A 72,089-nucleotide genomic window follows, 5' to 3' on the forward strand; every position below is an offset into this window, starting at 1 on the left:
CTTCACAGCATAGACAATTGCCTTCAGATGACCCCAAAGATAAAAGTCTAAGGGGGTCAGATCGGGAGACCTTGGGGGCCATTCAACTGGCCCACGACGACCAATTCACTTTCCAGGAAACTGTTCATCTAGGAATGCTCGGACCAGACACCCATAATGTGGTGGTGCACCATCTTGCTGGAAAAACTCAGGGAACGTGCCAGCTTCAGTGCATAAAGAGGGAAACACATCGCATATCCAGTGGCCTTGAGGTTTTCATTGATGAAGAATGGCCCCACTATCTTTGTACCCCATATACCACACCATACCATCAAACAGTCTTGGAGGGATCTATCCAATGTGGGTTAGTGTCAGACCAATAGCGGTGGTTTTGTTTGTTAACTTCACCATTCACATAAAAGTTTGCCTCATCACTGAACAAAACCTTCTGCGTAAACTGAGGGTCCTGTTCCAATTTTTGTTTTGCCAATTCTGCAAATTCAGTGTGCCGATCTGGGTCATCCTCGTTGAGATGCTGGAGTTTGTAAGGGTGCCATTTGTGAGTAGCTAATATCCGCCGAAGCGATGTCCTACTAATGCCACTCTCCAGTGACATGCGGCGAGTGCTACGCTGTGGGCTCTTGCTGAATGAAGCTAGGACAGCCACTGATGTTTCTTCATTACAGACAGATTTCATGCCTCCACATTTTGGCAAATCCAACACTGAACCAGTTTCACGAAACTTAGCAAGCAGTTTGCTAACTGTAGCATGGGAGATGGGTGGTCTCGTAGGGTGTCTTGCATTGAAATCTGCTGCAATGACCCGGTTACTGCGTTCACCAGACATCAACACAATTTCTATCCGCTCCTCACGTGTTAACCTCGGCGACATGTCAATGGCTGTAAACAAAGAGAAACTTGTAAATAACTCATGAAAGAATAAAGTTACGTTAAAACCAAGCACACCATTGTTTTTCTTGTGAAATTCCCAATAAGTTTGATGTGTCACATGACCCTCTTCCTATTGAAAAAACTAAAGTTGGATTCAAAATGGCCGACTTCAAAATGGCCGCCATGGTCACCACTAGAGTTGAGCGAACACCTGGATGTTCGGGTTCGAGAAGTTCGGCCGAACTTCCCGGAAATGTTCGGGTTCGGGATCCGAACCCGATCCGAACTTCGTCCCGAACCCGAACCCCATTGAAGTCAATGGGGACCCGAACTTTTGGGCACTAAAAAGGCTGTAAAACAGCCCAGGAAAGAGCTAGAGGGCTGCAAAAGGCAGCAACATGTAGGTAAATCCCCTGCAAACAAATGTGGATAGGGAAATGAATTAAAAAAAAAAATAAAAAAAAAAAAATGAACCAATATCAATTGGACAGAGGTCCCATAGCAGAGAATCTGGCTTCACGTCAGCAGAGAATCAGTCTCTTCATGCCATAGCAGAAAATCTGGCTTCATGTCAGCGCAGAATCAGTCTTCATGTCATAGCAGAGAATCAGGCTTCACGTCACCCACCACTGGAACAGGCCACTGTCACACATTTAGGCCCCGGCACCCAGACAGAGGAGAGCGGTCCCGTAACAGAGAATCTGGCCTTATGTCAGCACAGAATCAGTCTTCATGTCATAGCAGAGAATCAGGCTTCACATCACCCACCAATGGAACAGGCCACTGTCATACATTTAGGCCCAGGCAACCAGGCAGAGGAGAGAGGTCCCGTAACAGAGAATCTGGCCTTATGTCAGCGCAGAATCTGTCTTCATGTCATAGCAGAGAATCAGGCTTCACGTCACCCACCACTGGAACAGGCCACTGTCACATATTTAGGCCCCGGCACCCAGGCAGAGGAGAGAGGTCCCGTAACAGAGAATCTGGCCTTATGTCAGCGCAGAATCTGTCTTCATGTCATAGCAGAGAATCAGGCTTCACGTCACCCACCACTGGAACAGGCCACTGTCACACATTTCGGCCCAGGCACCCAGGCAGAGGAGAGAGGTCCCGTAACAGAGAATCTGGCCTTATGTCAGCGCAGAATCTGTCTTCATGTCATAGCAGAGAATCAGGCTTCACGTCACCCACCACTGGAACAGGCCACTGTCACACATTTAGGCCCCGGCACCCAGACAGAGGAGAGCGGTCCCGTAACAGAGAATCTGGCCTTATGTCAGCGCAGAATCTGTCTTCATGTCATAGCAGAGAATCAGGCTTCACGTCACCCACCACTGGAACAGGCCACTGTCACACATTTAGGCCCAGGCAGAGGAGAGAGGTCCCGTAACAGAGAATCTGGCCTTATGTCAGTGCAGAATCTGTCTTCATGTCATAGCAGAGAATCAGGCTTCATGTCACCCACCACTGGAACAGGCCACTGTCACACATTTAGGCCCCGGCACCCAGACAGAGGAGAGTGGTCCCGTAACAGAGAATCTGGCCTTATGTCAGCGTAGAATCTGTCTTCATGTCATAGCAGAGAATCAGGCTTCACGTCACCCACCACTGGAACAGGCCACTGTCACACATTTAGGCCCAGGCACCCAGGCAGAGAAGAGAGGTCCCGTAACAGAGAATCTGGCCTTATGTCAGCGCAGAATCTGTCTTCATGTCATAGCAGAGAATCAGGCTTCACGTCACCCACCACTGGAACAGGCCACTGTCACACATTTAGGCCCAGGCACCCAGGCAGAGGAGAGAGGTCCCGTAACAGAGAATCTGGCCTTATGTCAGCGCAGAATCTGTATTCATGTCATAGCAGAGAATCAGGCTTCACGTCACCCACCACTGGAACAGGCCACTGTCACACATTTAGGCCCCGGCACCCAGACAGAGGAGAGCGGTCCCGTAACAGAGAATCTGGCCTTATGTCAGCGCAGAATCTGTATTCATGTCATAGCAGAGAATCAGGCTTCACGTCACCCACCACTGGAACAGGCCACTGTCACATATTTAGGCCCAGGCACCCAGGCAGAGGAGAGAGGTCCCGTAACAGAGAATCTGGCCTTATGTCAGCGCAGAATCTGTCTTAATTTCATAGCAGAGAATCAGGCTTCACGTCACCCACCACTGGAACAGGCCACTGTCACACATTTAGGCCCCGGCACCCAGACAGAGGAGAGTGGTCCCGTAACAGAGAATCTGGCCTTATGTCAGCGTAGAATCTGTCTTCATGTCATAGCAGAGAATCAGGCTTCACGTCACCCACCACTGGAACAGGCCACTGTCACACATTTAGGCCCAGGCACCCAGGCAGAGAAGAGAGGTCCCGTAACAGAGAATCTGGCCTTATGTCAGCGCAGAATCAGTCTTCATGTCATAGCAGAGAATCAGGCTTCACGTCACCCACCACTGGAACAGGCCACTGTCACACATTTAGGCCCAGGCACCCAGGCAGAGGAGAGAGGTCCCGTAACAGAGAATCTGGCCTTATGTCAGCGCAGAATCTGTATTCATGTCATAGCAGAGAATCAGGCTTCACGTCACCCACCACTGGAACAGGCCACTGTCACACATTTAGGCCCCGGCACCCAGGCAGAGGAGAGGTTCATTCAACTTTGGGTTGCCCCGCAATATAATGGTAAAATGAAAATAAAAATAGTATTGAATGAGGAAGTGCCCTGGAGTAGAATAATATATGGTTAAGGGGAGGTAGTTAATGTCTAATCTGCACAAGGGATGGACAGGTCCTGTGGGATCCATGCCTGGTTCATTTTTATGAACGTCAGCTTGTCCACATTAGCTGTAGACAGGCGGCTGCGTTTGTCTGCAATGACGCCCCCTGCCGTGCTGAATACACGTTTAGACAAAACGCTGGCCGCCAGGCAGGCCAGCACCTCCAAGGCATAAAAGGCTAGCTCTGGCCACGTGGACAATTTGGAGACCCAGAAGTTGAATGGGGCCGAACCATCAGTCAGTACGTGGAGGGGTGTGCACAGGTACTGTTCCACCATGTTAGTGAAATGTTGCCTCCTGCTAACACGTTCCGTATCAGGTGGTGGTGCAGTTAGCTGTGGCGTGGTGACAAAACTTTTCCACATCTCTGCCATGCTAACCCTGCCCTCAGAGGAGCTGGCCGTGACACAGCTGCGTTGGCGACCTCTTGCTCCTCCTCTGCCTTCGCCTTGGGCTTCCACTGGTTCCCCTGTGACATTTGGGAATGCTCTCAGTAGCGCGTCTACCAACGTGCGCTTGTACTCGCGCATCTTCCTATCACGCTCCAGTGTAGGAAGTAAGGTGGGCACATTGTCTTTGTACCGGGGATCCAGCAGGGTGGCAACCCAGTAGTCCGCACACGTTAAAATGTGGGCAACTCTGCTGTCGTTGCGCAGGCACTGCAGCATGTAGGTCGCTCATGTGTGCCAGGCTGCCCAGAGGTAAGGACAAGCTGTCCTCTGTGGGAGGCGTATCGTCATCGTCCTGTGTTTCCCCCCAGCCACGCACCAGTGATGGGCCCGAGCTGCTTTGGGTGCCACCCCGCTGTGAACATGCTTCATCCTCATCCTCCTCCTCCTCCAGTAGTGGGCCCTGTCTGGCCACATTTGTACCTGGCCTCTGGTGTTGCAAAAAACCTCCCTCTGAGTCACTTTGAAGAGACTGGCCTGAAAGTGCTGAAAATGACCCCTCTTCCTCCTGGGCCACCTCCTCTTCCATCATCGCCCTAAGTGTTTTCTCAAGGAGACATAGAAGTGGTATTGTAACGCTGATAATGGCGTCATCGCCACTGGCCATGTTGGTGGAGTACTCGAAACAGCGCAACAGGGCACACAGGTCTCGCATGGAGGCCCAGTCATTGGTGGTGAAGTGTGTCTGATCCGCAGTGCGACTGACCCGTGCGTGCTGCAGCTGAAACTCCACTATGGCCTGCTGCTGCTCGCACAGTCTGTCCAGCATATGCAAGGTGGAGTTCCACCTGGTGGGTACGTCGCATATGAGGCGGTGAGCGGGAAGGCCGAAGTAACGCTGTAGCGCGGCAGGGTGTGAACTCCGGAAGCGCGAACAGACGGCCCGCACTTTATGCAGCAGCTCTGACATGTCGGGGTAGTTGCGAATGAACTTCTGCACCACCAAATTCAGCACATGCGCCAGGCAAGGGATGTGCGTCAAACCGGCTAGTCCCAGAGCTGCAACGAGATTTCGCCCATTATCGCACACCACCAGGCCGGGCTTGAGGCTCACCGGCAGCAACCACTCGTCGGTCTGTTCCCCAAACATATGAGTTTCAGAATGGCCTGCTGACGTTTCCCCGGGCTGTGCTGAAGTTGGTGGTGAAGGTGTGTGGCTGACTGGATGAGCAGGTGGAAGAAGAGGAGGAGGAAGCTGAGTAGGAGGAGGAGGAGACAGGAGGCAAAGAATGTTGCCCTGCGATCCTTGGCGGCGGAAGGACGTGCGCCAAACAGCTCTCCGCCTGGGGCCCAGCCGCCACTACATTTACCCAGTGTGCAGTTAGGGAGATATAGCGTCCCTGGCCGTGCTTACTGGTCCACGTATCTGTGGTTAGGTGGACCTTGCCACAGATGGCGTTGCGCAGTGCACACTTGATTTTATCGGACACTTGTTTGTGCAGGGAAGGCACGGCTCTCTTGGAGAAGTAGTGGCGGCTGGGAACAACATACTGTGGGACAGCAAGCGACATGAGCTGTTTGAAGCTGTGTGTGTCCACCAGCCTGAATGACAGCATTTCATAGGCCAGTAGTTTAGAAATGCTGGCATTCAGGGCCAGGGATCGAGGGTGGCTAGGTGGGAATTTACGCTTTCTCTCAAATGTTTGTGAGATGGAGAGCTGAACGCTGCCGTGTGACATGGTTGAGATGCTTGGTGACGCAGGTGGTGGTGTTGGTGGTACATCCCATGTTTGCTGGGCGGCAGGTGCCAACGTTCCTCCAGAGGCGGAGGAAGAGGCCGAGGCGGCGGCAGCAGCAGAAGAGGCCGAGGCAGCAGCAGCAGAAGATGTAGCAGGGGAAGCCTGAGTGACTTCTTTGTTTTTAAGGTGTTTACTCCACTGCAGTTCATGCTTTGCATGCAGGTGCCTGGTCATGCAGGTTGTGCTAAGGTTCAGAACGTTAATGCCTCGCTTCAGGCTCTGATGGCACAGCGTGCAAACCACTCGGGTCTTGTCGTCAGCACATTGTTTGAAAAAGTGCCATGCCAGGGAACTCCTTGAAGCTGCCTTTGGGGTGCTCTGTCCCAGATGGCGGCGGTCAGTAGCAGGCGGAGTCTCTTGGCGGCGGGTGTTCTGATTTTGCCCACTGCTCCCTCTTTTGCTACGCTGTTGGCTCGGTCTCACCACTGCCTCTTCCTCCGAACTGTGAAAGTCAGTGGCACGACCTTCATTCCATGTGGGGTCTAGGACCTCATCGTCCCCTGCATCGTCTTCCACCCAGTCTTGATCCCTGACCTCCTGTTCAGTCTGCACACTGCAGAAAGACGCAGCAGTTGGCACCTGTGTTTCGTCATCATCAGAGACGTGCTGAGGTGGTATTCCCATGTCCTCATCATCAGGAAAAATAAGTGGTTGTGCGTTAGTGCATTCTATCTCTTCCACCCCTGGGGAAGAGCTAGGTGGATGCCCTTGGGAAACCCTGCCAGCAGAGTCTTCAAACAGCATAAGAGACTGCTGCATAACTTGAGGCTCAGACAGTTTCCCTGATATGCATGGGGGTGATGTGACAGACCGATGGGCTTGGTTTTCATGCGCCATCTGTGCGCTTTCTGCAGAAGACTGGGTGGGAGATAATGTGAACGTGCTGGATCCACTGTCGGTCACCCAATTAACTAATGCCTGCACCTGCTCAGGCCTTACCATCCTTAGAACGGCATTGGGCCCCACCAAATATCGCTGTAAATTCTGCTGGCTACTGGGACCTGAGGTAGTTGGTTCACTAGGACGTGTGGCTGTGGCAGAACGGCCACGTCCTCTCCCAGCACCAGAGGGTCCACTAACACCACCACGACCATGTCCACGTCCGCTATTAGATGTTTTCCTCATTGTTCCCGTTCACCACAATTTTGAGAATGGCAAATTTGGGAATGGTTTTTCAACCCAGAACAAAAAGTGTGCTTTTACGGTCACTACAAATAACTTGACCAGCTAAAACAGTACAGATTTGGTTAAATAGAGATGTGAGGCCTGTTTTTTTTTGCGCTGTGTGACAGGTATAGGTTTAATCACAGAATCAGACTTCTATCAGCACGCTAGCGTGTGTCTTAGGTTTTTCTGAATGACACTATCACTAGCTTCAATGTAAGATATTCTTTTTGGGATAGATTTCAAGTAGGCCTCAACTACCAGAAACTAGTTATTTTGAGAATGGCAAATTTGGGAATGGTTTTTCAACCCAGAAAAAAAAGTGTGGTTTTACGGTCACTACAAATAACTTGAGCAGCTAAAACAGTACAGATTTGGTTGAATAGAAATGTCAGGTCTATTTTTTAGGCGCTGGGTGACAGGCTCAACTTGCCCCTGATGTAATATATGGCCAAAAAATAACCACACTGTTGATGGTTAAATGCACTTGGGTGACACAGGCTCAGCCTGCACCAGATGTAGTATATGGCCAAAAAATAATCAGACTGTCGATGGTTAAATGCACTTCGGTGACACAGGCTCAGCCTGCAGCTGATGTAGGATATAGCACAAAATAACCACACTATCGATGGTTAAATACACTTCGGTGACACAGGCTCAGCCTGCACCAGATGTAGGATATGGCCAAAAAATAACCAGACTGTTGATGGTTAAATGCACTTCGGTGACACAGGCTCAGCCTGCAGCTGATGTAGGATATAGCACAAAATAACCACACTATCGATGGTTAAATACACTTGGTGATAGCTTGTGCTGGCGCACCACAAGTCACAAAATGGCCGCCGATCACCCCAGAAAAAAAGTGATCTAAAAACGCTCTGGGCAGCCTCAAAAAAGTGAGCAAGTCAATAATAGCAGTTCAATGATCCACAGCTGCAGATCGATCACAGAATGAAGTCTTTTGGAGGAGTTAATCTGCCTAATCTCGCCCTAACGTCGCAGCTGCAACCTCTCCCTACACTTGTATCAGCAGAGTGACGTGCAGCGCTACGTGACCCAAGCTTATATAGAGGCTGGGTCACATGCTGCACTGGCCAATCACAGCCATGCCAATAGTAGGCATGGCTGTGATGGCCTCTTGGGGCAAGTAGTATGACGCTTGTTGATTGGCTGCTTTGCAGCCTTTCAAAAAGCGCCAAGAAAGCGCCGAACACCGAACCCGGACTTTTACGAAAATGTTCGGGTCCGTGTCACGGACACCCCAAAATTCGGTACGAACCCGAACTATACAGTTCGGGTTCGCTCATCCCTAGTCACCACCCATCTTGAATAGTTTCCCCCCTCACATATACTAATGTGCCACAAACAGGAAGTTAATATCACCAACCATTCCCATTTTATTAAGGTCTATCCATATAAATGGCCCACCCTGTATAGTGTGCAAGCACGACCACCACTGATGGATTGCAGGGTGGTCGTAACCATGAAAACGAGCCTTGTATAATGTGATGGAAAAATGAGTCCAGCCAGCGAAGGAAGCAATATGGAGAATCACAATACATTAGTAAGGGGCTTGTAGTAACTTTTTCTACATAATAAATAATATTTGCTGAAGTGAGAGGACCCCTTCAAGGAGAACATTGCAAACACCATCCGCAGCCTCACAAGCAGTATTAGCTGACATAATCTGACTTGCCCAAAGATGCAGAGACCTGAATGGGGACCACTTTCAGCATCTTTTCTGACCATCTGCTCCTTCATCTTGTCATCCTATCGCTGGAGACGGGCTACTTTTTCATGGGCCACCCTGTATTATAGAACATTAGTGATTGATGTGATGATGATTTGGTTGAATCACATTAATAAGGGGCTGAATACCACAGCATGAAGTGCGATAGCGCTCACAGCCATGGATGCCAGCATACCTAAGTAACATGATGACATACTGACTGCTGTCTCTGATATCTTACACTTACTGACACTAAACTAGAAGTATTCTCTCTGTCAGATGTCCTCTCTCCATCTTTTATAGTGCCTATGACATGTCACGAGCCATCACTGCAATCCTCGTCTCTAGTGATTGGCTAAAGCTGACAGTAAGACACGATGGACAAGTCTGCTGGGCCAAGTCACTGCTGGGGTTATGCAATCCGGCTTCATCTTCTAGGTCTTCTGATCTGCCAAATGGTGCACACCATTTAAAGTAGTTTGTGCAGAACGAATCCCAAAAGGTTTGGATTTACTGAAAACCCAAAGCTTTTGGGAAATTTGTAACAAATTAGATTTGTGTAGAATCCATTCATTCATCTCTAATCTACAATCGAAAAAAAAATTGAAAAAATGTTATCAGTATGGAGAAGCATTATAAACAGGCTTACTTGCTCGGAGGTGATCCTCCTATTCAACCATTTCCTTGGTGCCTCATTACAGAACACTCCAGAACCCATGGCCACAACCCCTGTTGGATTTGTTTATTCCAATATTTCACGTGTTACACTTTGAAAAAACATAGAAATATTTGTCAAGGTTGTCCAAGATTGGGTGCTTTCCATCGTATATTGGCTCTGACCCACTATTTAACCCAGTCTTTCCTAAAGAAAACCCAATATTCCCTAATATTCCCAACACCCCCACCCAAAACTAGTAATCTACCCTATCATACAGTATTTATACTCACTCTTTACTTTTTAATCAGCAGACTGCATGGTGTTTACATTCTTACTACACCCTTTCTACAATTTTAGATCTTGTTAAATACTTACTATGCACCACCCAACTCCCACCCTTATCTCTAGGCAGGGCGGCCAGTCCAGCTCTACACTTAGACATATGACAGATAATAATTTGCTGTTTGTACTACTATGATGTTCAATAAAAACTTGAATAAACAAAAATACTGCTATGTCTACAAGTTAACAAATTTAAAAAAGTCTTCATGGGGTACTATTCTTTCATGATGCCACTCCGGATTCTCCTGAAGGGGGGTGGATGTGGGAATACAGTAAGAAGAAGCAAGGTGACCATTCCTCTTCGGTGATTTGGAAGGACGCGAGGCTCTTCTTTTCCAACAGTTCATGTCAGTTAATATAATTTGGGTGTTCAGCTGATCAAGGCTAATTCCACCATAAAAATAAATTCTCTTATTAAGAGTTTAATGTTTGTGAATAGCCTGGTGGTTTAAAAACCTTTTTTTGCTCTTATAGCATTTCCCACATTCCAGACAAAAATATGGTTTCTTCTCTGTGTGAATTTTTTGATGCGTTTCAAATTTTGATTTTCTTGTAAAACACTTTCCACATTCTGAACATGAGAATGACTTCTCCCCTGTGTGATATTTTAGATGGTGATCCTTAAATTTGGTTTTTGTAGTAAAACATTTCCCACATTCTGAACATGAATATGGCTTCTCTCCTGTGTGACTTTTCTCGTGGATAGCAAGATTTGATTTATTTATAAAACATTTCCCACATTCTGAACATAAAAATGGCCTCTCTCCTGTGTGGCTTCTCTCATGTATTATAAGATGTGATTTATGCATGAAACATTTTCCACATTCTGAACATGAATACGGCCTCTCTCCCGTGTGAATTCTCTTATGTCTAAAAAGACTTGATCGATCTGTAAAACATTTCTCACATTCAGAACATATAAATGGTTTCTCCCCAGTGTGAATTCTCTGATGAACCCGAAGATTGGCTTTAGTAATAAAACATTTCCCACATTCTGAACATGAATACGGCCTCTCACCTGTGTGATTACGCTCATGTTTAATAAGATGTGATTTTTGTGTAAAACATTTCCCACATTGAGAACATGGAAATGGCTTCTCTCCTGTGTGACTTCTCTCATGTATAACAAGATATGATTTTTTGGGAAAACCCTTTCCACATTCTGGACATGAATATGGCTTCTCTCCTGTATGGATTCGCTCATGTATAACAAGATGTGATCTATTGGTAAAGCATTTCCCACATTCAGAACATGAATGCAGATTCTCTCCAGTGTGAAGTCTTCTGTGTTTGACAAGGACTGATCTGCATGAATACTGTTTCCCACATTCATCACACTGAAACCTTTCACCCTCGTTCTTCCCAGTACTTGTGGTAGCAATCTGTGATTGGTCAGCAGGTTCCTCATGATCAGGGGGATTATGTGATAGATCTGTACTGTAAGGTCCTAGGTGTACATTACGGGTAGTGAGGATTTCTCCTGAAGAGCGCTGCACGATACCTTCATCATCTACTTTATAATGGAGAGATAATATGATGTTCTTACTGGGATTTCCTGTAAGGATTAAAAATGGGTTTTACCATTTCTTTCAAGCCAGAAAGTAACATTTTTATGACGGTGGAAACACACGGGATGGTTTTCTGTTTTCTACAATTTAAGGTGCAGTTTTTTGAGCCTAAACCAGAAGTGGATCCAGCAGGAGAGAGAAGCAGAAGTCTTGCCTTTATGTGTCCTATTTCTCTTGAATCCACCCTTGGCTTTGGCTCAACAAACCTGCACATGTGATTCCATCCTTCTAGCATTTTGTATAACACTTCAAAATGTGCCAATGACAAAGTCAAGGATTCTGCTCTACATTTAGTGACCTAATTACCTATTACATAAACTTAGACCTGATAAAACCGGGCATTGGCTGCCAGCTCAGCTGACTCATTCTGTTTGTTCGGGTCATTTTATAAGAGCAGACAATGGCCGTAAATGAGGACGTTTATTCCCCATCACTGCTGTTCATCAGCTGCATCATCGCTTTTTTCTAGGAGTGAACGATCGCTACTATGATCATTCCTCCCCATACAGCTACATTATTTGTCAGCAGTGCACCCGGTTTACACAGAGCAATGTTCTGCTGACAAAGGTTTTTGGTGTAGCCTGAAAGATAAGATTACAGGTGATTGCAGCATCTTTACACGGAAGAAGCGATTGTGCAAACATTCATTCCTGATAATTCCCTCCATCCTCAGCCCATGTAAAGGGCCTTTGATGTAGCTCCAAGATGGGACCTTCTCCATCCAGTATCACATACCTGTGGTCACATGGACTGGAATGTCCTCCTCCTCCTCACTCTTACACGGGGGATCGCCCATCAGCCACTCTTCTTCATCCTCCACTTTAATATCAGTCACATCTTCCCCCCAATTTGTCATCTGTAACAATACAATACAACAGACAGGTGGGACATCTAACAGATCCACATAAGACCTTGGTCTTTTCAACATGCAACATCTTTCAAGTGCAACTCTTTAAGTGCACATACTGAATTATACCAGAATGTAATATTATGGATATGGAATTCACTTTGTCATCACTGCCTACTGACCATCACCCAATTCTCCCCTCTCCAGGTATGTCTGCATTGAACTGCTGCACCCAACTTTTCCAGAGTCTGATATTGTCCACACCCCTTATCTTTCCTTCTCATCCCCTGGTATGTCTGCATTGAGCTTTAATGTCTCTTTCCCTGCTGGATTTATTGAGTATTTGTTTACATTGGCTATTTCACCCCTGTATCTGGTCTTCCCTTGATTAGGCCAAATGTAGCCCCCTCCCCTCTTGGTCACACCCGATTGAACACTGAGTGGTATAAATCTAAGTCATTGGGTCTTTTCAGACCTTGGTATTTCCACATGCAACATCTTTCAAGTGCAACTCTTTAAGTGCACATACTGAATTATACCAGAATGTAATCAGAAGGGGACCAAAGGAACTTTCATCTTACTCTTCCCACTTTTCCACAACCTCCTGAAATACCCCCACATCCACTCACCCAGCGAGGAATTATTCATCTCTCCCTCCATCTTGCCTTCTCATCTGACGCTTGCACAAACCTGTTTGGTAATGTAAAACACTTCCTTCCCACACACACACAGATACCTCCTGCTCTCTCTTATTCTCACCTACTAACACTTTCTCTGCTTCTCCTTATTGCTGGTGATATCTCTCCAAATCCAGCCCCCCCCTAGCAAATCCCCACTATCACCTCTACCTTTTACTACAAATCTCCTTCTACAAATTTCTGCAACACAAACCTAATCACGATTCCTCTGACCCCCGCTCCTTTGGTTCCTCTTGCAGGAGATTTATGGAACGCTCTCTCTGTCTGTAACAAACTGTCCTACATTCATGACCTCTTCATCTCTCGAAAACTTTCCTTTCTGGGTCTCACAGAAACATGGCTGACTCCCTCTGACACCTCCTCCCTTGCTGCATTCTCTTATAGCGGATTTCATTTCACTCACACCCCCCCCACTGCTGCAAACATGGTGAAGGAGTTGGTCTTCTCCTATCAGACACCTGCTCCTACAGTCCAACTCCACTGCCACCCTCCATTACACTCACTTTATTTGAAGTACACTCTGTCACCATCTTTCTTGACCACTTTAACACCTGGCTCCTACACTTTCTTTCTGCCGACATCCCCACTATCATCATGGGTGACTTCAACATCCCTATTGACACCTGCCACTCAGCCGCCGCTAAACTCCTATCGTTTTATTTCTCCTTCGGCCTCTCACAGTGGTCCTCCGCTCCCACCCACAGAGATGGTCACAATCTGGATCTTATCTTTACCCGCCTCTGCTCCCTATCTAACCTTTCTAATTCGCCTCTCCCCCTATCTGACCACAACCTACTCACCTTCTCTTCACTGGTCTCTTCTGCTGCTCCCCGATCCACACACTAACACCCCCCCCCCCCCACCCCGCAGGAACCTTAAACATCTTGACTTTTGCTTGCTTTATGACTCTCTTCTCTCACTCTCTACTATTTGTTCCCTCCATGACACAGATGCTGCCACCACGCTGTATAACACCACAATAAGTACAGCTCTGGACATTATTGCCCCCCTCACACACAACAAAACCCAAAAAATCAACAGACAACCCTGGCACACCAACCTGACCAAAAAACTCAGACAAGCTTCCAGGGCTGCTGAGCGGCGATGGAAGAAATCCCATTCTAAGGATCACTTCACCACATACAAGCAATCCCTCCTCATATTCAAATCCTCACGCACTGACGCAAAACAGGCGACTTCTCATCTCTCATATCTTCTCTCTCACAACCCTAAACAGCTATTTAACACTTTTAACTCCCTTCTCCGTCCCCCAGCGCCCCCACCCTCTCCTCTCATCTCAGCTGAGCACTTTGCAACATGCTTCAAACAAAAGATCGTCAACATTAGAGAAAGCTTCAGTGCACAGTCCCCACAGACCCTCTACACAACTGCTCGGTCCTCTTCTCCCAAAACCCGCTTCTCCACCATTACAGAAAAAAAACTCTCCACTCTACTCTCCAGATCTCATCTGACCACCTGTGCACTTGACCCAATCCCATCCCACCTCATCCCTAACTTCACCACAGTGTTTATCCCAGCCCTAACTCATCTCTACAACCTATCACTAACCTCTGGTGTCTTCCCCTCTGGATATTAAACATGCTACCATTACACCCATCTTCTTTGTCCAGTTATCGCCCCATATCACTTCTTCCATTTGCCTCAAAACTACTTGAACAACATGTCCATTCTGAACTGTCCTCTCACCTCTCCTCCTGCTCCCTCTTTGACCGCCTACAATCTGGCTTCCGACCCCACCACTCAACTGAGACTGCCCTTACCAAAGTCACCAATGACCTACTAACAACCAAAACCCAAAAACATTACTCTGTCCTCCTTCTCCTTGACCTGTCCTCTGCCTTCGACACTGTCGACCACTCCCTTCTGTTGCAAACTCTCTCATCTCTTGGCATCACTGACCTGGCCCTCTCCTGGATCACATTATACCTCACAGACCGGATGTTTAGCGTCTCCCACTCTCACACCACCTCCTCATCTCATTCCCTCTCTGTTGGTCTCCCACAAGGCTCTGTCCTAGGACCCCTGCTCTTCTCTATCTACACTTTTGGCCTGGAACAGCTCATAGAGTCCCATGGCCTTCAGTATAATTTTTTCGCTGATGACACACAAATCTACCTCTCTGGCCCAGACATCACCACCTTACTATCAAGAATCCCACAATGGCTATCTTCCATATCCTCCTTCTTCTCCTTTTGCTTTCTAAAACTTAACATGGATAAAACAGAATTCATCATCTTTCCCCCATCTTGCTCAACCCCCCCCCCTACAGACCTATCTATCACAATCAATGGCTGCACACTATCCCCGGTCAACCAAGTCCACTGCCTTGAGGTGACCTTGGATTCTGCCCTCTCCTTCCGACCGCACATCCAAGCCCTTTCCACCACCTGCCGCCTCCAACTCAAAAACATCTCCTCAACTTTGAGTCTGTGAAACTAATTGTACATGCCCTCATCATCTCCTGCCTAGACTACTGCAACATGCTCCTCTGTGGCCTCCCATCTAGCACTCTCGCACCCCTCCAATCTATCCTCAACTCTGCTGCCCGACTAATCCACCTCTCACCCTGTTACTCCTCTGCCTCTCCCCTCTGCTAATCCCTTCACTGGCTCCCCATTGCCCAATTAATTCAGTTCAAAATACTAACAAATACATACAAGGCGTCCACAACCTGTCCCCTCCCTACATCTCTGAGCTACTTTCCCGATACATCCCCATACACAATCTCCGATCCTAAAAGGACCTCTTTCCCTCCTCTCCTATTTACACCTCTTCCCACAATCGCCTCCAAGATTCTCCCGTGCATCCCCTATTCTCTGGAACTCGCTACTCCAACATACCAGACTCTTACCTACAGTGGAATCCTTCAAAAGAAACCTGAAAACCCACCTCTTCAGACAAGCCTACAACCAGTGACCCTGCTGCCTCTATACCGCCATGAGCAGCTTTACCCGCACCTACTGTGTCCTTCTCCCATACCATGTAGATTGTAAGCCTCACGGGCAGGGCCCTCTCTCCTTCTGTACCAGTCTGTAACTCGTCTTGTTTATGCTTAGTGCAATTGTCTGTATTATGTATGTGCACCGCTTATCATATGTACAGAGACAGGGAATGAATGGCGCTTTAATAATAATAAAAATGAGACCCCCACAATCTTTGACCCCTCTATGACTACAGGAGCCCCCTATATAGGTGTGTATAGACCTCAGCTCCATCTACCTGATGGTTCTCTGGGAGCTTCTCCTCTGGACAGTCCTGGGAATACAGAGGACGGGGACATCTCTCGGGGGGATTTCTTTCTATGATTCCATCTGTAGGAAACACACAGGGACAGGAGAGATCATTACATGTGATGATGAGATGATGGGAGTAGTATCCAGGTGACCCTGACATGACAGTCCCCCTCCTTACACTGCTGATCGCCCCATAAATCCGTCTCCTCTTCTGCTTCATCTTTAATCTCCACCTTAATATCAATCAGATTTTCATCCTAAAGAACAAAAATGTAGAATGATCTTTGGTTCAATCACTTTCTGGTCAGGTTCTGGGGGAGACCTCAGCTCCATCTACCTGATGGTTCTCTGAGAACTTCTCCTCTGGACAGTCCTGGGAATACAGAGGACGGAGACATCTCTCTGAAGTATTTCTCCTCCTGGATCCATCTGTGGAGACACAAGCACACAGTGACTGAATACATGGCCTCCTGTAGATCTGTCTATAGATCAGACACTTCTCTCAGCTCCTTCACTTCTAGGTTTAGCGATTGGGGCCTAAATTACAATGTTCTGCTCCTCACCAGCTGAACCCCAAGCTAATCCGGTCACCCACATGGAAACCCCAGTCCTAGAACTGCTCTTCCATCCAGAGACCTGCCTTAGGGTCATGTCTTAGGATGGGGGGGGGTCCAACGTGAGCAGGAAGGAGGGAACCAGAAAGAAAAAAGCAGGAGAACTGCTAACTCAGACACGTCCAATACAGTTACTAAAAAGTCTAACTACCAAGAAGCCAGAGATGTCAGGTTTAGAGTGAAAGGACTGCATGGCTCAAGGTCCAGGCTAAGCTTCCAAGGAGATTTTGTTATGGACTATTGATACAAAATGGACACTTGCTTGTTGAGAATTATACTGTAGTTAAAATGGCGGCCAGGTACCCAGCCAACGCCTATAACAAGAATCTTGCTCTTTGCTTTATCATGTGTCACAAGACGGTTTCCGTTCAGCTCAAGCAAGCAGCCTCAAAGAGACAGAAAGTAACAGCTTCCCCCATCTGGAAGGGGGAGGGGGGGGAACTTCCTCTTGCATACAGATGTGACAGAAGATACAATAGAAAAGATACACGCCACCTTACACCCCCACTCCTTCCTGTTCCTTGGTCGGGGCATGCGCACTGCGATGGCCATTGCTGGCACGGCATCGCAGTAACTTATGCACATGCGCCGGCTAACGGCGCAAAAACTGCAGAAAGGAGGCGGTCCATCGGCGAAGGAGAAGAGGAGGAAAGCCGAGCGAGCAGCTGTCACTGCAGACACAGAGAGCCAACAGAGGTACATTTATCTCTTTGATCCGTTAGCCGGCGCATGCGCATAAGCTACTGCGATGCCGTGCCAGCAATGGGCATCGCAGTGCGCATGCCCCGGCCAAGGAAGTCAGCGCGCAGGAGCGGGATCTCGCTGAGGGGGAGAGAAAACAGATGGGCGGGCAGAGGAAGAGGCTGGGCAGGGATAAGAGTCAGAACTGCCTGGGCACCAACGCGGTGGACGCCACCCCTGGGCACTTGCGAGCCCTCATTTACATATGCATCAAAGTTAGTTTTTGGCAGTTTTACAAGTCCACAAAAGCATATAAAGGTACCGTTTTAATCATCTGTGTTGCGGCTACAGCGCTATGGGAACTGTTAAAAAGGGGTAAATGTGCTGACAGACTCCCTTTAATCAGATGTGGTCAAGAAAGAAGCACTCCGTCCAGCAATGTCAGTGCAGGAGACCGAGCTGAAGACACCCGCTGAGGCTTGTAAGATGGCTGAGGGTAAGACTGCTAACATCCAGGTATGCCTTCGGTATCGCCCATTATGGTCCAATCTGGTGAAGCAGAGGTTTGATCCATGGGTAAGCCCATCAATAATGAATGCTGAGGGTTTGAAAAGTCCAGAGGCTGCGCTCACCTGATAGATCTTATAATGGAAGCATGGACTTCCGGTAGAGAACTAGTAGAAAACGAAGAAGGAGGTCCAGCTTCCAAAAAAGAGATGATGTTCTTTATTCCAATACACACAGGGTAGTTAAAAATCCAAGATAGCAGACAAGTCTACGCGTTTCAGATACTCTGATCCTTATTCATGACCAGTTTGTTACTGAATGGCTGCGATCTTAAATAGCCACGTTCCTGACGATCACAGGCGATTGCGATCAGCAGAAGTGAACATGCATAGTCAGCCTCCTGTTATAATGCCAGGTGAGAATGAAAATAAAAGTAAAAAGTTGGATGAAAACAAAGAAAATATTAACACTAAAAATATAGTATGAATAGGAATCAATAGTCAGGATGAAATCGGGTTTACGATTCAAACCTGTTGGGACACGGGAGCCCATGCGAAAAATCCAATAGGAGTCCCTGTTGAGAAGCCCCCACCTCTGGTAGGAGGATTAACTCTTTCCAGAGCTTGAACCTGGAGACCTGCGGTATTGCCCTGATGAGAGACCGCGAAGTGTAGACTGGGAGACATTGCTCACCTTTGTATGTGGAAGGTCCGAAGGAGGTTTGCAGATTCTCACTTTAAGGCTATCTGTGGTACAGCCGACATATTGGAGGCTGTATATAGAACAGGTGATACAGTAAACCACATCGTTAGTGCTGCAATTACCATATTGATTAATGTTAAAGGTATTATGTGTAGCTGTAGAACGTACTTTTATCTTTAGTATTTGTGTCGCTGTCAGAGAACAAACTGGGGCTGATGTTTGATGCCCCGATGCTTCCCGAGAAGGTAAAGGCTAAGCTGTTACCTGAAGTCTACGCTAAGTGGAAGTCTGTGTGATACAGGATGGCTTAGGGCCAGTGGACTTCCAAGTTTATTTCCAAGTTTTAGTTGTTTCCTAGAATCCAGACTGTATAGAAGCGATTCATTCTTCACAATCAGGAGATTGGATAGTGGTGAAACAAGAGACGGGTGGAAAGTCCTAGAGCTACGGTTTGAAGATCTACATCAAGTCCTGATAACCGCCGCCACTGCTGTCGAACTGGAAGAAGAACCTGATTGGATCTACGTGTCGTATTGCAATCAAGTGCCCAGACTATAAGAGCCATAATGTTTTGTTTCATATTGTACAAGGGGGAAATCACAGTCAAATCAAACTCCACCGGTGATATATTATCAAGATGAGTCAGGAACAACTAAGTTGACTTTTGCAGTATAGTGGACTGTAAGACAGAGGACAGATAGGACACTTGGTTTTGGTCTGATAAGTACATCTGTGTGACTGACCCAGTCTATGGTCATTGTGTTTAGATATGACCACACTAACTGTGGATATTGGAGATTAACAGAATGGAGCACTAGTCTGGAGTGTCGGGAATATAAACCAGTGGAAACTACCTCTAGAGTCAGGAAAGGCGAAGGTTTGTCCCAAAGGATGACTATCCTGAAGAGAACCCCACCAAACAGCTGTAAACATGATGAGTGTAATCCTCTGTTCCTGTCCATTAGAAATCCTATCCAACAGGATTTGGGGATATATGTGTTAGGAGCATGTGTAAGTGACCAAGATCCCCTAGGCAAAACTAGAATGTTAGTGAGGGAGAAACCTCAAAGTTCAGTAGCATCTGTGGCTCCTACATCCTTACCTATAATTGGCATTAAATATTTGGCCAATTTTAAAATATGACAACCGGACCTTAGAGACAGGATTTATACAGGAAAGCCCTTTGGTGTTTTCCCTCCAGGATATTGTTCTTATATAATTCAGCTGAATGAGACAAGTAGTGACTCGGATAGGTCCTGACAGTTGGAAGCAGTCCTTGAAGCAATAAGGAGCGTTGGAGAGTACCTCACTTTGCCTGTTCACCGTTGGTCTATTTCCCGTAAAAGGAGGGATTTGTGAGGGATAGGCTTTATATCTCTCTCCACTCGATGGCCGCAAACCAGATGTATGAGCCATGTCTGCCTTCTTCTGTCTTATGGTCAATAGGGGAGGGGGAGGGGGGTTAAATTGCAGTTTTCAAATCTACCTATGAACTCAGAGTTGAAGTTGCTGAAGCCACGCCTATCAGGTTAAGGAGCCAATAGTCTCGTCTTAAGGAACACCCCTTTTGTGATGTCATGTCTGCTATTTAAAGGATATTTGTCCCACTTAGACCCTAATTTCAATTTTCATATATGTAGTTACTAATAACATGATATTCCAGAATCAGTTACTATTAGACTGACTTACCCCATATTTAATAAGATTCAGCCCTTAGCAACCAGTCTGCAGAAAACTGCAATCTCACTATTCAGTTAAGATGGCCGTCACTGCCCTCACCCTGAGGCTAATCCCGCCTGCCCTCACTAGCCAGTAACAATAGCCCCCCAAAAGTGTCAGTAACCAGAGCCCTCCCCCTAAAGGGTTAATCTCCTGCAGCACAAAGGGGTCCTCTTACCACATGTTGCTCTCATTTATACACTGAGCAGACAGCAGATCTCCCTTCCCTGGTCTGCGCTGCTCCAGCTCTGCATTCTCCAGCTCTGCTGAGCGAGGGAGCGTCTGCCAAGTGCAGGGACAGGTAGAAGTGCACACAGCCCAGGCACTGTTATCAGCTGCTGGGGAGGACCTGGCTTTAGTCATTTACTTACAGTCCCTGGCTGTCTGTAATGTGACCCTGCACGATGCTGCGTCCTCCGTCCTTCAACAGATAGACGGACCGTGCCTAGCAACAGACAGACGGACCATGCCTAGCAACCCTATTGTAAGCACAGGTAAAAGCAGGCAGTACAGGAAACAACACTGTGGAATTAAGGGGTAATTGAATAAACAGTGAAAAGTTTAAATAGGGCCACCAAGGAGATATTAATCACCACAATCCAATACTCCAAAAAAAATAATACGACAGTTATACTTTAAGGCAATGTAACTGGAATAAAGCCTCTCTTGTTCTGGCTCAGGGGGATGAGAAGATGTTTCAATGAAACCAACTGGTGTGTCTGGTCTCATTATGGAAGCAGTATGATACATAATTACACTTCTAACTGATTTGTCACCACATAAAGAAGATGAGAATCACAAATATTGTGATAACAGCGGTCACAGCTCACACAACGAGAAACCGGGGCAGGACTAGAAACCTCCTGATCTCCACTGATCAGCACTTGGGGGGTCACAGCTCACACAACGAGAAACCGGGGCAGGACTAGAAACCTCCTGACATAGGCACTGATCAGCGCTTGGGGGTTCACAGCTCACACAACGAGAAACCGGGGCAGGACTAGAAACCTCCTGATCTCCACTGATCAGCACTTGGCGGTCACAGCTCACACAACGAGAAACCGGGCAGGACTAGAAACCTCCTGACATAGGCACTGATCAGCGCTTGGGGGTTCACAGCTCACACAACGAGAAACCGGGGCAGGACTAGAAACCTCCTGATCTCCACTGATCAGCACTTGGCGGTCACAGCTCACACAACGAGAAACCGGGGCAGGACTAGAAACCTCCTGATCTCCACTGATCAGCACTTGGCTGTCACAGCTCACACAACGAGAAACCGGGGCAGGACTAGAAACCTCCTGACATAGGCACTGATCAGCGCTTGGGGGTTCACAGATCACACACAGAAAACTGGAGCAGGACTGGAAAACCTCCTGATCTACACTGATCAGCACTTGGCAGTCACAGCTCACACACAGAGAAACTGGAGCAGGACTGGAAAACCTCCTGATGTAGGCACTGATCAGCACTTGGCGGTCACAGCTCACACAACGAGAAACCGGGGCAGGACTAGAAACCTCCTGATCTCCACTGATCAGCACTTGGGGGTTCACAGATCACACACAGAAAACTGGAGCAGGACTGGAAAACCTCCTGATTTCCACTGATCAGCACTTGGCAGTCACAGCTCACACACAGAGAAACTGGAGCAGGAATGGAAAACCTTCTGATGTAGGCACTGATCAGCACTTGGCGGTCACAGCTCACACAACGAGAAACCGGGGCAGGACTAGAAACCTCCTGATCTCCACTGATCAGCACTTGGGGGTTCACAGATCACACACAGAAAACTGGAGCAGGACTGGAAAACCTCCTGATTTCCACTGATCAGCACTTGGCAGTCACAGATCACACACAGAAAACTGTAGCAGGACTGGAAAACCTCCTGATGTAGGCACTGATCAGCACTTGGCGGTCACAGCTCACACAACGAGAAACCGGGGCAGGACTAGAAACCTCCTGATCTCCACTGATCAGCACTTGGCTGTCACAGCTCACACAACGAGAAACCGGGGCAGGACTAGAAACCTCCTGATCTCCACTGATCAGCACTTGGGGGTTCACAGATCACACACAGAAAACTGGAGCAGGACTGGAAACCTCCTGACATAGGCACTGATCAGCACTTGGCGGTCACAGATCACACACAGAGAAACTGGAGCAGGACTGGAAACCTCCTGACATAGGCACTGATCAGCGCTTGGCAGTCACAGCTCACACAACGAGAAACCGGGGCAGGACTGGAAACCTCCTGATCTCCACTGATCAGCACTTGGGGGTTCACAGATCACACACAGAAAACTGGAGCAGGACTGGAAACCTCCTGACATAGGCACTGATCAGCACTTGGCGGTCACAGATCACACACAGAGAAACTGGAGCAGGACTGGAAACCTCCTGACATAGGCACTGATCAGCGCTTGGCAGTCACAGCTCACACAACGAGAAACCGGGGCAGGACTAGAAACCTTCTGACATAGGCACTGATCAGCACTTGTGGGTCACAGATCACACACAGAGAAACTGGAGCAGGACTGGAAAACCTCCTGATTTCCACTGATCAGCACTTGGTGGTCACAGATCACACACAGAGAAACTGGAGCAGGACTGGAAAACCTCCTGATTTCCACTGATCAGCGCTTGGGGGTTCACAGATCACACACAGAGAAACTGGAGCAGGACTGGAAAACCTCCTGATATAGGCACTGATCAGCGCTTGGGGGTTCACAGATCACACACAGAAAACTGGAGCAGGACTGGAAACCTCCTGACATAGGCACTGATCAGCACTTGGCGGTCACAGATCACACACAGAGAAACTGGAGCAGGACTGGAAACCTCCTGACATAGGCACTGATCAGCGCTTGGCAGTAACAGCTCACACAACGAGAAACCGGGGCAGGACTAGAAACCTTCTGACATAGGCACTGATCAGCACTTGTGGGTCACAGATCACACACAGAAAACTGGAGCAGGACTGGAAAACCTCCTGACATAGGCACTGATCAGCACTTGGTGGTCACAGATCACACATAGAGAAACTGGAGCAGGACTGGAAAACCTCCTGATTTCCACTGATCAGCGCTTGGGGGTTCACAGATCACACACAGAGAAACTGGAGCAGGACTGGAAAACCTCCTGACATAGGCACTGATCAGCACTTGGTGGTCACAGATCACACATAGAGAAACTGGAGCAGGACTGGAAAACCTCCTGATTTCCACTGATCAGCGCTTGGCGGTCACAGATCACACACAGAAAACTGGAGCGGGACTGGAAAACCTCCTGATGTAGGCACTGATCAGCACTTGGCGGTCACAGCTCACACACAGAAAAACTGGAGCAGGACTGGAAAACCTCCTGATTTCCACTGATCAGCACTTGGCGGTCACAGCTCACACACAGAAAAACTGGAGCAGGACTGGAAAACCTCCTGATTTCCACTGATCAGCACTTGGCGGTCACAGATCACACACAGAGAAACTGGAGCAGGACTAGAAAACCTCCTGATTTCCACTGATCAGCACTTGGTGGTCACAGATCACATACAGAGAAACTGGAGCAGGACTGGAAAACCTCCTGATCTCCACTGATCAGCACTTGGCGGTCACAGCTCACAAAGAGAGAAAAACTGGAGCAGGACTGGAAAACCTCCTGACATAGGCACTGATCAGCACTTGGTGGTCACAGATCACACACAGAGAAACTGGAGCAGGACTGGAAAACCTCCTGATATAGGCACTGATCAGCGCTTGGCGGTCACAGATCACACACAGAAAAACTGAAGCAGGACTGGAAAACCTCCTGATATCCATTGATCAGCGCTTGGGGGTTCACAGATCACACACAGAGAAACTGGAGCAGGACTGGAAAACCTCCTGACATAGGCACTGATCAGCACTTGGCGGTCACAGATCACACACAGAAAACTGGAGCAGGACTGGAAACCTCCTGACATAGGCACTGATCAGCACTTGGCGGTCACAGATCACACAGAGAGAAAAACTGGAGCAGGACTGGAAAACCTCCTGATCTCCACTGATCAGCACTTGGCGGTCACAGATTACACACAGAGAAACTGGAGCAGGACTGGAAAACCTCCTGACATAGGCACTGATCAGCACTTGGTGGTCACAGATCACACATAGAGAAACTGGAGCAGGACTGGAAAACCTCCTGATCTCCACTGATCAGCACTTGGCGGTCACAGATCACACACAGAGAAACTGGAGCAGGACTGGAAAACCTCCTGATTTCCACTGATCAGCACTTGGTGGTCACAGATCACTCAATGAGAAACCGGGGCAGGACTAGAAACCTCCTGACATAAGCACTGATCAGCACTTGGGGGGTCACAGCTCACACAACGAGAAACCGGGGCAGGACTAGAAACCTAAAGACATAGGCACTGATCAGCGCTTGGCAGTCACAGCTCACACACAGAAAACTGGAGCAGGACTGGAAAACCTCCTGATGTAGGCACTAATCAGCACTTGGCGGTCACAGATCACACACAGAAAAACTGGAGCAGGACTGGAAAACTTCCTGATCTACACTGATCAGCACTTGGCAGTCACAGCTCACACACAGAGAAACTGGAGCAGGACTGGAAAACCTCCTGATGTAGGCACTGATCAGCACTTGGCGGTCACAGCTCACTCAACGAGAAACCGGGGCAGGACTAGAAACCTCCTGACATAAGCACTGATCAGCACTTGGGGGGTCACAGATCACACACAGAGAAAAACTGTGTAACGGATCACCTGGCACCCCGACTGAGTACCTCCGTTGACGGATGCTCCTAGCGTTTTCCTGAGGTTCCCAAGCACTCTGGCAGACACCACAATCACCGAACCGAAGAAGCATATAAATCCTCTTCAAGCATATGAATGCTGTAGACAGTTGAATAGGAACCATACGAATAGGTTTTCACTCCTAGCAGTCAAACTGGGACAGCATACAATAAATCCTCCCCCAAGAATGAGACGACACTTCACCTTGAGGGTTAAAACAGGAACTCTCTTTATTTTAACACAAGCATTGATTTATACACATCTTCCAACAAGGTTACTACCCACAGGGCTCTGCAAAAACAGCCAATCATATGTATCTACAGTATTTAAACCTTCCCAGCAATTGTACGCAAAATCCCCTTCCCTCAGTCTGTAACGCAATAAACAAAACACAATGAGCATTGTCTGAGATGTAATTAACCAACACAATAAGCATTGTCTGAGACGCAATCCACAAAATACAATTACCAAACGTAATGGACTAACTTGAACCCTGGCATGCACATATACAATTTAACCGAACACATAATAACATACATAGTATTTAAAACAGCCTGAATGCAATCTGCTACACAGTCTTAAAGGGGCATTGTTCCTAAAAGTCATAATATGTCCACGGATGGCCATTAAAGGGCCAGTAGCAGCAATATAAAATACCACATGCACAAATATTGCATTCAAACGTACCAATTTACCAGGGGCCATAGTCAGCAGGTAGGAGGCGGGCAGCCAGGCCTCTCCAATGCCCAGTGGCGAGGCGGGTTCTGCCACAAACTGGAGCAGGACTGGAAAACCTCTTGATATAGGCACTGATCAGCGCTTGGCGGTCACAGATCACACACAGAAAAACTGGAGCAGGACTGGAAAACCTCCTGATATCCATTGATCAGCACTTGGGGGTTCACAGATCACACACAGAGAAACTGGAGCAGGACTGGAAAACCTCCTGACATAGGCACTGATCAGCGCTTGGCAGTCACAGCTCACACACAGAAAACTGGAGCAGGACTGGAAAACCTCCTGATGTAGGCACTGATCAGCACTTGGCGGTCACAGATCACACACAGAAAAACTGGAGCAGGACTTGAAAACCTCCTGACATAAGCACAGATCAGCACTTGGCGGTCACAGATCACACACAGAAAAACTGGAGCAGGACTGGAAAACTTTCTGATGTAGGCACTGATCAGCGCTTAGTATTCACAGCTCACAGACAGAGAAAAACTGGAGCAGGACTAGAAACCTCCTGATGTAGGCACTGATCAGCACTTGGCAGTCACAGATCACACACAGAGAAACTGAAGCAGGACTAGAAACCTCCTGACATAGGCACTGATCAGCGCTTAGTATTCACAGCTCACACACAGAAAAACTGGAGCAGGACTGGAAAACCTCCTGATCTCCACTGAAAAGCACTTGGCGGTCACAGATCACACAGAGAGAAAAACTGGAGCAGGACTGGAAAACCTCCTGATGTAGGCACTGATCAGCACTTGGCGGTCACAGCTCACACACAGAAAAACTGGAGCAGGACTGGAAAACCTCCTGATTTCCACTGATCAGCACTTGGCAGTCACAGCTCACACACAGAGAAACTGGAGCAGGACTGGAAAACCTCCTGATGTAAGCACTAATCAGCACTTGGCGGTCACAGCTCACACACAGAAAAACCGGGGTAGGACTAGAAACCTCCTGACATAAGCACTGATCAGCACTTGGGGGGTCACAGCTCACACAACGAGAAACCGGGGCAGGACTAGAAACCTCAAGACATAGGCACTGATCAGCGCTTGGCAGTCACAGCTCACACACAGAAAAACTGGAGCAGGACTGGAAAACCTCCTGATATAGGCACTGATCAGCGCTTGGCAGTCACAGCTCACACACAGAAAAACTGGAGCAGGACTGGAAAACCTCCTGATGTAGGCACTGATCAGCACTTGGCGGTCACAGATCACACACAGAAAAACTGGAGCAGGACTGGAAAACCTCCTAACATAGGCACTGATCAGCGCTTAGTATTCACAGCTCACACACAGAGAAACTGGAGCAGGACTAGAAACCTCCTGACATAGGCACTGATCAGCGCTTAGTATTCACAGCTCACACACAGAGAAACTGGAGCAGGACTAGAAACCTCCTGACATAGGCACTGATCAGCGCTTAGTATTCACAGCTCACACACAGAAAAACTGGAGCAGGACTAGAAAACCTCCTGATTTCCACTGATCAGCGCTTGGCGGTCACAGATCACACACAGAGAAAAACTGGAGCAGGACTGGAAAACCTCCTGACATAGGCACTGATCAGCGCTTAGTATTCACAGCTCACACACAGAAAAACTGGAGTAGGACTAGAAAACCTCCTGATTTCCACTGATCAGCGCTTGGCGGTCACAGATCACACACAGAGAAAAACTGGAGCAGGACTGGAAAACCTCCTGACATAGGCACTGATCAGCGCTTAGTATTCACAGCTCACACACAGAAAAACTGGAGCAGGACTAGAAAACCTCCTGATTTCCACTGATCAGCACTTGGGGGTCACAGATCACACACAGAAAACTGGAGCAGGACTGGAAAACCTCCTGACATAGGCACTGATCAGCACTTGGCGGTCACAGATCACATACAGAGAAACTGGAGCAGGACTGGAAAACCTCCTGATATAGGCACTGATCAGCACTTGGCGGTCACAGATCACATACAGAGAAACTGGAGCAGGACTGGAAAACCTCCTGATCTCCACTGATCAGCACTTGGGGGGTCACAGATCACACACAGAAAACTGGAGCAGGACTGGAAAACCTCCTGACATAGGCACTGATCAGCACTTGGGGGGTCACAGATCACACACAGAAAACTGGAGCAGGACTGGAAAACCTCCTGATGTAGGCACTGATCAGCGCTTAGTATTCACAGCTCGCACACAGAGAAAAACTGGAGCAGGACTGGAAAACCTCCTGATGTAGGCACTGATCAGCACTTAGTATTCACAGCTCACACACAGAGAAAAACTGGAGCAGGACTGGAAAACCTTCCGACATAGGCACTGATCAGCACTTAGTATTCGCAGCTCACACACAGAGAAACTGGAGCAGGACTAGAAAACCTCCTGATCTCCACTGATCAGCACTTGGCGGTCACAGCTCACACAGAGAAACTGGAGCAGGACTGGAAAACCTCCTGATCTCCACTGATCAGCACTTGGCGGTCACAGATCACACAGAGAAACTGGAGCAGGACTGGAAAACCTCCTGATCTCCACTGATCAGCACTTGGCAGTCACAGCTCACACAGAGAAACTGGAGCAGGACTGGAAAACCTCCTGATCTCCACTGATCAGCACTTGGCGGTCACAGATCACACAGAGAAACTGGAGCAGGACTGGAAAACCTCCTGACATAGGCACTGATGAGCACTTGGCGGTCACAGATCACACACAGAGAAACTGGAGCAGGACTGGAAAACCTCCTGATCTCCACTGATCAGCACTTGGCAGTCACAGCTCACACAGAGAAACTGGAGCAGGACTGGAAAACCTCCTGATCTCCACTGATCAGCACTTGGCGGTCACAGATCACACAGAGAAACTGGAGCAGGACTGGAAAACCTCCTGACATAGGCACTGATGAGCACTTGGCAGTCACAGATCACACACAGAGAAACTGGAGCAGGACTGGAAAACCTACTGATCTCCACTGATCAGCACTTGGCGGTCACAGATCACACAGAGAAACTGGAGCAGGACTGGAAAACCTCCTGATCTCCACTGATCAGCACTTGGCAGTCACAGCTCACACAGAGAAACTGGAGCAGGACTGGAAAACCTCCTGATCTCCACTGATCAGCACTTGGCGGTCACAGATCACACAGAGAAACTGGAGCAGGACTGGAAAACCTCCTGACATAGGCACTGATGAGCACTTGGCGGTCACAGATCACACACAGAGAAACTGGAGCAGGACTGGAAAACCTCCTGATCTCCACTGATCAGCGCTTGGCGGTCACAGATCACACAACGAGAAACTGGAGCAGGACTGGAAAACCTCCTGATCTCCACTGATCAGCGCTTGGCGGTCACAGATCACACAACGAGAAACCGGGGCAGGACTGGAAAAAAAATTAAAAATCAATAATTTGTTAAGCGCTGAAAGCCACAGGAGGAACAGGGATATGGACTTAGTGACTACAAATCAGGGATGAAGAAAAAAACATATATAAAATAATCACTGATCACTGCAGCTCCCAGTTAATCTTCTCGTCACCGGAGTCGCTGTTGGGGTGTACCACAAGTCCCAGCAGACACACAGTACAGAGGGGCACAGCATGGCTGCCTGCAGTCGGATGCTTCTTGATCCCTCTGGTGCAGCATTCCAGCCAATCACAGCGCTGACCGGGGACGCCAGACACTTGGGAGTCGGGACCCTCGTCTACCCTCAGGGGTGATGGCCGACTAAGCCCACCTGCAGCGCCCTCACTGGTCTTTACATGGAGGAGGAAGAGCAGCCATCTCAGCCCGGATGTTGTGACCAGAGGTTTCTGTGCCCCATCTGTACCGTGCTGGGCAGGAAGAGGCAAAGGCTTTACAGGGGTACTCTGCTTATTACTACTGGTAATAACACCCCCCAGTGCCAGCCTGTGCCCACATACAGGCTCCTCCTACATACATGATAACCAATCACATTACCAGAAAGGGGAGTGACCTGTTATACCGTGTCATCTCCATACATTACAGTATAGAAGTATTAATCTGTGTACATCATACACATGACTGTAATAACACCCCCACCCCCAGTGCCAGCCTGTGCCCATATACATATATAGGCTTCTCTTACCCGGTGATGTGACGGGTCGGTGATCCTCCATCATGGCGTCCTCGTACCGATCCTTGAGTCCTTCTATATACTCCCACTTCTCCATGGACATCCTGACACCTTAAAGGAACCTGACAACACAATGACACCATCATCACCCAGACCCCTCCAGACCCCCACCCAGAACCTCCCAGTATTCCCAGCAGTGTCACCTCTCCAGTCAGCAGCTCAGTGATCTTGCTGGTGAGTCCTAGGATCTTCTGCTCATGTGGCAGAGGGTGAGGAGTCCGGCTCCACCCACCTGACTCATGGAGATGGATGATGGGAGTAACAGAAGTCCACTATTGTGTAATCCTGTGGAAAAAACAGAGAGTAGTAGAACATAGTCTCACCGCTCTTACAGTATAGAGTCCATAGTCTCACTGCTCGTACAGTAAAGAGTCCATAGTCTCACTGCTCTTACAGTATAGAGTCCATAGTCTCACTGCTCTTACAGTATAGAGTCCATAGTCTCACTGCTCGTACAGTAAAGAGTCCATAGTCTCACCGCTCTTACAGTATAGAGTCCATAGTCTCACTGCTCTTACAGTAAAGAGTCCATAGTCTCACTGCTCTTACAGTATAGAGTCCATAGTCTCACTGCTCTTACAGTAAAGAGTCCATAGTCTCACTGCTCTTACAGTAAAGAGTCCATAGTCTCACTGCTCTTACAGTAAAGAGTCCATAGTCTCACTGCTCTTACAGTATAGAGTCCATAGTCTCACTGCTCTTACAGTATAGAGTCCATAGTCTCACTGCTCTTACAGTAAAGAGTCCATAGTCTCACTGCTCTTACAGTATAGAGTCCATAGTCTCACTGCTCGTACAGTAAAGAGTCCATAGTCTCACCGCTCTTACAGTATAGAGTCCATAGTCTCACTGCTCTTACAGTAAAGAGTCCATAGTCTCACTGCTCTTACAGTATAGAGTCCATAGTCTCACTGCTCTTACAGTAAAGAGTCCATAGTCTCACTGCTCTTACAGTAAAGAGTCCATAGTCTCACTGCTCTTACAGTAAAGAGTCCATAGTCTCACTGCTCTTACAGTATAGAGTCCATAGTCTCACTGCTCTTACAGTATAGAGTCCATAGTCTCACTGCTCTTACAGTAAAGAGTCCATAGTCTCACTGCTCTTACAGTATAGAGTCCATAGTCTCACTGCTCCTACAGTAAAGAGTCCATAGTCTCACTGCTCTTACAGTATAGAGTCCATAGTCTCACTGCTCTTACAGTAAAGAGTCCATAGTCTCACTGCTCTTACAGTATATAGTCCATAGTCTCACTGCTCTTACAGTATAGAGTCCATAGTCTCACTGCTCTTACAGTATAGAGTCCATAGTCTCACTGCTCTTACAGTATAGAGTCCATAGTCTCACTGCTCTTACCGTACAGAGTCCATAGTCTCACTGCTCTTACAGTAAAGAGTCCATAGTCTCACTGCTCTTACAGTATAGAGTCCATAGTCTCACTGCTCTTACAGTAAAGAGTCCATAGTCTCACTGCTCTTACAGTAAAGAGTCCACAGTCTCACTGCTCTTACAGTAAAGAGTCCATAGTCTCACTGCTCTTACAGTATATAGTCCATAGTCTCACTGCTCTTACAGTAAAGAGTCCATAGTCTCACTGCTCTTACAGTATAGAGTCCATAGTCTCACTGCTCTTACAGTATATAGTCCATAGTCTCACTGCTCTTACTGTAAAGAGTCCATAGTCTCACTGCTCTTACAGTAAAGAGTCCATAGTCTCACTGCTCTTACAGTAAAGAGTCCATAGTCTCACTGCTCTTACAGTAAAGAGTCCATAGTCTCACTGCTCTTACAGTAAAGAGTCCATAGTCTCACTGCTCTTACAGTATAGAGTCCATAGTCTCACTGCTCTTACAGTATAGAGTCCATAGTCTCACTGCTCTTACAGTAAAGAGTCCATAGTCTCACTGCTCTTACAGTAAAGAGTCCACAGTCTCACTGCTCTTACAGTAAATAGTCCATAGTCTCACTGCTCTTACAGTAAAGAGTCCATAGTCTCACTGCTCTTACAGTAAAGAGTCCATAGTCTCACTGCTCTTACAGTATAGAGTCCATAGTCTCACTGCTCTTACAGTATAGAGCCCATAGTCTCACTGCTCTTACAGTAAAGAGTCCATAGTCTCACTGCTCTTACAGTATAGAGTCCATAGTCTCACTGCTCTTACAGTAAAGAGTCCATAGTCTCACTGCTCTTACAGTAAAGAGTCCATAGTCTTACTGCTCTTACAGTAAAGAGTCCATAGTCTCACCGCTCTTACAGTAAAGAGTCCATAGTCTCACTGCTCTTACAGTAAAGAGTCCATAGTCTCACTGCTCTTACAGTAAAGAGTCCATAGTCTCACTGCTCTTACAGTAAAGAGTCCATAGTCTCACTGCTCTTACAGTATAGAGTCCATAGTCTCACTGCTCTTACAGTAAAGAGTCCATAGTCTCACTGCTCTTACAGTAAAGAGTCCATAGTCTCACTGCTCTTACAGTATAGAGTCCATAGTCTCACTGCTCTTACAGTAAAGAGTCCATAGTCTCACTGCTCTTACAGTACAGAGTCCATAGTCTCACTGCCATTACAGTAAAGAGTCCATAGTCTCACTGCTCTTACAGTAAAGAGTCCATAGTCTCACTGCTCTTACAGTAAAGAGTCCATAGTCTCACTGCTCTTACAGTAAAGAGTCCATAGTCTCACTGCTCTTACAGTAAAGAGTCCATAGTCTCACTGCTCTTACAGTAAAGAGTCCATAGTCTCACTGCTCTTACAGTACAGAGTCCATAGTCTCACTGCTCTTACAGTAAAGAGTCCATAGTCTCACTGCTCTTACAGTACAGAGTCCATAGTCTCACTGCTCTTACAGTAAAGAGTCCATAGTCAAAGTAAAAAGTTTATAGGACATTACAGAGGAGGTAAAAGAGGAGAGGACCACAACCCCCAACATTTCTAGCCTGTCATTATGTGATATCAGAGGACATTACAGGAGGAGGTAGAAGAGGACTACAACTCCCAGCATGTCCGGCCTGTTATTATGTGATATCAGAGGACATTACAGGAGGAGGGAGAAGAGGAGAGGACTACAACTCCCAGCATGTCCGGCCCATTATTATATGATATCAGAGAACATTACAGGGGGTAGAAGAGGACTACAACTCCCAGCATGTCCGGCCCGTTATTATATGATATCAGAGGACATTACAGGAGGAGGGAGAAGAGGAGAGGACTACAACTCCCAGCATGTTTAGCCCGTTAGTATATGATATCAGAGGACATTACTGGAGGAGGTAGAAGAGGAGAGGACTACAACTCCCAGCATGTCCAGCCTGTTATTATGTGATATCAGAGGACATTACAGGAGGAGGGAGAAGAGGAGAGGACTACAACTCCCAGCATGTCCAGCCTGTTAATATGTGATATCAGAGGACATTACAGGAGGAGGTAGAAGAGGAGAGGACTACAACTCCCAGCATGTCCAGCCTGTTATTATGTGATATCAGAGGACATTACAGGAGGAGGTAGGAGAGGACTACAACTCCCAGCATGTCCAGCCTGTTATTATGTGATATCAGAGGACATTACAGGAGGAGGGAGGAGAGGACTACAACTCCCAGCATGTCCAGCCTGTTATTATGTGATATCAGAGGACATTACAGGAGGAGGGAGGAGAGGACTACAACTCCCAGCATGTCCAGCCTGTTATTATATGATATCAGAGGACATTACAGGAGGAGGGAGGAGAGGACTACAACTCCCAGCATGTCCAGCCCGTTATTATGTGGTATCAGAGGACATTACAGGAGGAGGTAGGAGAGGACTACAACTCCCAGCATGTCCAGCCTGTTATTATGTGATATCAGAGGACATTACAGGAGGAGGTAGGAGAGGACTACAACTCCCAGCATGTCCAGCCTGTTATTATGTGATATCAGAGGACATTACAGGAGGAGGTAGGAGAGGACTACAACTCCCAGCATGTCCAGCCCGTTATTATATGATATCAGAGGACATTACAGGAGGAGGGAGGAGAGGACTACAACTCCCAGCATGTCCAGCCTGTTATTATGCGATATCAGAGGACATAACAGGAGGAGGTAGGAGAGGACTACAACTCCCAGCATGTCCAGCCTGTTATTATGTGATATCAGAGGACATAACAGGAGGAGGTAGGAGAGGACTACAACTCCCAGCATGTCCAGCCTGTTATTATATGATATCAGAGGACATTACAGGAGGAGGGAGGAGAGGACTACAACTCCCAGCATGTCCAGCCTGTTATTATGTGATATCAGAGGACATTACAGGAGGAGGTAGAAGAGGACTACAACTCCCAGCATGTCCAGCCTGTTATTATGTGATATCAGAGGACATTACAGGAGGAGGTAGGAGAGGACTACAACTCCCAGCATGTCCAGCCTGTTATTATATGATATCAGAGGACATTACAGGAGGAGGGAGAAGAGGACTACAACTCCCAGCATGTCCAGCCTGTTACTATGTGATATCAGAGGACATTACAGGAGGAGGTAGGAGAGGACTACAACTCCCAGCATGTCCAGCCTGTTATTATGTGATATCAGAGGACATTACAGGAGGAGGTAGGAGAGGACTACAACTCCCAGCATGTCCAGCCCGTTATTATGTGATATCAGAGGACATTACAGGAGGAGGTAGGAGAGGACTACAACTCCCAGCATGTCCGGCCCGTTATTATGTGATATCAGAGGACATTACAGGAGGAGGTAGGAGAGGACTACAACTCCCAGCATGTCCAGCCTGTTATTATGTGATATCAGAGGACATTACAGGAGGAGGTAGGAGAGGACTACAACTCCCAGCATGTCCAGCCTGTTACTATGTGATATCAGAGGACATTACAGGAGGAGGGAGGAGAGGACTACAACTCCCAGCATGTCCAGCCTGTTATTATGTGATATCAGAGGACATTACAGGAGGAGGTAGGAGAGGACTACAACTCCCAGCATGTCCAGCCTGTTATTATGTGGTATCAGAGGACATTACAAGAGGAGGTAGGAGAGGACTACAACTCCCAGCATGTCCAGCCTGTTATTATGTGATATCAGAGGACATTACAGGAGGAGGTAGGAGAGGACTACAACTCCCAGCATGTCCAGCCTGTTATTATATGATATCAGAGGACATTACAGGAGGAGGTAGGAGAGGACTACAACTCCCAGCATGTCCAGCCCGTTATTATGTGATATCAGAGGACATTACAGGAGGAGGGAGAAGAGGAGAGGACTACAACTCCCAGCATGTCCAGCCCGTTATTATGTGATATCAGAGGACATTACAGGAGGAGGTAGGGGAGGAGAGGACTACAACTCCCAGCATGTCCAGCCTGTTATTATGTGATATCAGAGGACATTACAGGAGGAGGTAGGAGAGGACTACAACTCCCAGCATGTCCAGCCTGTTATTATGTGATATCAGAGGACATTACAGGAGGGGGTAGGAGAGGACTACAACTCCCAGCATGTCCAGCCTGTTATTATGTGATATCAGAGGACATTACAGGAGGAGGTAGGAGAGGACTACAACTCCCAGCATGTCCAGCCTGTTACTATGTGATATCAGAGGACATTACAGGAGGAGGTAGGAGAGGACTACAACTCCCAGCATGTCCAGCCTGTTATTATGTGATATTAGAGGACATTACAGGGGAGGAGGGAGAGGAGAGGACTACAACTCCCAGCATGTCCAGCCTGTTATTATATGATATCAGAGGACATTACAGGAGGAGGTAGGAGAGGAGAGGACTACAACTCCCAGCATGTCCAGCCTGTTATTATATGATATCAGAGGACATTACAGGAGGAGGTAGGAGAGGACTACAACTCCCAGCATGTCCAGCCTGTTATTATATGATATCAGAGGACATTACAGGAGAAGGTAGAAGAGGAGAGGACTACAACTCCCAGCATGTCCAGCCTGTTATTATGTGATATCAGAGGACATTACAGGAGGAGGTAGGAGAGGACTACAACTCCCAGCATGTCCAGCCTGTTATTATGTGATATCAGAGGACATTACAGGAGGAGGTAGGAGAGGACTACAACTCCCAGCATGTCCAGCCTGTTATTATATGATATCAGAGGACATTACAGGAGGAGGTAGGAGAGGACTACAACTCCCAGCATGTCCAGCCTGTTATTATATGATATCAGAGGACATTACAGGAGGAGGTAGGAGAGGAGAGGACTACAACTCCCAGCATGTCCAGCCTGTTATTATATGATATCAGAGGACATTACAGGAGGAGGTAGGAGAGGACTACAACTCCCAGCATGTCCAGCCTGTTATTATATGATATCAGAGGACATTACAGGAGAAGGTAGAAGAGGAGAGGACTACAACTCCCAGCATGTCCAGCCTGTTATTATGTGATATCAGAGGACATTACAGGAGGAGGTAGGAGAGGACTACAACTCCCAGCATGTCCAGCCTGTTATTATGTGATATCAGAGGACATTACAGGAGGAGGTAGGAGAGGACTACAACTCCCAGCATGTCCAGCCTGTTATTATGTGATATCAGAGGACATTACAGGAGGAGGTAGGAGAGGACTACAACTCCCAGCATGTCCAGCCTGTTACTATGTGATATCAGAGGACATTACAGGAGGAGGTAGGAGAGGACTACAACTCCCAGCATGTCCAGCCTGTTATTATGTGATATCAGAGGACATTACAGGAGGAGGGAGGAGAGGACTACAACTCCCAGCATGTCCAGCCTGTTATTATGTGATATCAGAGGACATTACAGGAGGAGGGAGGAGAGGACTACAACTCCCAGCATGTCCAGCCTGTTATTATGTGATATCAGAGGACATTACAGGAGGAGGTAGGACAGGACTACAACTCCCAGCATGTCCAGCCTGTTATTATGTGATATCAGAGGACATTACAGGAGGAGGTAGGAGAGGACTACAACTCCCAGCATGTCCAGCCTGTTATTATATGATATCAGAGGACATTACAGGAGAAGGTAGAAGAGGAGAGGACTACAACTCCCAGCATGTCCAGCCTGTTATTATGTGATATCAGAGGACATTACAGGAGGAGGTAGGAGAGGACTACAACTCCCAGCATGTCCAGCCTGTTATTATGTGATATCAGAGGACATTACAGGAGGAGGTAGGAGAGGACTACAACTCCCAGCATGTCCAGCCTGTTATTATGTGATATCAGAGGACATTACAGGAGGAGGTAGGAGAGGACTACAACTCCCAGCATGTCCAGCCTGTTACTATGTGATATCAGAGGACATTACAGGAGGAGGTAGGAGAGGACTACAACTCCCAGCATGTCCAGCCTGTTATTATGTGATATCAGAGGACATTACAGGAGGAGGGAGGAGAGGACTACAACTCCCAGCATGTCCAGCCTGTTATTATGTGATATCAGAGGACATTACAGGAGGAGGGAGGAGAGGACTACAACTCCCAGCATGTCCAGCCTGTTATTATGTGATATCAGAGGACATTACAGGAGGAGGTAGGACAGGACTACAACTCCCAGCATGTCCAGCCTGTTATTATGTGATATCAGAGGACATTACAGGAGGAGGTAGGAGAGGAGAGGACTACAACCCCCAGCATTTACCTGGCTTCCAGCTGTCAGAATGACTCCTTCTCCTCCATAGGAACAGCTCGGTAGCTCCGCCCCTGAAGTCACATGACTGATCACAGGTCCTTAGTCCCCACTCATAGTCTGCATTTCTAGGCTCCGCCCCTTACATGTATTGTCGCCTGGTGATGACGTCATTGCAGGTCCTGCAGTCTACTAGTGTGCAGCGCCGGTATGTATCAGCTGTTCATTCACACCGTGCGGATCGTCTCCTGTCACATACACACAGGAGGAGTGACTGAAGCGCCACCTACCGGCGCAGAGCCACCTTGTCACAGGACGAGCCTTCATAGTGTCTGCTGCCAGGAGAGGGCCGCCCCTGAGCTGTCTGCCTCTGTGTCCTGGGGGTCAGGGTGACCACCGAGGGGTCTGGAGGAGGACAGAGGTCTCTGGGGAGGGGACAAAGGGGTCTGGGGGAGGACAGAGGTCTCTGGAGGAGGGGACAAAGGGGTCTGGGGAGGACAGAGGTCTCTGGAGGAGGGGACAAAGGGGTCTGGGGAGGACAGAGGTCTCTGGAGGAGGACAGAGGTCTCTGGAGGAGAGGACAAAGGGGTCTGGGGGAGGACAGAGGTCTCTGGAGGAGGGGACAAAGGGGTCTGGGGGAGGACAGAGGTCTCTGGAGGAGGGGACAAAGGGGTCTGGGGGAGGACAGAGGTCTCTGGAGGAGGGGACAAAGGGGTCTGGGGGAGGACAGAGGTCTCTGGAGGAGGGGACAAAGGTGTCTGGAGGAGGACAGAGGTCTCTGGAGGAGGGGACAAAGGGGTCTGGAGGAGGACAGAGGTCTCTGGAGGAGGGGACAAAGGGGTCTGGGGGAGGACAGAGGTCTCTGGAGGAGGGGACAAAGGGGTCTGGAGGAAGACAGAGGTCTCTGGAGGAGGGGACAAAGGGGTCTGGGGGAGGACAGAGGTCTCTGGAGGAGGGGACAAAGGGGTCTGGGGGAGGACAGAGGTCTCTGGAGGAGGGGACAAAGGGGTCTGGGGAGGACAGAGGTCTCTGGAGGAGGGGACAAAGGGGTCTGGAGGAGGACAGAGGTCTCTGGAGGAGGGGACAAAGGGGTCTGGGGAGGGGACAAAGGGGTCTGGGGAGGACAGAGGTCTCTGGAGGAGGGGACAAAGGGGTCTGGAGGAGGACAGAGGTCTCTGGAGGAGGGGACAAAGGGGTCTGGGGGAGGACAGAGGTCTCTGGAGGAGGGGACAAAGGGGTCTGGGGGAGGGGACAAAGGGGTCTGGGGGAGGGGACAAAGGGGTCTGGGGGAGGGGACAAAGGGGTCTGGGGGAGGACAGAGGTCTCTGGAGGAGGGGACAAAGGGGTGAGGAGGAAGACAGAGGTCTCTGGAGGAGGGGACAAAGGGGTCTGGGGGAGGACAGAGGTCTCTGGAGGAGGGGACAAAGGGGTCTGGGGGAGGGGACAAAGGGGTCTGGGGGAGGACAGAGGTCTCTGGAGGAGGGGACAAAGGGGTCTGGGGGAGGACAGAGGTCTCTGGAGGAGGGGACAAAGGGGTCTGGGGGAGGGGACAAAGGGGTCTGGGGGAGGACAGAGGTCTCTGGAGGACAGAGGTCTCTGGAGGAGGGGGCAAAGGGGTGAGGAGGACAGAGGTCTCTGGAGGAGGGGACAAAGGGGTCTGGGGAGGACAGAGGGGTCTGGGGGAGGACAGAGGTCTCTGGAGGAGGGGACAAAGTGGTCTGGGGAGGGGACAAAGGGGTCTGGGGAGGGGACAAAGGGGTCTGGGGGAGGACAGAGGTCTCTGGAGGAGGGGACAAAGGGTTCTGGAGGAGGACAGAGGTCTCTGGAGAAGGACAAAGGGGTCTGGGGGAGGACAGAGGTCTCTGGAGGAGGGGACAAAGGGGTCTGGGGGAGGACAGAGGTCTCTGGAGGAGGGGACAAAGGGGTCTGGGGGAGGACAGAGGTCTCTGGAGGAGGGGACAAAGGGGTCTGGGGGAGGACAGAGGTCTCTGGAGGAGGACAAAGGGGTCTGGGGGAGGACAGAGGTCTCTGGAGGAGGGGACAAAGGGGTCTGGGGGAGGACAGAGGTCTCTGGAGGAGGACAAAGGGGTCTGGGGGAGGACAGAGGTCTCTGGAGGAGGGGACAAAGGGGTCTGGGGAGGGGACAAAGGGGTCTGGAGGGGGACAAAGGGGTCTGGAGGAGGACAGAGGTCTCTGGAGGAAGGGGCAAAGGGGTCTGGGGGAGAGGGCAAAGGGGTCTGGGGGAGAGGGCAAAGGGGTCTGGGGGAGGGGACAAAGGGGTCTGGAGAGGACAGAGGTCTCTGGAGGAGTGGACAAAGGGGTCTGGGGAGGACAGAGGTCTCTGGAGGAGAGGACAAAGGGGTCTGGAGAGGACAGAGGTCTCTGGAGGAGGGGACAAAGGGGTCTGGAGAGGACAGAGGTCTCTGGAGGAGGGGACAAAGGGGTCTGGAGAGGACAGAGGTCTCTGGAGGAGAGGACAAAGGGGTCTGGGGGAGGACAGAGGTCTCTGGAGGAGGGGACAAAGGGGTCTGGGGAGGACAGAGGTCTCTGGAGGAGAGGACAAAGGGGTCTGGGGGAGGACAGAGGTCTCTGGAGGAGGGGACAAAGGGGTCTGGGGGAGGGGACAAAGGGGTCTGGAGGAGGACAGAGGTCTCTGGAGGAGGGGACAAAGGGGTCTGGGGGAGGGGACAAAGGGGTCTGGAGAGGACAGAGGTCTCTGGAGGAGGGGACAAAGGGGTCTGGGGAAGACAGAGGTCTCTGGAGGAGGGGACAAAGGGGTCTGGGGGGAGGAGAGAGGGGTCTGGGGGGGCAGTGGGATTTGAAGGAGGAGCGAGAGGGAGAGAGAGAGGTCTCTGGAGGGGGGGACAAAGGGGTCTGTGGGAAGGAGAGAGGGGTCAGAAGGGAGGAGTCTGGGGGGGCAGTGGGGTCTGGAGGAGGAGAGAGAGGTCTGGGGGGGCCGAGAGAGGAGTCTGGAGGAGGGGACCAAGGGGTCAGGAGAGAGAGGTCTGGAAGGCGGAGAGAGAAGAGTCTGAAAGAGGACAGAGGTCTCTGGAAGAGGAGACAAAGGGGTCTGGGAGGGGGGGGGGGGGGCAGTGGGGTCTGTAGGGAGGACAGAGTGGTCCTCTATGAGATAAAACTGACCTGTTCTCTTCATTCTCCGGTCAGTACGATTACAGTGATACCACATTTATATAGTTTTATGTGTTTTGTTTTTACAGCGTTCCCTATGGGATAAAACTGACCTGTTCTCCTCATTCTCCGGTCAGTACGATTACAGTGATACCACATTTATATAGTTTTATGGGTTTTGTATTTACAGTGTTCTCTATGAGATAAAACTGTCCTGTTCCCTTCATTCTCCGGTCAGTACGATTACAGAGATACCACATTTATATAGTTTTATGGGTTTTGTTTTTACAGCGTTCCCTATGAGATAAAACTGACCTGTTCTCTTCATTCTTCGGGTCAGTACGATTACAGAGATACCACATTTATATAGTTTTATGGGTTTTGTTTTTACAGTGTTCCCTATGAGATAAAACTGACCTGTTCCCTTCATTCTCCGGTCAGTACGATTACAGAGATACCACATTTATATAGTTTTATGGGTTTTGTTTTTACAGCGTTCCCTATGAGATAAAACTGACCTGTTCCCTTCATTCTCCGGGTCAGTACGATTACAGTGATATCACATTTATATAGTTTTATGGGTTTTGTTTTTACAGCGTTCACTATGAGATAAAACTGACCTGTTCTCTTCATTCTCGGGGTCAGTACGATTACAGTGATACCACATTTATATAGTTTTATGGGTTTTGTATTTACAGCGTTCCCTATGAGATAAAACTGACCTGTTCTCTTCATTCTCCGGTCAGTACGATTACAGTGATACCACATTTATATAGTTTTATGGGTTTTGTATTTACAGCGTTCCCTATGAGATAAAACTGACCTGTTCTCTTCATTCTCCGGTCAGTACGATTACAGTGATACCACATTTTATATAGTTTTATGGGTTTTATATTTACAGCGTTCCCTATGAGATAAAACTGACCTGTTCTCTTCATTCTTCGGGTCAGTACGATTACAGTGATACCACATTTATATAGTTTTATGGGTTTTGTTTTTACAGTGTTCCCTATGAGATAAAACTGACCTGTTCCCTTCATTCTCCGGTCAGTACGATTACAGAGATACCACATTTATATAGTTTTATGGGTTTTGTTTTTACAGCGTTCCCTATGAGATAAAACTGACCTGTTCTCTTCATTCTCGGGGTCAGTACGATTACAGTGATACCACATTTATATAGTTTTATGGGTTTTGTATTTACAGCGTTCCCTATGAGATAAAACTGACCTGTTCTCTTCATTCTCCGGTCAGTACGATTACAGTGATACCACATTTATACAGTTTTATGGGTTTTGTTTTTATAGTGTTCCCTATGAGATAAAACTGACCTGTTCTCTTCATTCTCGGGGTCAGTACGATTACAGTGATACCACATTTATATAGTTTTATGGGTTTTGTGTTTACAGCGTTCCCTATGAGATAAAACTGACCTGTTCTCTCCATTCTCCGGGTCAGTACGATTACAGTGATACCACATTTATATAGTTTTATGGGTTTTGTGTTTACAGCGTTCCCTATGAGATAAAACTGACCTGTTCTCTTCATTCTCCGGTCAGTACGATTACAGTGATACCACATTTATATAGTTTTATGGGTTTTATATTTACAGTGTTCCCTATGAGATAAAACTGTCCTGTTCCCTTCATTCTCCGGTCAGTACGATTACAGCGATACCACATTTATATAGTTTTATTGGTTTTGTTTTTACAGCTTTCCCTATGAGATAAAACTGACCTGTTCTCTTCATTCTCCGGGTCAGTACGATTACAGTGATACCACATTTATATAGTTTTATGGGTTTTGTGTTTACAGTGTTCCCTATGAGATAAAACTGACCTGTTCCCTCCATTCTCTGGGTCAGTACGATTACAGTGATACCACATTTATATAGTTTTATGGGGTTTGTTTTTACAGCGTTCCCTATGAGATAAAACTGACCTGTTCTCTTCATTCTCCGGTCAGTACGATTACAGTGATATCACATTTATATAGTTTTATGGGGTTTATATTTACAGCGTTCCCTATGAGATAAAACTGACCTGTTCCCTTCATTCTCTGGGTCAGTACGATTACAGAGATACCACATTTATATAGTTTTATTGGTTTTGTTTTTACAGCTTTCCCTATGAGATAAAACTGACCTGTTCTCTTCATTCTCCGGGTCAGTACGATTACAGTGATACCACATTTATATAGTTTTATTGGTTTTGTTTTTACAGCTTTCCCTATGAGATAAAACTGACCTGTTCTCTTCATTCTCTGGGTCAGTACGATTACAGTGATACCACATTTATATAGTTTTATGGGTTTTGTGTTTACAGCGTTCCCTATGAGATAAAACTGACCTGTTCTCTTCATTCTCCGGTCAGTACGATTACAGTGATATCACATTTATATAGTTTTATGGGGTTTATATTTACAGCGTTCCCTATGAGATAAAACTGACCTGTTCCCTTCATTCTCTGGGTCAGTACGATTACAGAGATACCACATTTATATAGTTTTATTGGTTTTGTTTTTACAGCTTTCCCTATGAGATAAAACTGACCTGTTCTCTTCATTCTCCGGGTCAGTACGATTACAGTGATACCACATTTATATAGTTTTATTGGTTTTGTTTTTACAGCTTTCCCTATGAGATAAAACTGACCTGTTCTCTTCATTCTCTGGGTCAGTACGATTACAGAGATACCACATTTATATAGTTTTATGGGTTTTGTTTTTACAGCGTTCCCTATGAGATAAAACTGACCTGTTCTCTTCATTCTCCGGTCAGTACGATTATAGTGATACCACATTTATATAGTTTTATGGGTTTTGTTTTTACAGCGTTCCCTATGAGATAAAACTGACCTGTTCTCTTCATTCTCCGGTCAGTACGATTACAGTGATACCACATTTATATAGTTTTATGGGTTTTGTATTTACAGCGTTCCCTATGGGATAAAACTGACCTGTTCTCTTCATTCTCCGGGTCAGTACGATTACAGTGATGCCACATTTATATAGTTTTATGGGTTTTGTATTTACAGCGTTCCCTATGAGATAAAACTGACCTGTTCTCTTCATTCTCCGGTCAGTACGATTACAGTGATACCACATTTATATAGTTTTATGTGTTTTGTTTTTACAGTGTTCCCTATGAGATAAAACTGACCTGTTCCCTTCATTCTCCGGGTCAGAACGATTACAGAGATACCACATTTATATAGTTTTATGGGTTTTGTTTTTACAGTGTTCCCTATGAGATAAAACTGACCTGTTCTCTTCATTCTCGGGGTCAGTACGATTACAGTGATACCACATTTATATAGTTTTATGGGTTTTGTATTTACAGCGTTCCCTATGAGATAAAACTGACCTGTTCTCTTCATTCTCGGGGTCAGTACGATTACAGTGATACCACATTTATACAGTTTTATGGGTTGTTTTTACAGTGTTCCCTATGAGATAAAACTGACCTGTTGTCTTCATTCTCCGGTCAGTACGATTACAGTGATACCACATTTATATAGTTTTATGTGTTTTGTATTTACAGCGTTTACTATGAGATAAAACTGACCTGTTCCCTTCATTCTCCGGGTCAGTACGATTACAGAGATACCACATTTATATAGTTGTATGGGTTTTGTTTTTACAGTGTTCCCTATGAGATAAAACTGACCTGTTCCCTTCATTCTCCGGTCAGTACGATTACAGTGATACCACATTTATATAGTTGTATGGGTTTTGTTTTCACGACGTTTTCTTCATTCTCCAGGTCTGTATGATTACAGTGATACCACATTTATATAGTTGTATGGGTTTTGTTTTTACAGTGTTCCCTATGAGATAAAACTGACCTGTTCCCTTCATTCTCCGGGTCAGTACGATTACAGTGATACCACATTTATATAGTTTTATGGGTTTTGTTTTTACAGCGTTCCCTATGAGATAAAACTGACCTGTTCTCTTCATTCTCCGGGTCAGTACGATTACAGTGATACCACATTTATATAGTTTTATGGGTTTTGTATTTACAGCGTTCCCTATGAGATAAAACTGACCTGTTCTCTTCATTCTCCGGTCAGTACGATTACAGTGATATCACATTTATATAGTTTTATGGGTTTTGTTTTTACAGCGTTACCTATGAGATAAAACTGACCTGTTCCCTTCATTCTCCGGGTCAGTACGATTACAGTGATACCACATTTATATAGTTTTATAGGTTTTGTTTTTACAGCGTTCCCTATGAGATAAAACTGACCTGTTCTCTTCATTCTCCCGGTCAGTACGATTACAGTGATACCACATTTATATAGTTTTATGGGTTTTGTATTTACAGCGTTCACTATGAGATAAAACTGACCTGTTCTCTTCATTCTCCGGGTCAGTACGATTACAGTGATACCACATTTATATAGTTTTATGGGTTTTGTTTTTACAGCGTTCCCTGTGAGATAAAACTGACCTGTTCCCTTCATTCTCCGGGTCAGAACGATTACAGAGATACCACATTTATATAGTTTTATGGGTTTTGTTTTTACAGTGTTCCCTATGAGATAAAACTGACCTGTTCTCTTCATTCTCCGGGTCAGTACGATTACAGTGATACCACATTTATATAGTTTTATGGGTTTTGTGTTTACAGCGTTCCCTATGAGATAAAACTGACCTGTTCTCTTCATTCTCCGGGTCAGTACGATTACAGTGATACCACATTTATATAGTTTTATGGGTTTTGTATTTACAGCGTTCCCTATGAGATAAAACTGACCTGTTCTCTTCATTCTCCGGTCAGTACGATTACAGTGATACCACATTTATATAGTTTTATGGGTTTTGTATTTACAGCGTTCCCTATGAGATAAAACCGACCTGTTCTCTTCATTCTCTGGGTCAGTACGATTACAGTGATACCACATTTATATAGTTTTATGGGTTTTGTTTTTACAGCGTTCCCTATGAGATAAAACTGACCTGTTCTCTTCATTCTCCGGTCAGTACGATTATAGTGATACCACATTTATATAGTTTTATGGGTTTTGTTTTTACAGCGTTCCCTATGAGATAAAACTGACCTGTTCTCTTCATTCTCCGGTCAGTACGATTACAGTGATACCACATTTATATAGTTTTATGGGTTTTGTATTTACAGCGTTCCCTATGAGATAAAACCGACCTGTTCTCTTCATTCTCTGGGTCAGTACGATTACAGTGATACCACATTTATATAGTTTTATGGGTTTTGTTTTTACAGCGTTCCCTATGAGATAAAACTGACCTGTTCTCTTCATTCTCCGGTCAGTACGATTATAGTGATACCACATTTATATAGTTTTATGGGTTTTGTTTTTACAGCGTTCCCTATGAGATAAAACTGTCCTGTTCTCTTCATTCTCCGGTCAGTACGATTACAGTGATACCACATTTATATAGTTTTATGGGTTTTGTATTTACAGCGTTCCCTATGGGATAAAACTGACCTGTTCTCTTCATTCTCCGGGTCAGTACGATTACAGTGATGCCACATTTATATAGTTTTATGGGTTTTGTATTTACAGCGTTCCCTATGAGATAAAACTGACCTGTTCTCTTCATTCTCCGGTCAGTACGATTACAGTGATACCACATTTATATAGTTTTATGTGTTTTGTTTTTACAGTGTTACCTATGAGATAAAACTGACCTGTTCCCTTCATTCTCCGGGTCAGAACGATTACAGAGATACCACATTTATATAGTTTTATGGGTTTTGTTTTTACAGTGTTCCCTATGAGATAAAACTGACCTGTTCTCTTCATTCTCGGGGTCAGTACGATTACAGTGATACCACATTTATATAGTTTTATGGGTTGTTTTTACAGTGTTCCCTATGAGATAAAACTGACCTGTTGTCTTCATTCTCCGGTCAGTACGATTACAGTGATACCACATTTATATAGTTTTATGTGTTTTGTATTTACAGCGTTTACTATGAGATAAAACTGACCTGTTCCCTTCATTCTCCGGGTCAGTACGATTACAGAGATACCACATTTATATAGTTGTATGGGTTTTGTTTTTACAGTGTTCCCTATGAGATAAAACTGACCTGTTCCCTTCATTCTCCGGTCAGTACGATTACAGTGATACCACATTTATATAGTTGTATGGGTTTTGTTTTCACGACGTTTTCTTCATTCTCCAGGTCTGTATGATTACAGTGATACCACATTTATATAGTTGTATGGGTTTTGTTTTTACAGTGTTCCCTATGAGATAAAACTGACCTGTTCCCTTCATTCTCCGGGTCAGTACGATTACAGTGATACCACATTTATATAGTTTTATGGGTTTTGTTTTTACAGCGTTCCCTATGAGATAAAACTGACCTGTTCTCTTCATTCTCCGGGTCAGTACGATTACAGTGATACCACATTTATATAGTTTTATGGGTTTTGTATTTACAGCGTTCCCTATGAGATAAAACTGACCTGTTCCCTTCATTCTCCGGGTCAGTACGATTACAGTGATACCACATTTATATAGTTTTATAGGTTTTGTTTTTACAGCGTTCCCTATGAGATAAAACTGACCTGTTCTCTTCATTCTCCGGTCAGTACGATTACAGTGATACCACATTTATATAGTTTTATGGGTTTTGTATTTACAGTTTTTTTTACAGAGGAGCTAAAGGCACAAACTCTGCAAGTCATGCCCAGGAGAAGTTGTCATGGAGGTCTAGGCAGGGTAGAGAACATGAGGGAAAGTGACCAGCTAAATCAGGGAACGTGTCAGTGGATTTAAAAGGAGTTCTTAAGCAGTTTTGACTGACAATATGAATATGAATATTCTGCCAGACCGTGCAATATCTGACCGGACCAGTAGGGGTCAGACTCGTGTCTCCCCTCACTAACCTGTTGGAAAGAAAGGAGAAAAGAAAAAACACAGCGCCTCATGTGCGGTACCGCCTTATATAAAATATAAAATTATGGTGCGTATTGCGCTTACCGGATTTTGTTGTGAATAGTCACAACAGCTGGATGTGCCTTAGCTGGTATATTTCCCCACCAGCATTAGGGGATGCCGTGCTGCTGCCTGGGTCTTTTCTGTCCAAAGGTTCCAAGGAAATAGGTATGTAGAGATTCTTAAAAATATCAGACCACTATCCGGCGCTGCAGGCATAGAAATCAGTCCTTGAGGTAAGTAAGATTCTTTTTATTATAGTCAACGCGTTTCAAGGGCAAAAGGCCCCCTTCGTCAGGACAATATACAGAATGAAGATTCACTTGTAATCAGGTTCAGGGGGTGGGGTGGGTGTGTTTAGTATAATGAGCCTGTTTGCCGATATCTTCTAGTGATCTGCGGCAATAGATGGTAGGTGCCTGACACTTACTGTGAACATCAGCGCAGTGTCCGACACTTACTGTGATGTGCAGACGGTCTGATTGCATACAAGTTTCAACCTTAGGTTTCACAATACACATAGTGATATATTTGGATACATTTGATACATTGTATGAAGATTTTTGCTGTTACTTAACCCCTTAAGGACCGGGCTCATTTTCACCTTAAGGACCAGGCCATTTTTTGGAAATCTGACCAGTGTCACTTTAAGTGCTGATAACTTTAAAACGCTTTGACTTATCCAGGCCATTCTGAGATTGTTTTTTCGTCACATATTGTACTTCATGACACTGGTAAAATGAAGTAAAAAAATTTATTTTTTTTGCACAAAAAAATACCTAATTTACCAAAAATTTGGAAAAATTTGCAAATTTCAAAGTTTGAGTTTCTCTACTTCTGTAATACATAGTAATAGCCCAAAAAATTGTGATGACTTTACATTCCCCATATGTCTACTTCATGTGTGAATTGTTTTGGGAATGATATTTTATTTTTTGGGGATGTTATAAGGCTTAGAAGTTTAGAAGCAAATCTTGAAATTTTTCAGAAATTTACAAAAACTAAATTTTTGCGGACCAGTTCAGGTCTGAAGTCGATTTGCGAGGCTTACATAATAGAAACCACCCAAAAATGACCCCATCTAAGAAACTACACCCCTCAAGGTATTCAAAACTGATTTTGCATACATTATTAACCCTTTAGGTGTTGCACAAGAGTTATTGGCAAATGGGGAGGAAATTTGAGAATTTAATTTTTTTGTCTAATTTTTCATTTTAACCCATTTTTTCCACTAACAAAGCAAGGGTTAACAGCCAAACAAGATTGTATCTTTATTGCCCTGACTCTGCCGTTTACAGAAACACCCCATATGTGGCCATAAACTACTGTACGGGCACATGGCGGGGCGTAGAGGGAAAGGTGCGCCGTATGGTTTTTGGAAGGCTGATTTTTATGGACTGGTTTTTTGACACCATGTCCCATTTGAAGCCCCCCTGATGCACCCCTAGAGGAGAAACTCCCTAAAAGTGACCCCATCTAAGAAACTACACCCCTCAAGGTATTCAAAACTGATTTTACATACGTCGTTAACCCTTTAGGTGTTGCACAAGAGTTATTGGCAAATGGGGATGAAATTTGAGAATTTCATTTTTTTGCCTAATTTTCAATTTTAACCCATTTTTTCCACTAACAAAGCAAGGGTTAACAGCCAAACAAGACTATCTTTATTGCCCTGACTCTGCCGTTTACAGAAACACCCCATATGTGGCCGTAAACTACTGTACGGGCACACAGCGGGGCGCAGAGTGAAAGGTGCGCCGTTTGGTTTTTGGAAGGCAGATTTTGCTGGACTGGTTTATTTACACCATGTCCCATTTGAAGCCCCCCTGATACACCCCTAGAGTGGAAACTCCAAAAAAGTGACCCCATCTAAGAAACTACACCCCTCAAGGTATTCAAAACTGATTTTACAAACGTTGTTAACCCTTTAGGTGTTGCACAAGATTTAATGGAAAATAGAGACACAATTTCAAAATTTCAAATTTTTGGCAGATTTTCCATTTTAATATTTTTTTTTCCAGTTACAAAGCAAGGGTTAACAGCCAAACAAAACTCATTATTTATGGCCCTGATTCTGTAGTTTACAGAAACACCCCATATGTGGTCGTAAACTGCTGTACGGGCACACGGCAGGGCGCAGAAGGAAAGGAATGCCATACGGTTTTTGGAAGGCAGATTTTGCTGGACTGGTTTTTTTGACACCATGTCCCATTTGAAGCCCCCCTGATGCACCCCTAGAGTGGAAACTCCAAAAAAGTGACTCCATTTTAGAAACTACAGGATAGGGTGGCAGTTTTGTTGGTACTAGTTTAGGGTACATATGATTTTTGGTTGCTCTATATTACACTTTTTGTGCAGCAAGGTAACAAGAAATAGCTTTTTTGGCACGTTTTTTTTTTTGTTATTTACAACATTCATCTGACAGGTTAGATCATGGGGTAATTTTATAGAGCAGGTTGTCACGGACGCGGCGATACCTAATATGTATACATTTTTATTTTCTTTATGTAAGTTTTATACAATAACTTCATTTTTAAAACCAAAAAAATGTTTTAGTGTCTCCATAGTCTAAGAGCCATAGTTTTTTCAGTTTTTGGGCGATTATCTTGAGTAGGGTCTCTTTTTTTGCGGGATGAGATGACGGTTTGATTGGCACTATTTTGGGGTGCATATGACTTTTTGATCGCTTGCTATTACACTTTTTGTGACGTAAGATGGCAAAAAATGGCTTTTTTTACACTGTTTTTATTTTTATTTTTTTACGGTGGTCATCTGAGGGGTTAGGTCATGTGATATTTTTATAGAGCCGGTCGATACGGATGCGGCGATACCTAATATGTATACTTTTTTTTATTTATGTAAGTTTTACACAATGATTTCATTTTTGAAACAAAAAAAAATCATGTTTTAGTGTTTCCATAGTCTAAGAGCCATAGTTTTTTCAGCTTTTGGGCGATTATCTTGAGTAGGGTCTCATTTTTTGCGGGATGAGATGACGGTTTGATTGGTACTATTTTGGCGTACATGCGACTTTTTTGATCACTTTTATTACCTTTTTTGGGAAGTAAGGTGGGCAAAATTTCAATTTTCTCATAGTTTTTATTTTTTTATTTTTATGGCGTTCACCGTGCGGGGAAAGTAACATGACCATTTTATAGATCAGGTCGTTACGGACGCGGCGATACCTAATATGTGTAGTTTATTTTATTTTTTTAATTTTTATTCAGTGATAAATGTTTTTTTTTTATCTTAACTTTTTTCACTTTTTTTTTACATTTTTTTGACCCAGACCCACTTGGTTCTGGAAGATCCAGTGGGTCTGATGTCTGTATAATACAGTACAGTACAATATATATTGTTCTGTACTGTATTTTACTTACACTGAACAGATCTATGCTTTCAGCATAGATCTGTTCAGCACCATGGACAGCAGGACGCCTGAGCAGGCGTCCTGTTGCCATGGGAACCCTCCCCGTCTGCTCAGAACTTTGCAGACGGGGAAGGGTAAGCACAGGGCTGAGGGGGGCTCTCTGGGGGCTCTCTCCCTCTCCATCGGGGGGCTGCAAAGGCACAGCAGCCCCCTGATGGAGAGGGAGGGAGCTCCCTGACCGATGACAGATAACTTTTTCCATACAGCGGTCCGTACGGACCGCGGTATGGAAAGGGTTAAACGGCTGACATCTGCACAGATGTCAGCCGTTTATACCAGGGTGCCAGCAATGTGCTGGCACCCTGGTATAACCCACCGCCCGCCTCCCGCAACGCCCCCACCTAGATTATAGGCACTCAAAAGTTTCTGATCCCCGCGGTCAGGGACCGCGGGCATCAGAAACTGCAAAAAGCGCAGCAAACCGCAGGTCTGAATTGACCTGCGGTTTGCTGCGATCGCCGACACGGGGGGGTCACATCACCCCCCCTGGCGTTGTCACAGGATGCCGGCTGAAGGATTTCAGCTGAAATCCTGTTCCGTTTAACCCCTCGGGCGCCGGAATCCCGATTTAAAAGTTAGGACGTACCGGTACGCCCTGAGTCCTTAAGGGGTTAAGATGATGTGTTCAGGGTTACAGCGGCACTGCTGACTCCGCACGAGGTCAGCACCGCAGTGAACATTGTTCCTTCCCATAGAGCTGAGGGCAGATCGTGCTCCCCGCTTTTATTACACAGCGGCTGGCCTGTCAGGTATTCTTGGGAGATCTCCCGGCTCCTCCTGCCTGCCGTATCCTTCAGCGCTGCCCGATCTCTCAGACCAAGACCCTCGACGTCCACAGATCGGTATGATAGGGCGCTGCTGTTCATATTTGCTTAGTTCTCTATGTTAAATTTGTGCAGTCGCTCCTAGGATATATCGATTGGGGGGCTCTGAAACTACCAGAACGCCAGAGTGCAATATATGCAGTCGCTCCTAGGATATACCAATTAGGGGGCTCTGAATCCTTGTTCCCAAGGGATGACATGATTTGAGCTTGTGTGGCAAATGGGGTATCTTCATTTCTTTACATACATATATACACACATACACATACACACATATATACATACACAAACCCGCCAGGCCATGAGGTGCACTTGTCATCATAAGCCGGCCATTTATATAAGGTGCAGGGGTGTAAATAATACCCTTTATGACCAGCTGTGGTCTCTTTGGGGAAATGGGGAAATTCTATTCGATTTAAAAGAGTAAAAGGAACTCTTATAAAGTGCAAGATATGATTAAATTATAAAATATAAAATATATATATAGAGAATAAAGATATATAGAGAATAAAAACCAAAATAAAAATAGAGACATCTGTTGGTATTACAATCATGGCTATCGATATAGTCCCAGTAATTATAATGAGATGGATCACAAGATCTCTAGCTGATCCCTTATTTGTGGACACGATGGGTGTACTCCAATAGGGCAGGGTTGTATGACGTATTTTCTGGTGCGCATATATCAGGATACGTTCAATGGGACCAGACATATCGATATACATATATATATATATATATTTTGTAGTCCAATATACAGTGGGGGAAATAATTATTTGACCCCTCACTGATTTTGTAAGTTTGTCCAATGACAAAGAAATGAAAAGTCTCAGAACAGTATCATTTCAATGGTAGGTTTATTGTAACAGTGGCAGATAGCACATCAAAAGGAAAATCGAAAAAATAACTTTAAATAAAAGATAGCAACTGATTTGCATTTCATTGAGTGAAATAAGTATTTGAACCCTCTAACAAAAAAAGACTTAATACTTGGTGGAAAAACCCTTGTTTGCAAGCACAGAGGTCAAACGTTTCTTGTAATTGATGACCAAGTTTGCGCACATTTTAGGAGGAATGTTGGTCCACTCCTCTTTGCAGATCATCTCTAAATCCCTAAGGTTTCGAGGCTGTCTCTGTGCAACTCTGAGCTTGAGCTCCCTCCATAGGTTTTCGATTGGATTAAGGTCCGGAGACTGACTAGGCCACTCCATGACCTTAATGTGCTTCTTCTTGAGCCACTCCTTTGTTGCCTTTGCTGTATGTTTTGGGTCATTGTCGTGCTGGAACACCCATCCACGACCCATTTTCAGTTTCCTGGCAGAGGGAAGGAGGTTGTCGCTCAGGATTTCACGATACATGGCTCCGTCCATTTTCCCGTTTATGCGAATAAGTTGTCCTGTGCCCTTAGCAGAAAAACACCCCCAAAGCAAAATGTTTCCACCCCCATGCTTGACAGTGGGGACGGTGTTTTGGGGGTCATAGGCAGCATTTTTCTTCCTCCAAACACAGCGAGTTGAGTTAATGCCAAAGAGCTCTATTTTGGTCTCATCAGACCACAGCACCTTCTCCCAGTCACTCTCTGAATCATTCAGGTGTTCATTGGCAAACTTCAGACGGGCCTGCACATGTGCCTTCCTGAGCAGGGGGACCTTGCGAGCCCTGCAGGATTTTAATCCATTGCGGTGTAATGTGTTTCCAATGGTTTTCTTGGTGACTGTGGTCCCTGCTAATTTGAGGTCATTAACTAACTCCTCCCGTGTAGTTCTAGGATGCTTTTTCACCTTTCTCAGAACCATTGACACCCCACGAGGTGAGATCTTGCGTGGAGCCCCAGAGCGAGGTCGATTGATGGTCATTTTGTGCTCCTTCCATTTTCGAACAATCGCACCAACAGTTGTCACCTTCTCTCCCAGCTTCTTGCTAATGGTTTTGTAGCCCATTCCAGCCTTGTGCAGGTCTACAATTTTGTCTCTGACATCCTTGGACAGCTCTTTGGTCTTTCCCATGTTGGAGAGTTTGGAGTCTGCTTGATTGATTGATTCTGTGGACAGGTGTCTTTTATACAGGTGACTAGTTAAGACAGGTGTCCTTAATGAGGGTGACTAATTGAGTAGAAGTGTCTAACCACTCTGTGGGAGCCAGAACTCTTAATGGTTGGTAGGGGTTCAAATACTTATTTCACTCAATGAAATGCAAATCAGTTGCTATCTTTTATTTAAAGTTATTTTTTCGATTTTCCTTTTGATGTGCTATCTGCCACTGTTACAATAAACCTACCATTGAAATGATACTGTTCGGAGACTTTTCATTTCTTTGTCATTGGACAAACTTACAAAATCAGTGAGGGGTCAAATAATTATTTCCCCCACTGTATATAAAAAAAAATCTATAGGATAATGACTAGTATGGGGAAATTAATTAATTATGATAATAATAATAAAATAAGCTGGATAATAAATACATATAAATGGTGCATACATGACTACGTCCGTATATAGATATTGTATAGGTGTTGCGGTGCTTCCATTATTATATTATCGGCCCTAGTTCTTTGAGATGTTAACCAGATATATGTCTCTCTATACACACACGCGCACACAGTCATATATAAGCGCCTGTCTGGGCGTGTGAGTCGGATTGATGGGGGTTGGCTGACCCTTGACCTCTATATGTCTGTTGTTTATCATAGGATGGTCTCAGTGATTCCGTTCAGGCCTCGTGGGCTCAGTGTGTCTAATGGGTACATCCAATACACTAGCGGTTAAAAGGATTCTCCGGTATGAAATCGATTGGGGTGATTTTAATCTCGTGTTTTTCTTTTTCCGGTGTGGATGCGCAATGTCTGGACACCCCGTGTTTCAGATACTGTTTGCGGATATTGTACCTGTGTTGGTTCACCCGGCAGTGGAGGGCTTGGGTGGTGCGGCCCACATATTGCAGGCCGCATCCGCATTCAATGAGGTACAATGACGTAGGTGGAATGGGAGGTGAGGGGATGTTTTATGGGAATGATGCGCCATTGCAGTTGGAGGTGAAGGACGTCTGTTTGTGTGTGATAATTTTACAGCACAGGCAATTCTTAGCTCCGCACCTATAGCTCCCTTTTTCCTTTCCCCGGCTCGGTTCGCCTTCCCCTAACGTTTGGGTATGTTGTTTGGGTTTGCTTGGGGCTAATATATTTTTTATGGTAGGTGCTCGTCGATGGGTAGGTATTTTGCTATATACGGATCTTGCAGAAGGATATGCCAGTGATTTCTCTGTCTATTGGATGTATTGTATTGTGTGATGAACTGGACTATTTCTATAGGGTCCTGCTGTTTGGTGGTGATCGATAGGCATTCCTCTTGTGACTGTAGGCTGCTCTTTTTATGGCGTCTTGAACTAATTTTTTGGGGTAGCCCTTATCACGGAACCTATTTTCAAGAATTTTGGTCTGGGTTTTAAAGTCCTCATTTTTTGTGCAGTTGCGTCTAATCCTTTTGCATTGACTGTAGGGTATATTCTGAAGCCACTTTTTGTGGTGGAAACTGGAATAGTGGATATAGCTGTTGGTGTCCACTGTTTTGAAGTACGTTTTCGTGCTTAGACGGTTATTGCGGCATGAGATGATGATGTCCAAAAATTCTATCTCCACTTTATGGTAATTTGGAGTGAAGGAGATTCCCCAGTCCGTGTTATTGAGGGAGCTGCAGAAGACTTTCGCCGTATCTTCCTTCCCATCCCAGATGATGAACAGGTCATCGATATATCTTATATAATACACGATCTGTTTGTGACACTCTGGGTGGTTGGTGATGAATTTTTCTTCAAACTCCCCCATAAATAGGTTTGCAAACGCCGGCGCTACTCGCGTCCCCATGGCGGTTCCTTTGCGCTGGTGGTAGACCGTATTGTGGTATATGAAATAGTTATTCTGGAGGATAAAGCGTAGGCTCTCCAGAAGGAATTCTATTTGGGGCGGTGTCAGCGTGTCATCTTTTTGTGGTGTTGTTTTTACACATTCTAGTCCTATGTCGTGTCCGATATTGGAGTAGAGGGCTGTCACATCCATGGTGAGCCGGCCAGATGTGTCTTTCCACTCTATTTGTTTTAGTTCTCGGATGAGTTGGCTCGAATCGTGCAGGTAGCTTGGTAATTTCTTTACGTATGGTTGTAAGTATATATCCATAAACTGTGACAGATTACTGGTCGCGCATTTTGTATTGGATACGATGGGTCTGCCGGGTGGATTTTGTATATTTTTGTGTATTTTGGGTAAATGGTAAAAATATGGGGTGCATGGTGTTTTGGGGGACAGAAAATTATGTTCTTTTTTATTTATGTACCTTTCTCGTATGCATTTTTAACAAGGGAGTTTAGTTTCTTTGTAATCTCAGGGAATGGATCATATGGAATACGTTCATAATAATTGGTGTCACTGAGAATGTTTTGTGCCTCTTTTTCGTAGTCACCATAATCCTGTATGACCAGCCCCCCTCCCTTATCCGCAGGTCGGATGATCAGTTCTTCATTCTTTTTTAGGGCATCCAGTGCTCTGCGTTCATGGTGTGTTAGATTCCCTTTGGATGTATAGGTTTTATCAGTTTTTGTTCCATTGGCCAGTTTCTTCAGGTCTGTGGATACAAGATCAAAAAAGGTCGGGATACAGTGTCCCTCACTATACAGTGGGAAGAAGTTGGATTTGGGTCGGACCTCAATATGTTTATAGTTGTATGTTTCCATTTGTTGGATTTCTCCATTGTTTCCTATGGTCTCCTTATCGCTGACCGATGTCTCTCTTGTTTTTTGGGGGGGTGGTTTGTTCTTCTCTACATCAAAATGTCTCTTAATCGTTAGATTGCGCCTGAATTTCTGGATATCCATGAATAGGCCTAGAGAGTCGACCTGATTTTGAAGGCAAAAAGACAATCCTTTTTGTAAAAGGTCATTTTCATGAGCTGTGAGCGTATGTGTGGATAGATTGAATATTTACACCGTAGGTGTGTCTCTGGCGGGGGTGGGGGGCTCATGTTTCTTTATACAACTCTTCCTTTTTGGTGTTGTCCTCCTCTCTTTCCTCGTGTTCTAGTTTTCTTTTTCTTTTTGGGAAATACTGGGTGATCGGTACATTTGGTTTTACAGGGGGGTGGGGGGATATGTCTTTGCCCCTAAAAAAGAGACACTTGGTGTGTGGGACTGTCTGGCGCGGTTTAGAAAGGGTACATAAGCATTGGAACCTGACGCTGTATTATCTATGACAGATATATGTTCCTCAATGTCAATCAATGGGTAGATATGAGAACTCGGGGTCGGGGAGAGGTGTACAGTGTAGTCCAGAAGGTTACGTGTGTCACATGGGTCCTGTGGGGGGAAACTGTGTGGGATGTGTTATTGGGATGTGAAGGGGTTCCAAAGAGAGGGGATCCTATAATCGTGTTTGTGGATGTGGGGTTGGGTGGGGTTTTTGGAGTACTGTGTGGTGTCTCATGATGGGATAGGTTATGTTTGGATTTGTATTCAAAATACTTAGATTTTAGGGCTCTAAATCTTTCTAGGAATTCATCTGTCTCCGCAGTTTTAGTGTTTGGTATAATACTAGAGGTAGCGGTATGAGTGTGGGTGGGATCCTGGATTATATTGCCGTTCTCCTGACACGGTCTGGAGACGTTTGCGGGTTCGTCTGTTTTAGTAGTATTGGTAAGAGTGTGTTTATTGGACTTTGGGTCGGACTCTGCCATCCTATGATGTGTATAGCTTCTATGTGTCATGTCCATGTTTGTTTTCCTCATATATGTCTGGTTGGTAAAAGATCTAGTTTTTGTTTTTGGGTTCCCTTCATATCTTCTGGTTTTATTGGTCTGGTCTCTTATTTTTCCCGGGTTTTTATAGGGATCTACAGGTGCTGATTCCTGTATCTGTATATGGGATTTATTCCTATTTCCAGGTTGACGATAGGTATCCTGTTCTTTATCCAGTCTATCTCTTATTAATTTGTGGGATTTTTTTGCTATTATATCCTGCTCATTTTCATATATTCTATTGGTTACACTCAGATTGATAGTAGAGAAGTCGGGATGTGTTCTAAATTGTTGTAAATCTCTAATATTTGCCTCTATTTCTTTTGTATGTATGTCAGTTAATATTTTCCTTTTATTGAGAACCGTTCTAATGAGGCCCGCAGAGCATTGATCTAGATGGTTATTCTATTCGTATATAAAATCCGGATCATCCGGAAATGTTGGCTTTATGTACAGTCTTAAACCTCTAGGGGCCAGATTCTCTTTTAAATACATATCTAAAAACATTACATCAAGGTAGTGGAACAGTTCGCTCTTTAGGTTGCTTTCTAATGATTTAAACAAGTCCAGCATCTTATCAGATTCTTCCTTAGAAAACTTTGTTATATTCTCGCTTGTGGCCCCAAGGGCAACAGTACCTTTCTCATTGCGAGCGGTGAACCGCGATATTATGAGTTTCCGTTGTTGGATTCTCTGTGAGAAGTACTCCATGGTGTGTTGGTAGTAGTCGGTCAAGGCGTTCCTCTTTCAGGGCAGCTGTTTGGACGTGCGTCATTGTACCTCATTGAATGCGGATGCGGCCTGCAATATGTAGGCCGCACCACCCAAGCCCTCCACTGTCGGGTGAACCAACACAGGTACAATATCCGCAAACAGTATCTGAAACACGGGGTGTCCAGACACTGTGCATCCACACCGGAAAAAGAAAAACACGAGATTAAAATCACCCCAATCGATTTCATACCGGAGAATCCTTTTAACCGCTAGTGTATTGGATGTACCCATTAGACACACTGAGCCCACGAGGCCTGAACGGAATCACTGAGACCATCCTATGATAAACAACAGACATATAGAGGTCAAGGGTCAGCCAACCCCCATCAATCCGACTCACACGCCCAGACAGGCGCTTATATATGACTGTGTGCGCGTGTGTGTATAGAGAGACATATATCTGGTTAACATCTCAAAGAACTAGGGCCAATAATATAATAATGGAAGCACCGCAACACCTATACAATATCTATATACGGACGTAGTCATGTATGCACCATTTATATGTATTTATTATCCAGCTTATTTTATTATTATTATCATTATTAATTTCCCCATACTAGTCATTATCCTATTGATTTTTTTTATATATATTGGACTACAAAATATATATATATATGTATATCGATATGTCTGGTCCCATTGAACGTATCCTGATATATGCGCACCAGAAAATACGTCATACAACCCTGCCCTATTGGAGTACACCCATCGTGTCCACAAATAAGGGATCAGCTAGAGATCTTGTGATCCATCTCATTATAATTACTGGGACATAACGATAGCCATGATTGTAATACCAACAGATGTCTCTATTTTTATTTTGGTTTTTATTCTCTATATATATATTTTATATTTTATAATTTAATCATATCTTGCACTTTATAAGAGTTCCTTTTACTCTTTTAAATCGAATAGAATTTCCCCATTTCCCCAGAGAGACCACAGCTGGTCATAAAGGGTATTATTTACACCCCTGCACCTTATATAAATGGCCGGCTTATGATGACAAGTGCACCTCATGGCCTGGCGGGTTTGTGTATGTATATATGTGTGTGTATATATATGTGTATGTGTATGTGTGTATATATATGTGTATGTGTATGTGTGTATATATGTATGTAAAGAAATGAAGATACCCCATTTGCCACACAAGCTCAAATCATGTCATCCCTTGGGAACAAGGATTCAGAGCCCCCTAATTGGTATATCCTAGGAGCGACTGCATATATTGCACTCTGGCGTTCTGGTAGTTTCAGAGCCCCCCAATCGATATATCCTAGGAGCGACTGCACAAATTTAACATAGAGAACTAAGCAAATATGAACAGCAGCGCCCTATCATACCGATCTGTGGACGTCGAGGGTCTTGGTCTGAGAGATCGGGCAGCGCTGAAGGATACGGCAGGCAGGAGGAGCCGGGAGATCTCCCAAGAATACCTGACAGGCCAGCCGCTGTGTAATAAAAGCGGGGAGCACGATCTGCCCTCAGCTCTATGGGAAGGAACAATGTTCACTGCGGTGCTGACCTCGTGCGGAGTCAGCAGTGCCGCTGTAACCCTGAACACATCATCTTAAGTAACAGCAAATATCTTCATACAATGTATCAAATGTATCCAAATATATCACTATGTGTATTGTGAAACCTAAGGTTGAAACTTGTAGGCAATCAGACCGTCTGCACATCACAGTAAGTGTCGGACACTGCGCTGATGTTCACAGTAAGTGTCAGGCACCTAACATCTATTGCCGCAGATCACTAGAAGATATCGGCAAACAGGCTCATTATACTAAACACACCCACCCCACCCCCTGAACCTGATTACAAGTGAATCTTCATTCTGTATATTGTCCTGACGAAGGGGGCCTTTTGCCCTTGAAACGCGTTGACTATAATAAAAAGAATCTTACTTACCTCAAGGACTGATTTCTACGCCTGCAGCGCCGGATAGTGGTCTGATATTTTTAAGAATCTCTACTCACTAACGTGTTGGAAGGGGCTGCAGCACTCAGGTGAGCACAGCAGCCTCTTCCTCTGCTTATAAGGAAATGTCCGCTGGTCACATGGCCTTTTCTGCAGCTCGTCCCCAGTGAATGGAATACGACGTACATCTCAGTGCTGGGTATACTATGACACGACGGCAGTGCTCATCGCAGGGCCGCGGCCCCCTTAAACAGTTGATTGGCACGGGGACTCAGAGTTGGACCCCACCAATAAGATTTTGCAGGTAGCCTTTTAGTATTCGGTCCTCTGCAACCCCTTTAACCTCCTAACAATCACGTTAAAATTGGGAAAACTCTCCCAAAAATGTCACTTTTTTATTGTAAATTTTTAATGTGTGTCTGCAGTAAATCTTATTGGCGCACAACTCAGGGGACACAACTGCATTTTTAACCCCTTAGTGACCTAATTCATTTTGGCCTTAAGGACTTTGTGTTTTAGCAGTCATAATTTTTTCTTCCAAATGTTTTTTTATTTTGCGGGATTAGTTGTAGGTTTTTTAGGAACCATTTTGGGGTATATCTAGTGTACTAAATAACTTTTATTTTATTTTTAGGCGAAAGATAAAAACTGCAATTTTTACATTATTTTGTGGAATTTATTCACGGCGTTCACTGTTGGGTAAAAATAACATAACTTTAATATGTTGGTCAGTACAATGATGACAATGTCCCATTTCTATATTTTTTTACTATTTTCCCTTTCCTCCTGCAGCTGTCAGCTCCGGACTGCAGGGAAGGGGCGGGCGGCTGCTTTAGCTGCTCATGTCTCTGGTTTGGTACCAGCTAGAGGTATGGGTTAGGGTTAGCTGGCATTCCAAGCTTTCAGACAATACCAGAATGACAGCAATATCTTCACTACATGAGAAGATATCACTGTTAGAAATCGGGAAGCAGTGAACGCAGCTGAAGGTGAAAGGAAAAGCAGGTTTTACCCCCGATTATTCCCGACTCGATTTCTAACAGCGATATCTCCTGTTTAACTTGTGATAATGCTGTCATTTTTGTCTTGTATGAAAGCCTGGAATGCCATGCTTCTAGCTACTACCCTAACCCTCCCCTCCCCCACACACACTTCTTCCTGAGCCCAGCTCCGGCAGAACAGTTAGGTGGTAAAGAACTTAGTTTGTATAGTCTGGATGAAAGAAATGAAAGGAGGAATACAATACTCAAAAGTTAAGATATTTGGCTTTGGGGTGAAATTTCTGGAAAGCGTAAAAAGTTCAGGCTCCAGTGATATTATATCATGAAAGTCGGGCATTTAAGTAGAAGCAGCAATGGTGATTTTCCCCACGGCACCACCTGGATGGTTACCCCGCCTTCTCAGGGACAGGAAACAATTGTTTCCAGTTGTTTCCTGTCCCTGTGAAGGCAGGATCGTGGGATCAGCATGGAATGCAGGGCCTTGTTGGTAGGTTGGCCTGGTTTTTCTGGAGGGCCGCTGCAGGAGGAGGGGTCACGGAGCAAAGTGTATCGCTACTCCCTCTTCTCGGTGTAAGTCAGACACATGCTGGCAACCCGGGCTCATTATTCCGTGTTCCGATGAAGGAACCTCTTGAGGCAGTGGTAGGGGGCGTTCCCTTGGGGCCGGGGAGTGCTCCCATGGCTGACGTAGTGACGTCAGGACGCTGCGTCGGCGGAGTGATGCAGACGTTGCATGATCACGTGGGTGCCGGCGTCCTAGCGCTGACATCAGGGCGCTGTTAAGGAAGGAGAAATAAAATGAGGAACGTCGGGGTGTATGGTGGATACAGCGCGATTCCTGCAAACAGCATGTCGCTAGAGGTGGACAGCGATTCTACCCGTAAGACCACTGACCCCTCCAGCCCGGTAAGCCTCCTCCATGTTGATAAATTTCCTCTGTGCACAAGGGGCTATTTCTTTTTGGGTGACGGTTCTGGCTTAAAAGTAAGATCTGCTTAAGGGTCTCACTCAACTTCATATTTTCTAGAGGAGAACCGTTCCAAAAGAAGAAATGTGCGATATGTAAAAAGGGTCTCCAGGCTTCTTCCAAAAAAGCTCTGTGCCTAAGATGTGCCAATAAGGTAGTCTCAGAAGAAACTCCTAACCTAGTAGAAAACCTGAGAGCCATGATTAAAGAGGAGATTGGAGCGGTCGTTGAAGAAAAGCTTTCCGCCATTTCTCCTAGAGCCTCCACATCTAAGGCCCCTATTTTGGAAGAACAGGCTTCTGACTTTGATTAGCGGGAAGTGTCTTCTGATACAAAACGATTTGCCAAGTATCTCTAACTTGTTAGTTTAGCATTTGCAATTATGTGGTGCTTTGGGATGTGCTGACTGACCCCCTTTTTTTCTCTGCAGTTCGTGCTGGAGGTGTGGCTGCCTCCCCAGTCGTGCACTCCTGACCAGCTCGTCTGTCCCACAAGTTGATTTTAATTAGTGTTAGTATTTAGCTTGGCCCGCTCCCCCTCACTCACTGAAGCCATCTGGCACCAGGAGAGAGATAGTGTGTGGACTCTCATTGCAGTCCTTGGTGACCATGTGGCGCCAGGGGTGGTGTGGAGTGGGCCCGGCGTGCATGCTGGTAACTGCCTTCCCTGGATTCAATGGAGGCCATTTTGGCACAGAAAATGACAGAAATTCAGGCGGATCCAGCATGTGAGTGGAACCTACACTTTCTGAATTATATGATAGCCGCTATGGCACATAACAGGTATATTTAGTGTTGGGAACCTGTCTAACTAGAGATTGACTTGACGTTCGGCAGGCGGGCTCAAATAATTTTGTACAAAACGATTTGCCAAATATCTCTAACTTGTTAGTTTAGCATTTGCAATTTTGTGGTGCTTTGGGATGTGCTGACTGACCCCCTTTTTTTCTCTACAAGCTGTAATGTCTCAGAAAATGCTTCGGGACATCCGCTCTGTCCCATTGAGGATACAGAATCTCTATTAAAAACAATCAGAGCTACATTGAATTTGGAGGAACCTAAAGAACCCCTATCCGTTTAGGACCAAATGTTTTTGGGACTGGCAGACTGGCAGAAATTTTACTGATTCCATACTTGGACGACCTCCTAATTGCAGCACCATCGGAAAACCTACTGCAAATCAAACTCCAGTCAGTGTCAGAAACCCTTTCACAGTTAGGCCTCATGCACACAACCGTTGTGTGTTTTGCGGTCTGCAAATTGCGGATCCATAAAACATGGTGTCTGTGTGCGTTTCGCCATTTGAGGAACGGCACGGACCGCCATTGATATAACTGCCTATTCTTGTCCGCAAAACGGACAAGAATAGGACAGGTTATATATTTTTCTGCGGACCACGGAACAGAGCAATGGATACGGACAGCACACGGAGTATCTTTTGCGGCCCCATTGAAGTGAATGGGTCCGCATCCAAGCCGCAAAAACTGCGGCTCGGATGCGGACCAAAACAACAGTCGTGCATGAGGCCTTAGGCTGGATCATAAATCTGCAAAAGTCGGGGCTTCTTCCCCAGCAAAAAATAATTTTCCTAGGAGTACTACTAGACTCCAATCAGATGTCCTCGTTTCTTCCTGCCCATAAACAGGAGGAATTAAACCGGAAGGTTTTAAGATTTTAACAACAGAGAATAGCCTCCATTCTGGAAATTATGACAATCCTAGGGCTCATGATGTCCACCATCCCTTCAGTAAAGTGGTCACAAGCCCACTCGAGGGACCTTCAGTCCTTCCTGTTGCAGGTTTGGGACAAGAAGCAAATTTTCTTGAACAAAAAAGTAAGAGTTCCAGCGTGGGTGAAGTTTTCTCTGTCCTGGTGGACAAAGCGGAAAAACCTGTCCCGAGGGGTGGAATGGCATCAAACGAACCAAATGGTGATTAAGACCGACGCAAGCAAGCAGGGTTGGGGAGCACACATGATGGGTGCCATGAAGCAAGGGCTATGGAAAGCAGATATGGAGCAAGCATCTTTAAACAGGCGAGAACTGTTTGCAGTTTGGCAGGCCCTAAAGGCCTTCGTTCCATCGATTTGGTTAAATCATGTAAGGATTCTTTCCGACAATACCACCATGGTAGCCTCCTGAAACAAACAAGGAGGGACGAGGAGTCGATCTCTCGCTCTGCTGGCAAAAAAGATCTTTGTCTGGGCCGAAGAGAATTTATTGTCCCTTTCAGCGATCCATGTAAGAAGAAAGGAACATCTAGTGGCAGACTTTCTGAGCAGGAAACGTCTGAAAGAAGGAGATTGGAGTCTGAATCCAATACTGTTCAGTCAAATTTGTGCGAAATGGTTCCCGGTGATAAAGAAGTTAGCGGGGGAAGATTACTGGTCTCTTCCTCCCCTAACAGATCTTTTGTCACAGGGCCCAGTTATTCATCCCAGGGTTCCTCAGCTCCGTCTGACTGCCTGGAGGTTGAGAGGACCATCTTGAAGAAGAAGGGCCTTTCAGATGCTGTTATCACCACTCTTATGCACAGCAGAAAGCCTGTGATATCAAAAATGTACTTAAGATCCTGGGAAGCCTTCCTTCGGTTTGCCAAAAACACCTGGGACTCCTCCATGGCGCCAGACATCAGTCTGATTCTAGACTTTCTACAAACAGGCCTTGACAAAGGTCTGACACTGAGTAACTTAAGGGTTTAGATTGTAGCTCTAAGCGCTTTTATGGGTACAAAATTAGCAGATCTCTTCCTTCCTTTTGTTCTCAGGCGGTGTCTGAAAATGAGAAGTTGTTCCATAACCTTGATGTCAGAAGATGCGTGCTCCAGTATCTAGAGTCAACTAAGAACTTGAGGAAATCAAATCAGCTTTTGGTTCAGTTTCTTGGACTTAATCGGGGGAAAGCAGCTAGCAAAGCCTCCATTGCTCAGTGGATTAAGTCCTGTATCGTTCTTTGTTATAAAAAAAAAAAAGGGATTTCTCCTCCGGATAAATTAAGGGCTCGTTCCACCAGAGCATTGGCGGCCTCTTGGGCTGAAGGTGCTGCTGCTTCTCTGGAGGACATTTGTCGGGGGCGGCCATTTGGTCTAACCTTGATACTTTCTTTAAGCACTACAAATTAATGTACTAGCCAACCAAGACTTATCCTTTGGTAGAAAGGTTTTGTCGGCGGTTGTCCCCCATGAGGTTTTCTCTGTTATTCTTCCAGGTGTTGCCGTTGTGGAGGCGTGGGGAAAAGATGATAATTACTCTTACCAGTAATTTGATTTTCCTTTAGCCTCCACAACGACGCAAGGAATTCCCACCCAGTTGCTCCTCATGAAAGATTTTCTGTTGTATACTTTTTTCTCGTGCAATAATTTCTTTTGTTGTATGTTGATCCTTATTAAACTGTGGCATTAACTTCTGGCTCCTAGGTTATTAACTTGGGAAGGTAAGAGGGAGGGGGCCTTTTATTGGCTGATCTCACAATTGTTTCCTGTCCCTGAGAAGGCGGGGTAACCTTCCAGGTGGTGCCGTTGTGGAGGTTAAAGGAAAATCTAATTACCGGTAAGAGTAATTATCATCTTTCCTCATCTCAAACAATTTATTGAAACAAAAACTGACACCAGTGGTGGGTATACCCACGCAAAAATGTCAGCGTCTCAGGAACGTGTCATGTGGCCTTGAGCATCAATTCCAACGTGACAACGATGGCATCCCACTCTTCTTGAAGGGCAGCCCTCAGGTCATTGAGGTTAAGGGGTACAGCAGCCGTTCCCTAATGATGTGACCTCGATGAGCTGGTGCATTGTCCTCCATGAAGATGACATTAGGCCTGTGTTGTTCCTGAAGAGGCACAATGACTGGAGTAATGATGTTCTTCAGGTAGTCTGGGCTTGTCACTGGACCAGTCACACAGTGTACGGCAGTTCTGTACTGACTAGACACACCTGCCCACACTGTAACACCACCAAAGGCTTGTCCGAGGACCACAGTGGCTGATGCTGAGCGCTCTCCTTGACGGCTCCAACATCGTTGACGGCCATCATTTCTGCTCAGCGTGAATCGACTTTCATCAGTGAACAGCACTGAGGCCACTGGTCCCTCGTCCAGCGTAGATGCTCCCTGGCCCAAGACGATGAGGCCTGTGCCTGGTGGTGCGGTCAGGTACCTTGCAGGTCATCTAGAACACAGACCACACTGATGTAAACGGTTTCCATTGGTCTGACGTGACACTTGGGTACCTCTCACCTCCCTTACATGTGCTTGGAGTTGTGTGGAATTCATCATCCGAATCCCTAGGACATTGGTCACAATGAAGCAGTCATCAGTGTGGGATGTGGCCAAAGGACGTCCACTTCTCTGCCTTTCTGTGACTCTAACAGTCTCTGTATCTCTAATACAACCTGCTGATGACACTCAGTAACACTGTAAGCTCAGTGGCCACTTCTATCTGAGAACATCCTACTTGAAGCCTCACAATGGCGAGGTACTGTTCATTAATTGTTAGGTGTCGTCTTGGTCTCATGATGTCAGAATGTGAGCAGCATGATGAGGAGGACTATTTAAATGCCAATTCTAATTGAACCGGGAAATGTATTGGGCGATTTCATGGATCAAACACCTGGCGTGAATTTTGCCGTTAGGCTCTTTCTTAGAGAACTGCAAGTTGTGGAAAGAGTACTGAAACACTGAACAGTTGGACGTGTGCATTCAGAAGGTTAGAGAAGGTCACATTAAGTTCACTTGTAAATGTTAGAGGGCATTTTAGGTTCATCCTAAAACTTTACCCACAATCCAAATATCCTGGACTTTTTGGTAATAGTGTGTATTAAACTGCAGCTATAACAGCCTGTGTCTGTCAGAATGATGGAAGTTGTAGTTTTGCAGCAGTTTTAGAACCACAAGTTAGAGAATATTGCTCTAGACATAGTACTGTGCTGTGGGACAATTTTTTACTATAAGAGAAGTGAGACTATGGACTCTACTGTAAGAGCAGTGAGACTATGGACTCTTTACTGTAAGAGCAGTGAGACTATGGACTCTTTACTGTAAGAGCAGTGAGACTATGGACTCTTTACTGTAAGAGCAGTGAGACTGTGGACTCTTTACTGTAAGAGCAGTGAGACTATGGGCTCTTTACTGTAAGATCAGTGAGACTATGGACTCTTTACTGTAAGAGCAGTGAGACTATGGACTCTTTACTGTAAGAGCAGTGAGACTATGGACTCTTTACTGTAAGAGCAGTGAGACTATGGACTCTTTACTGTAAGAGCAGTGAGACTATGGGCTCTATACTGTAAGAGCAGTGAGACTATGGACTCTTTACTGTAAGAGCAGTGAGACTATGGACTCTATACTGTAAGAGCAGTGAGACTATGGACTCTTTACTGTAAGAGCAGTGAGACTATGGACTCTATACTGTAAGAGCAGTGAGACTATGGACTCTATACTGTAAGAGCAGTGAGACTATGGACTCTTTACTGTAAGAGCAGTGAGACTATGGACTCTATACTGTAAGAGCAGTGAGACTATGGACTCTTTACTGTAAGAGCAGTGAGACTATGGACTCTATACTGTAAGAGCAGTGAGACTATGGACTCTTTACTGTAAGAGCGGTGAGACTATGGACTCTTTACTGTAGGAGCAGTGAGACTATGGACTCTATACTGTAAGAGCGGTGAGACTATGGACTCTTTACGGTAAGAGCTTTGGGAGTGTTGAATGTAAAAGAGGTGACAGAACGGATTTGGAGTCAGGAAAAAATGATTTCCCTTTGTTTTTCTCCCTCCACAGGATTACAGAATATTGAAGGTGACATCGGGGGCAACTTCCGTCTCTGAGTCAGGTTGGTGGAGCTGGACCCCTCATTCCATTACAGAGCCGGACCCCTCACCCTCTGGTACATGAACAGAAGATCCTAGAACTCACCCACAAGATCACTGAGCTGCTGACTGGAGAGGTGACACTGCTGGGAATGCTGGGAGGTTCTCCAGTAACAGCGCTGGAGGGGTCTGGGTGATGATGGTGTCATTGTGTTGTCAGGTTCCTGTAAGGTGTCAGGATGTCCATGGAGGACTGGGAGTATATAGATGGACACAAGGATCTGTACAAGGACTTATTAATGGAGGACCACCGGCCCCTCACATCACAAGGTATAAAAATTCTATATAAAATATTTGCACAAGATTGCACTGGTGAATTTGTTGAAGCCTTAATACCATCATGTGCAATCTCTACGTGACTGCCCTGATATCTAATGTAGAAGAGCTCAAGTCTAGGCTCTGTTCACATCCTCTTATGTTTGTCCTTTCCTTCGCATTGTATTATTTTATTTTGCTCCCTCCTCTCGCTGGAGTAGTCATCTCGTAGAGAACAGATCACTAGATACTTGAGGTCGGTGCAGGAGGGTGAGTAGACATCCTGCAGTGCTGTGAGGTCGGGTGCATGAGGGACATGCAGGACTTTCCAGGACAGCAGCCGCCAGGTGACTCCGCCCTGCTTTCCCTTGTGGCTGCTGACTGCTTCGCTGACTCTGTGCGCTCTTATTATTATTTCGACTTATGAAGAGACCCTGCACCTATTATAGTAAGCTGAGATTTCCGCTGTCTCATTGGGACTTTCATCTAACTGCGGTCTCATCCAGAGAAGAACAATATGTTGTACCTAATTTTTGATTGTATGGTGTAGCCCAGGAGATGCTGCAGATCCATGTCCCTGGACCCCCCACTTCAGTCTTGTTTTGAGAGTTCATCCTTTTAGAGGCCCATACGTTGTCCTAAGGTTTTTCCCTATCGTCCATGACAGCACCATGAGAGAGGGTCAAAGGACAGGAAACCCACAGGTATAAAAAAGGAGGAGCCTCTCCCTTCCTCAGTGGCGTCCTGTCCTCCGCTCCATACACCCGGAAGACACAAGGACGTGAGCACTATACTGGAAAGTCAGGTATCTGTACTGGGCTGAGCGGCTGTGCGCACGATGAGCTTCCCAACTCCATCTCTGCTATAATTGTCCTCACTCTTCCCTCGCACCGTGTTACTAACCGGGTAGCAAAGTCCTCCGCATCTCTGGCGGTCAAGGCAGGCTCCACTGCAGCACCCTAAGCCGGGAAGGGGGCAGAGTCCTAATAATAGGAGGACTGGCCTGTTGAGTCACGTGCGCGCGAGACGCGGGAGCGTCATAAAATTCTCCAAGATTTGTCCCTGCAGACCAGGAAGTGCGGGAAAAAGCCATTTTAAATGAAGATACCCAGCTACAAGCTGAGATCCTTGTCAGGAAGGTCCGGATCCAGGCTGTTGAAGGTCATGGAGAGTACTGGTGACCAGAAGGAGTCGTCTACCCCTGTGCCAGTGGTATGGATGGAGGGTATGCACGGTGGTGATATGTGCTGTTCTATCAATACTGGCTTATGGCAGTCTTGTGGTTTTTCAGGATAAACCTAAAAACCATCCTCTAAAACAAAATATAAAGAATGTGGATTGTGTAAAGCAAAGTTGGCTCCTGCCTGTACTAAGCTACTTTGTCGCCCTTGTATTGAGTCTACTATTGCAGAAGAATCTCCTTCCATGAAATGCATGAAAAAGGTAATTAGAGAGGAAGTGGGGAACGCACTTAAATCCAAAAAGGTTCCTCATAAATCTCAGGATAAGTCCCTTCCAGTTTACTCCGATATCTCCTAGTTCAGAAGGAGGAGTTTTTGTTAGAAAGCGGGGAGCTGGGCTCAGATTCATCTTCTGAGGGCGACAGGGCTGGTAAACCCCTTTTTTTTCTATTTATTCGGATCAGCTTTAAAAAACAATAAGAGCAAATATGAACATTGAAGACCAAAAAGAAGTTCTGTCCATTCAGGACATAAAACTCTAGAAGGGAAAAAGAAAGTGTTTTTCATTCATAAAAATGTATTTTCCTTAATATCTAATGAATGGAGAAATCCGGATAAACTGAGCTTTATTCCGTCATCAGTAAAGCAGAAGTATCCCTTTTAGGAGTCGGATTGCCAATCTTGGGATCGGCCCCAAAAGTTTGATGTACCCATAGCAAAGGTATCCCGTAGATCCTACCTTCCCTTTGATGATTTAGGTCCGTTAAAAGACTCGATGGATAGGAAGGCAGACCGTTTTCTTAGACGCACATGGGAATCCGTGGGAGCCTCCTTTAAGCCCAATATTGCCGCTACTTGTACAGCCAGAGCCCTTATCTTATGGATTAAACATCTTGAGTCTCAAATCAAAGATAGAGTTCCCAGAGAGCAACTATTGGAGAATATTCCAGTTATTGCTAAGGCGGCGGACTCTTTAAGGGGATGCCTCTGTAGATGCAGATTTTCTGCCAGAACCGCTTCATTATTTGTTATGGTTAAAGAATTGGTCAGGTGAAACCGCCTATGTAATATTCCTTGCGAGGGAAAGTATTTATTTGGCTTAACCTTGGATGACATATTAAAAAAGCTGGTGATAGGGAAAAAGGGGTTTCCCTCTGGTTTCCACATGCAATATAATTCCTTTCGTGAGCATAAAAGATTTCCCGGTAAAGATAGGAACATGGGTAGAAAGGATAACAGGTGAAAATTCTCCTCTTCTAAGTCAAAGGGCTTCCTGTTCAAGAGTCAGAGCTCTGCCCCAGGAAGGATAATACTCAATGACGCCAGGGTAGGAGGAAGATAGTCAAACCTCCTCCCCGCCTGGTCCAGAATTTCCAACAGCGGTTGGATTTTAACCTCTCTAAAAGAAGGGTTGAAGTTGAAGTTCAGCTCTTGCCCACCAGAATTTCATTTCATTTCAGAAATCGGCCTGAATACGTAAGGGGCGCTAGAAAGAGAGGTGGATATGTTGTTAAGTAAAAAAGGGGCTCTTATTCCTTGCCCTCCTGGAGTAGAAGGTTTGGGTTATTATTCCAATCTCTTTCTAGTGAAGAAGCCAAATGGGGATTACAGGACAATTATAAATTTAAAAGGTTTGAACAAATTTCTGCAATACAGAAAGTTCAAGATGGAGACGATAGATCTGTAATCGATCTTTACAAGGATTGTTTTATGGTAGTGCTGGACATAAAGGATGCGTATTACCATCTGACTATCCTGGCACTGCATCTGAAGGGGAGAGTAAGACACTTTCAGTTCCAGGTGCTTCTGTTTGGGATTTCTATTGCTCCCTGTATATTTACCAAGTTGGTGGCGGAGATGGCGGCTCACATAAGAGAGAAGAACATCTTGTTTGTCCCATACCTGGACAATTTTTTAATAGTGGTCCCATCCAGGCAGAGTTGTCTTTCACAGGCAGATCAAGTAATTCAGATCTTGGAATCATTGGGTTGGATCGTGAACAGGGTTAGGGTCTCTGAAAACCACTGAGGAAGGGAGAGGCTCCTCCTTTTTTATACCTGTGGGTTTCCTGTCCTGGGAGGTGGACACTCTCTCATGGTGCTGTCATGGACTCTTGAAAATCATATTACAGGTGAGTGTAATTATCATTTTGTTTCCCTTCGCTCTATGACAAAACCCCTGGAGAGACTACTTCCTTCTACCATGGATAGGAAACGGGGACCAGAATTGCTTAAAGTTGGGAACACCCCCCACATCCACTGTTCTGTTTCCTGTTATGGGAAGACAGGAGGGTGCTGGAGTCTCTAAGGATAAAGAACTGCGGGGCCCGTTCTGAACATGGGAATCAAGGGTTACTCTGGGCGACTGAATCCTCCTTTAGTAGCCATTTCCCAAGTCTAGTGGTTCTCTGCAGGTTGTGCCTGGCTGCTTGATGGACCAC

At 45.9% G+C, this 72,089-nt stretch overlaps 1 protein-coding gene and 3 long non-coding RNA genes across 4 annotated transcripts in view; 1 reads left to right on the forward strand and 3 right to left on the reverse strand.

The window, feature by feature from the left end:
- Positions 1–9,468: 9,468 nt before the first annotated feature.
- On the reverse strand, positions 9,469–12,292 carry LOC120990599 (oocyte zinc finger protein XlCOF6.1-like). The gene is made up of 2 exons (XM_040419521.1): positions 12,033–12,292; positions 9,469–11,284 (listed from the first exon to the last, which is right to left on the reverse strand). The coding sequence occupies exons 1-2, from the start codon at positions 12,223–12,225 to the stop codon at positions 10,152–10,154; spliced, it is 1,326 nt and encodes a 441-aa protein (XP_040275455.1). The 5' UTR covers positions 12,226–12,292; the 3' UTR covers positions 9,469–10,151.
- Positions 12,293–16,501: 4,209 nt separating this feature from the next.
- On the reverse strand, positions 16,502–37,681 carry LOC120990602. Its single transcript, XR_005776457.1, has 4 exons — positions 37,605–37,681; positions 30,144–30,285; positions 29,953–30,062; positions 16,502–16,525 (listed from the first exon to the last, which is right to left on the reverse strand). It is a non-coding gene; the product is annotated as an uncharacterized LOC120990602 (long non-coding RNA).
- Positions 26,897–28,088, reverse strand: LOC120990601. Its single transcript, XR_005776456.1, has 3 exons — positions 28,075–28,088; positions 27,775–27,849; positions 26,897–27,104 (listed from the first exon to the last, which is right to left on the reverse strand). It is a non-coding gene; the product is annotated as an uncharacterized LOC120990601 (long non-coding RNA).
- Positions 37,682–68,127: 30,446 nt separating the features above from the next.
- LOC120990603 overlaps positions 68,128–72,089 on the forward strand; it is a 10,589-nt gene continuing 6,627 nt past the window's right edge. Inside the window, exons 1-2 of the long non-coding RNA XR_005776458.1 lie at positions 68,128–68,290; positions 68,374–68,483. This is a non-coding gene — a long non-coding RNA (uncharacterized LOC120990603). The remainder of the gene's footprint in view (positions 68,291–68,373; positions 68,484–72,089) is intronic.

This window comes from Bufo bufo, chromosome 2 (genome assembly GCF_905171765.1).
Source record: "Bufo bufo chromosome 2, aBufBuf1.1, whole genome shotgun sequence".
Classification (NCBI taxonomy): domain Eukaryota; kingdom Metazoa; phylum Chordata; class Amphibia; order Anura; family Bufonidae; genus Bufo; species Bufo bufo.

Coding starts and splice junctions, on each gene's coding strand:
- LOC120990599 (XM_040419521.1), bottom strand. CDS start 12,225: ATGTTGAAAAGACCAAGGTCTTATGTGGATCTGTTAGATGTCCCACCT. Junction 11,285..12,032: donor TCCAGTCCATGTGACCACAG/GTATGTGATACT, acceptor TAATCCTTACAG/GAAATCCCAGTAAGAACATC.